This window comes from Vombatus ursinus, unplaced genomic scaffold (genome assembly GCF_900497805.2).
Source record: "Vombatus ursinus unplaced genomic scaffold, bare-nosed wombat genome assembly UNPS02014812.1, whole genome shotgun sequence".
Taxonomy (NCBI): Eukaryota; Metazoa; Chordata; class Mammalia; order Diprotodontia; family Vombatidae; genus Vombatus; species Vombatus ursinus.
The window spans coordinates 78,377,812-78,449,900 of record NW_020954590.1 but is presented as its reverse complement, the minus strand read 5'-3'; positions in this window follow the sequence as shown (position 1 = coordinate 78,449,900).

Here is a 72,089-nt window from a genome sequence, read left to right as displayed (position 1 = left end):
ATGTTCCCTACACTGTGCCACTCTTCCTTCTAATATTGCTATAATATCTAATATTCCTATAATGATGATTGCTTCTGACATTTCTGTAGAATTTCAAGGTTTATAAACAGTTTCGCATGCATATACTGATTGGACTTTTACCACAATACTATTATGATCATTGAGAGGTATAGAGTTCTGGGCCAAAGTCTTGAAGACCTAAGTGTAAATCCCATCTCTGACACTTATTAGCAATCTCTGTGACTGTTTCCAAGTCACACAATCTTTCTGACTCTCAGATTCTGTAACTGTCAATACCTACAGGCCCTGCCTCAAAGGGTTGTTATGGAGCTCAGCTGAGGTAATATGGGTAATGTTTAAAGCATTGATGGCAGTTATCATTAACCCCCTTTTACAGATGAGGAAACTGGGGCTCAAGGAAGAGACTTGTCCTTGATCATAAGCTGGTAGGTGACAGAACTGGGATTTGAACTATTGTTCAATCATTCAATTGTGTCTGACTCTTTGTGACTCCATTTGGAGTTTTCTTGGCAAAGATGCTGGAGTGGTTGGCCATTTCTTTCTCTGATTAAGATAAACAGAGGTTAAGTGACAGGCCTAGGGTCACATAGCTAGTGTCTGAAGTCAGATTTGAACTTAGATCTTCCTGATTCCAGGCCCAATGCTCTATCCACTGAACCACCTACCTGCCTCGAGTTTGAGCTCTTCCCAACAATAATACAAACCCTAGGGAAGGCTAATATTACAGCATTAGAAAGTGAAGTATTATTTTATTAAATTAAGCAGGGATCTCAAATATTCCCTTTCAGGATTTTTGATAGGGTTAGTTTGCCAAAATTTATACAGAATCAGGGAATGCCACATCTAGAAAGGATTTTAGAAATCGTCTAGTCCAGTCTCCAGAAATGGAGGTCCCAAGAGCATAAATGACTTGATCATTCTACTAGTAAGCAACAGAGCATCTAGTGCTCTTTCTACTATGCCATTTATAAAATATAATGCTACAAAATGTCAAATGTTGAATAATGCAAAACTCCCCCATTCTCTAATTAAAAAAAATTAGTTTCTTGTTGACAAGAAAGTAGGAACGCACCAAGCTATTTTGCATCAAGGGTGAATTCTAAGAATTGTCCTTTCTTTCTCTTCTACAATTTCTATATTACATTCAACTATTTCCAGTCAACTTTCTCCCTTCTGCCTCTAGTTCTGCCTCTGGGGGATAGACATGATAAGGAAGGTTTCTTCTTAGGAGCTTTCTAAGGTTCTTTGAATGACTATCACAGCATCATTTATGAGGGTTATGTTCAGTGCCCAGAACTAAATGACTATGAACTGTTATTATTACTCATGTGACTTAGCTCCATTATTACATCCCACTCATTTGTCGTATGGACTTGGTCCATATCTCCAACTGCTGAAATCCTTGTTTCTTTCAAGGCCAGGCTCATTCTACATGGGCTTTCAAGATTTTTTCAAATAAAAATGATCCCTCCAGGCTCAATTTCTCATGTAACTCTCTTTGACCTAGGCTGTACATTTATTTCACCTGGGTGGCAAAATGGACAGAATGTAGAACTTAGAGTTAGGAAGATCTGAGTTGAATCCTCCTTGAGATGCTTTCTATCTGGGTGATCCTGGCCAAGCCTCTTAATCTCTCTGTGTCTTAGTTTCCTCATCTGTAAAATGGGGATAATAAATAGCACTAAACTCAAGGGATTGTTGTGAGGTTCAAATGAGTTAACTTATGCAAAATGCTTTACTCACCTTAAAGTACTATGTGAACACTACTTATCATTATTTCATTACAATGTTGTCTGTACATGTCTCATCTCCTATTAGATTATATGTTCTTAAATGATATATAATCCTTTCGAACTTTTCATCTCTGTATCCCCAGCAATAATACAATTTTGACCCACAGTGGCCACTCCATAAATGTTAGCTGAATTACATTCAGTTTCTCCGTTGGCACACAAATACCAAGCAGCAGGTATAGAAAATTCCATAAGCTTGATTTTCTTGATCACACTTTCCTAAAACATGAGACTAATTGTAAATTTGCAGGTAAACCCCTTTGAGGGGTCCTCTAAAGACAACATAATTGATCCCATCATGTAGAATTATTTTACAGAGCATGGGAGAATGTCTGCCTCAGTACTCCTCAAACATTTTAATTCTGAGCTTTGTATACAATAAAAAACAAAACATATAGGCTTCCTCGCCTGAAATATATGACAATTCCATACACAGGCCCTATGTTAGCACAGCTCTCAGCTTGAAATCACTTCAATTAGCATAAGTGCCAAGAAATCCCTCTCCCCCAGACGAAATGTTGGATCAATCCCAAATAAGTTAAGATAATAATAATAATATTAATTCCTGAAGCTCTTTATCACTAAATCAGGTGATTACCTTCCAAAGTTACAAGGTTTCTAGTGTTATTTCTTTCTAATATATATATATATTTTTTACTTCAGACACACAGGCTTTATTTTGAGTTCTCCGGATGGGCATGGAATCTTATATGCCCTTCCCTTGGCCCATAGAATGTTCTTTCCCTGATCTATTCATGAAACTTTTTGATAGTTCTATGGAAACTAGCAAAGGAAGGAAGGAAGGAAGGAAGGAAGGAAGGAAGGGGAGAGAGAGAGAGAGAGAGAGAGAGAGAGAGAGAGAGAGAGAGAGAGAATAAGAAAGAAAGAAAAAAAGAAAGAAAAAAGAAAGAGGCCCACAGCATATTTAAGTTTAATCTTCATTTCCCTCCACTTTCTTAAATCTCTACAATCAACAAAATAATAAATCAAGCCCTGATTTCTGAGATGAAAACGCCTACACTGAAAACTTTACAATCCATTCTTTCAAGTCAGTACTAGCCAGCTCCAGCACATCCCGGGTATGGAATTGTGTTTTTGAAGCCTAAGATTATAACACCACATGGTCTAACTACCGACAACTCTGTGTGCTTTCATTGTCCACAGGACACAAATCTAGCTTCAAAAATCAGAATAAGTAGCATAAGATAAAGGCACATTACTGGGCTGGATTTTGTCAGGCTGGAATTGCTCTGAACTATTATCCAAACTAAAGGCTAATCTCCTACCTTCTGCTTAATAGTGAGTCTGAAGCCCTCGTTGTTGATGACTAGTAAGCACCTTTGTGATAATGAAATAATAAGTACTATTTGTAGTAATTTGTCTAATCTCTTTCCTAGTGCTGCCTTTCTACAAGTTGAAACAAAATGGATTAGTGTGCAACTGATAGCCTGAGAGCTGTAGCCAAACACATTTATCTTGAGGCAATAATAAAAGAAAAGGTTAATCAAATGGAGCACATTCCAGCATGCATCCAGACATAAAATATTGTAGAAGAAGTAGAAGACTGATGCACTCCTGGGAAATGTCTTTATGGCACCTTTTTTTTTTCTGTATACCTTTAGATTGGTCAGTCTTTTTCTGCCTTCTTAAAGCCACAGATGGAACATTTCATTTTTGGATTCATATTAACAATTGCCTCCTGTCTGACCATACCAAATCACTCAGGAATTGTCAGGCCATAAGTGAACTATGAAAGTTAGTCTGTATTTGCAACAATAAAATTCTGTTCAATTCCTAGTACCACCACACAAAACAAGAATGAAGCAGAAACAAAATATTTATTGGTTTTTCTGTCAGCCTCATTGTTTTTTTTGTTTTGTTTTGTTTTTGTATTTGAGTTTGGTTTTTGGTTTTTTTACCTTGTTACATATATTTGCTACTACGGAAATAAAATTGCCATTGCTAGGTAGAAGAGAATCTTTAAAATCTCCAGCATTAGCCTAAAAAGTAGATTATATACAATGTTCTGAAATTCACAATAGTCTTTTATTATACTGCTTATATGTCATATATTTTGTCATATATTTAAAGTCATATATTTTAGAGGTATTTTCTTTTTAAAGTAATATTGTACATGTTATGATGCTAAATCTTAGCATCACAAATTATGAGCCACAAAGGAACACAGAAGTCATCCAATCCAATCCATATGTGAAATGAAGTGCCCTCTATGTCAGCTTTGACAATGAGTCACATAGTCCCCGTTTAAAGACCCTAAGAGTTGAAAACAGATTACACAAGTGATTCATTCCACTTCTGGAATTGTCAAACCATTCTGGGTGCTGCTTTCTGCCTCTTCTGTCACTTGTCAACTTTTTTTTTTTTTTTTGCTTTTTGGTGAGGCAATTGGGGTTAAGTGACTTGCCCAGGGTTACACAGCTAGTAAGTGTCAAGTGTCTGAGGCTGGATTTGAACTCAGGTCCTCCTGACTCCAAGGCCAGATCTCTATCCACTGCACCACCTAGCTGCCCCACTTGTCAACATTCTTGCTAAAATGTGTCATTCAGAACTTAATAAGGAAAAGTGCCATAGTTTGATAGATCTAGCACTGGTTCTGGCATCAGAGAACCTGTGTTCAAATCCTGCTTCTGCTGCTTAGTGTCTCTGCAAGTTTTTTGACCTCCCTGGGCTTTTGTTTCATTCTTTGTAAAACAAAAGGTTTGGACTAAATGACTGCTAAGATAGATCCTATGATCCTATGATCCTCTAGGTATGGTATGAACAGGGGAGACCAGTGGGAGACTCTATGGACTTCCTGGGCACTATGTTTTGATTAACATAACCTAAGTTTTAGTTAATTTTAGGGGCCCCACTGGCTTATATTGAGATTGTAGCCCATTAAAATCTCATTACTTTTCAAATGATTGTTTGATTTTTGCGGCCCTGTATTACTGATTTTTTTTAAGAAATGCAGGAATTCTTATCCCAAATGTGATGTTTAGTTGCACATAATAAATAAACAGAATATCTGAAAAATCAAAATTATAGATGAACCAAGAACAATGAAAAGACTTAGGTTTAAGTATCACAAAAAGATAATTTCAATTGAAAGAGATCTCATCAATCAGTTACCCCAACCCATTGTCTCCCACTCAGATCTTCTGTACTACGTATATTAAAATAACTTGACAAGGTGTTTCCTTCGCTAACTCCAATAAAAAGGTGTAACGGGTTATTCAGTGTCTCCACATGGACTTTGGAGGATACACAGACATTCTGTGACTGGTTGCAGCCTGCTCAACCATATAATGATGGGACGTCTACCTGTGGGCCAGAGGCATTCAAAAGGCACTAAAAAGCCAAATTGATTGCTAGTCTGTCCTTTCTTGCCTTGCTGTGTTAAAGGGAAAAGACAAGGGAAGAAACTAAACCCTCAGTGGGGAAAGAGGCCTGAGGTTTTTATCTCCTTATAGAGTTCCCTTTTTTGCCTATAGATAGGCCTCTGGGACTGGGTCTGCTAATTATTGATTACTTTCCTGATTCGGGGAACAATGATGAGATGAACAAAGTGTCTCACCTAGTCCCTGCCTACAATAAACTCTGATGGGAAAAGAACAGCTCCAGTTGGGTTTACAATCTCTTGTTTCCTCAGACATGAGTGTTCTTTGCTGTCTTTTCCTTGTGATTTGTGGCTTTGAATTTACTCTTCACTCCCTGCATCAAAACCTACTTTATTCTAGTTGGTTACCTTTACTTGACTGGGAAGAATCAGTATTCCCGTCTTTTCTGTGACTAGGGACAACTTCAAGCCAAATCACTGCCATGACGTGGAAAGGCAGGAATGCCTACAGTCATAATAACAGGAGCATTTAAAGAATACTTCAAGGTTGGTGAAGTGCTTCAAATATGTTATCTCACTGGATCCTCACAACCAAGATGAGGAACCTGAGGCAGTTGAGGTCAAGTGACTTGTCCAGGGTCACACAACTACTTATCTAGGGCAGGATTCGAGTTGAAATCTTTTTAACTTCCAGTTCAGTATCCTATCCACTGTGCTACCTAGCTACCTCACTAGGTCTTATACACCTATTGTTTGTTGAAACTCCCTGAATATTGAGTAGCTTGGAAGAAATGGTCATTGATTGGGAGTTCTTAAGTATTTATTTTTAATGTTGTTTTATGAAGGTTTTTACCTTGTTCAAAGTTTTTATCTTTTTATCTTGTGGACTAGTCTATGTCTGATGCATAACTTTTTTCAGAAGGTTTGGGTTGTTGAAAACAATTAAATTTTCGTATGGACAAGAATCAGAGGTTGGCTATAATACTCATTTTGATGAGGTCTCAGGTTAATAAAGTATTGAAGTAGGAATTATATCATATGTGATATAACCCATTGTTGCAGCTGGTCAAGATGTTTTTGGGTCTCTAATCTGTCGGTCAATGTATGAGATAACCCTTTCAGCTTGATGCTATATAAAATTTTGATAAGCTGCTAGTTCATCCAAATTACTAATAAAAATATTGAACAGAACATAACTAAGAACAGAATGTCGTCTTAGTTTTATGCAAATTATCCTTGGAAGCCAATCTATTTATTCCTGTTAAATCTCATCTTGTTAATTTCTGTTCATTTGATATTTTTAGATCTTGGCTCTGTCATTCAATGCATTGTTTATTCCCCCCAGCTGGGAAGCAATAAGTACTCAGTAAATATTTGTCAATCGTTAAATGATTGATATTATACACCACAAATTATATGTAACAAAAATGCAAATTGAGGACAATGTAATTTTAATAGAACTATGGCTAGTTGAGAATGTTCAATATGGTAGTTAGACTGGGAAGAGGGTTAGAAACAAATAAATAAATAAATGGATAAATAGATAAATAAATGATCAAATAAATTCTACAGACACTAGGCCTCTATCTTGTAGATACTAAACATTACTGGTGAAATTACCTTACTGCTTGAGTCTTCACCTTGAGATAGAGGGAAAAAACTCATGTTAACTGCTTCTTCCAAATGCCACAGAATGAGGCGTAAATAATGTACTGTTGAGTCTTGTATCTCTGGACAAAACAATCTGAATGGGACTTAAAACAGTGCAAAGGTAATGTTGAAAGCATGTAGCTCTAGAGTAACTTTGCTATAAAGTAATACGTTTAAACTTCACTGAAAGAAGGATGGGCATTGCAGGAAATTAATTTCCAAGAGGTTTCATTTCTATTATTGAGTGAATTTGGCCAGGCATGATTTTCTATGGATTCAAGAGGACTCATCCTCATGAGCTTAAATCTGGCTTCAGATACTTACTGGATTTGTGATCCTGCGCAAGTCACTTAACCCTATTTGTCTCAATTTCCTCATCTGTAAAATGAACTGGAGAAGAAAAAATGGCAAACCACTCCAGCATCTTTGCCAAGAAAGCCCCAAATAAGGTCATGAAGAGTTGGACATGTCTTAAAAAATGACTGAACAATACAATAGTTATTAAAAACATACTAGTATTTGTTAGGCATTTATTTAGCACTTGTAATATACATGGTAAAGTGCTGAGGAAGGCATCAATGAAACATTTAAAACAATAAAACAGTTTATGAGTCATCCCTTTAAATTTCTTTATACTTGATTGGTGAAGACAAGATGGCAGATTACAGGCAGCAAACCATCTGAACTCTTTCAACGTTCCCCTCCAAACAGCTTTAAAATAATGCCTGGAGTTGCAGAGCTGACAAAAGGTCAGGGTGAAACATTTTTTCTGGCCTAAGAAAATTTTGGTCAGCAGGAAAGATCTGTGCCACCTTGGTGGAAGATTGTCCACAGAGCATGGGGAAGCAGTAATAAAGGCAACACCAACTTCAGAAGCTCTCAGCCCAAAAATAATATGGAGCTTGGCCAACTGGTCAGAAAGAGATTACAGGGAACCTTTTGCTAATACTGGGTATACCTGGTGCTGTTTGTCAACACTATTACCCATAATAGTTCTGGGTTGCAGTTCCAAGGTGAAAGGAAGCACTGGTGGTTAGTCACAAGGGATCAGGGGCCATGGTATCAATTCTAAGGAAAAGAAGAGTACTAGCACTACAGGCAACCTGGGTAAAGATTAGAGCACAGACCAGGAAAGCCATGACCATACCTCTCCCAGGATCAAACCTTGGAAGCACCAAAAACATGTAGACCTCTATAACTAATTCTGAAAATAGCAGCATGAAAAACACTGAGGCTAGGGACAGTGTCTCTCCATCCCCGGATGAGCAGAGCCTGACTTTAACATAAAGGTCAAAGTCAAAAAATGGGCTAGAATAAATTAATAACAAATAACAACAACAACAAAAGAACTTGACCATAAAAAGCTACTATGGTGGCAGGAAAAAGCAAGACATAAACTGAGGAGAAGACAACACTGTGGAAACAGCTAGAACCAAAGCCTCATAGAAAAGTGCTAATTGAACCCAAGACTAACAAGAGTTCCTGGAAGAGTTAAAGAAAGATATAATACTGATAGAGGAAAAATTGGGAAAAGAAATTAGAGTGATACCAAAAAATTATGAAGAGAATTAACATGACCATGTGGATCATCCTGTCCATGGAGTTCTCTTGACAAGGATACTGGTGAGGTTTGCATTTCCTTCTCCAGTGGATTAGAAACCGGAATCCAACAATATGTTCTTTACAAAAGATGCACTTGAAAGAGAAAGACACACACTCAGAGTTGAAAATGAAGAGTTAGAACCGAATCTAATATGCTTCAGCTGAAGTAAAAAAAAAAGCAGGAGTAGCAATCATGATTTCAGACAAAGCAAAAGCAAAAATAGACCTAATTAGAAGAGAAAAACAGGAAAAAATATATTTTCTAAAAGGTACCATAGACAATGAAGTAATATAAAAACATTTTATAACAAGTTTCTACGATAAAGGCCTTAGTTCTCAAATATACAAGGAATGGAGTCAATTTTATAAATATAAGAGCCATTCTCCAACTGATAATTGTTCAGAGGATATAGGCAATTTTCAGAAGAAGAAATCAAAGCTAGCTATAGTCTAATGAAAAAAAATGCTCTAAATCACTATTGATTAAAGAAATGCAAATTAAAACAAGTCTGAATTACCACCTCTTATTATAAATTCTATTGTCATAAATTCTAAATGCAGGAGGCGATGATGGAAAACTAAGAACATCAAGAAACTGTTGGTGAAGTAGTGAACTACTCCAACCATTCTGGAGAACAATTTGGAACTCTGCCCAAAGGCCTATAAAACTGTGCATACCCTTTGACCCACTAATACCATTACTAGGTCTCTCTCCCAAAAAGATAAAAAAATGGAAAAGGACCTATATGTACAAAAATATTTATAGCAGATCTTTTTGTGCCGGCAAAGAATTAGAAATTAAGAGGATACTCATTGATTGGGGAATGCCTGAACAAATTGTGGCATATTATTGTGATATGGTGCAATTGTGCTATAAGATATGTTGAGGGGGTTGGTTTTTGAAAAAAACAGCAAGAACAAATGCAAAGTGAAGTGAGAAAAACCAGCAGATCATTTTGCACAGTAACAGCAATGTTGTAATGATGATCAACTCTGAGAGAGTTGGCTAATCAAATCAATAAAATGATCCAAGACAGTTCCCAAGGACTCAGGATATAAAAATGCTATCCATTGCACTCTGAGTGCAAATTGAACTATGTATAATTTCTTTGCTTTCCTTACTTTTGTTGCTTTTTTTTAAAATATGGCCAATATGGAAACATATTTTGCATTATTTCACGTGTAGAATTGACATCATATTGCTTGCCTTCTGAGGAGGTGGGGAATATGCTGGGAAGAAGGGAGAGAATTTGAAATTCAAAATTTGAAAAGTAAATTATGTTTACAATAAATATTTTTTTAAAAAATTCTCTATACTCAATAATAAGAATTTAGCTAGTTATTTAAATGGTCCAAAAAAGCAATACAGCCCACTTTTAAAATGTGATACCTGGACATCATAGCCTCATTTCTGTGTCATCAAAAACTCAAAATTTTGGGTAAAAGGTCACAGACTTGAGATTCTATAAAATCAGAGGCAGACTGGAGCCACTGATGACAGGTAATTATTAAGTTCTTATTGTGAGAATTTAAACTTCAGAAACTGGCAGTTGCTACAAACTAGGGCAAGAGTGGGGAAGCCTCAAGGCCATATGTAGCCCTCTAGGTAGCCCTTTGATAGAATTTTTTTTTATTCAATCAAAGGGCCACACTTGAGGACCTAGAGAGCCACATGTGGCCTTGGGCCACAAGTTCCCCACCCCTGACTAGGGTTTAATTTATTATTATTTATTATTTCATTGATTATCTAGACTTAAGAAAGTGTTTATAATGTAGATTAAACTTAAAAATGTGTATTTTTCCTTCCAGAAAGCCTCATTGTTAAACATTTACCAGCATAACTCTGTGTAAAACCCTGTCTAAATATAAACCTGAAACTTTACATTTGCTAATCATTTAATCCAGAGGTTCCCAATCTTATTTGGCCTACTGCCCCCTGTAAAAAAATATTCAGTGCCCCCCTTGAAATCTACTTTCTTTAACCCTTTAATGGTTTTTAAAAATTTGTCATTTCAAAAAGACTATTTTTTTTTTCAAAAATGATGCATCTTAAATTTAATAATTTATTGCAAATTTGTGGGGGGTTTTCCACATGGAAATGTTGATGACACAATATTGTATCATGCAATTGTACAGTATTGTATTGTAAACAAGTGATTACACACACATATTCCTGCTGATGCATGCTGGACTTTCCAACATTGTATGACACACTGGCCTCCCAACACTTGTTTGTTAAGACCTGTCAGCAGACTTGACCACTGATGGGTTATAACTTGCATTATGTGTGTTTATTTAGAAAATAATGCAATCAGTATGACTTGAACTCTGTTACCCAACAGATGAAACAAGTATGAAAAGTTTTTTCAAAATTTTCTTATCTTTTCCTCTCTCCCTTATTTTTATTCAACTCTCAGTTGCATCAAAGCTACTACCGTCCCCCTGGATCATTCCAGCACCACTAGTGGTCAGTATTGCCCACTTGGGGAGCTTCTGATTTAACCTGAAGAAATAAAGAGTGAACAAAATAAATGGCAGATTTTCTTACCATGGAAGTAACAGATCCATAGAGGTCTATTTGGCCAAATGTAGATCATCTGTGTGTGCATACACTAGAAGTCATATGAGTTAATCATCTTACACTTCATTATACATTCATTTTTTAAATAATTCAATTATGAATAATAAGAATAATAGTAATAATAGCTAGAATTTATGTAATACTAATCTAAGTGCTTGGCACTCTGCCAAGTGCTTTTTACAAATATTTGATTATTTGATCCTTACCTCTATGAGGTAAGTGCCATTATTATCCCCATTTTATAACTGAGGAAACTGAGGCATTAGAGGTTGAGTGACTTGTTCAGGGTCATACATGAATAAAAATCTGAGGAGGGATTAGAACTCCTATCTCCCCAAAGCCTGACAGGTCCAGCACTCTATCCACTGTGCCACCTAGATGCCTCTAAATTATGATATTGTTGATGCTCCTGGACATTCATAGCTGGTCAGACTGAGTTTTCTAGAAGTAGTGTCATTAGGAGGCAAATTAGAAAGATACCTTAAATAGGATCCAGGATTGGGATTTTGGTTTTTTTTTTTTTGAAAGTAGGAAGTTGGAATGTTACTGCAGGGTCTCTGATGAGAAGCAACTCAAGAAAGCTGAAGGTGGAGAGAACGCCAACTCCCCACCTAACCCCAGCCACACAGCAGTTTATTAATAATCACTGATTCTCTTTAGCCTAAATATCACCATTTCCTTCAAGTGACCATGATGACATGATTTTTTAATTCTTTCACCATCTGAGTAGTTATTCTTTAAATGTACTGCAGCTGGTCAATATCATTCCAAAATATAGCACCTATCCTGTAAAGTATTCCATTACCACAAAGGCAAGATGACTGATTAAAGCCTTCTATATTTCCACTCACAACCTTTGGGTTCCATATTACTTTTGGTAACTTATTTAACCTTTAGCATATTTCCTTGATTTAACTAATTATTTTCAATTCACTAGCCATTTTTAAGCACCTACTATGTGCAAATCACTGGGCCAGTTGTTTAGAATTCAAAGGGAAAATGAAGCAGTTTGGAACCTCAACAAGCTTACATTCTTTTTAGGGTATATAGATATACACATTCATACACACACATATCTGCACACATATATGTATATATGTATGTGTATATATGTGTATATATGTATATATACACATATACATATATATAGCATATATCTACATGTGTACATGATGTTTCCCTTGAAAATTTCTTCTGAATAAAACTATTTCACTTTTGTCTCCATATCTCAGCTTCTAGCACAATAATTGACATGTAGCTGTGGACTGACTGAGCTGAAACTTGAAGTGAGCTCCGAATTCCAAAATCTAAAAGTGCATCTGGAGTATGTTCTAGTCTTGGTCAGGAATGAGATGAATGCACAAATCAGGACTGTGGCTATGTGAATGAAGATCAGGGGAGAGATACAAAGGAGGTAGATTCAATACGACTTGATGCCTGGTTGATTATGGGGGTAAGACGGAAGGAAAAACTCATAATGCCTCGAAGTTTTGAGTATGAGTGACCTGAGAAAATAATGGTGAACTCAACAGAGATAGGGAAGTTTAGAAGAGTAGGGTTTAGACGAGTCATTGAACATTTATTTTGTACCTACTGTGAGCCTCACTCATTGGTAAGCACTGAGGATATAATGAAGAAAAAAAAATAAACAAGTGCCTGCTCTGAAGGAATCCACAGTCTAACAGGAAGACAATGTGCAAACCACGTACAAATAATCTATAATGGATAAGTTGGAGATAACCCCAATTAAGGGAAATCCATCCAGAAAAGCTTTTTTATGGTAGGTGGGATTTCATCTAGGACTTAAAGGGAGCCAGGGAAGTCAGGAGGTGAAAATGGGAAAGGAAGAAAGGAAGGAGTCAACTTATGAAGACTGCTTTGGAATTGGCTGCTAAACCTTGTGCTCTAGAAATGATGGCACAAAGAACAAAGAAGCAAAATGATTTCCAGGATCACATTTGACTGGCATGCAGGAGATTATTTGTCATTGCCATTTTTAATACGTAACTGTGAGAAAGTTACTTAAACTACAACTTACCATATTGGAAAATAGGGTTTTGTGCCCTAACATTTCCAACTTGTAACAACATCCTAAGGAATTATTAATTTTAATATTTTCTACATATACTAAAAAGTTCACTGAGAAAAAAAGAAAAAATATATAAAATATTTTAGAAGCATTATTTTCAGTAGTGAAAAACTAGAAATAAAATAGATGCCTATTGATTGGGGAATGGCTAAAAAACGTGTGGCATTATAGGAAATGGCAAATATAAGGATACAGAGAATCATGAAAAGTCTTACATGAACTGATACAAATTGAAGTAAACAGAGACTATATATATATATATAATTTTACACACATACACACACACACACTGCCTATCACAATGTAAATGTAAAGAACAAAAACCACAAAACACTTAAAATATATGTTGCAAAATTACAAAGAAAAACTTTGGTCTTAAAGATGCCATTAGAAAACACCTCCCTTCATTTCTTTAAGAGGTGGGTTTTCCATGGATATGGTACATTGCATATATTTTGAGATTTCTCTTGATATATTGATTTGGAATTCTTTTTCCTCTTATTAATTTTTTTTTCTTTTAAAAATGATTTGTTGCAAGTGCTGGTTGTCTGTAGTGGGGAAGGAGAGGGATACAAAGAAAATTTAGGTGGTGTATTATCAGATTTCAACAACAGTTTATAGAACTCTTTCCTAGACAGCGCAAACAATTACAGATGAGAAAACAGACTCAGAATCATTAAATAGCATGACCAAGGTAACATGAATAATAAATAGCAAACTTAAGACTTAAAACCAGCTCTCCTGATTCTTCATCCAGTACTCACTTAAAGAATGAAACTAACAGAGGCAGAGCCAAGATGGCGGAGTGAAAGCAGTGACTTGCTTGAGCTCTCCCCCAAACTCCTCCAAACACCTGTAAAAAGTGGCTCTACACAAATTATAAAGCAGCAGAACCCACAAAAAGACAGAGTGAAACAAATTTCAAGCCCAAGACAACCTAGATGGTTGATCAGAAAGGTGTATCACGCCTGGCTGGGAGAGGAGCGCAATTCGGTGTGGACACGCAGGCCACAGTGAACCTGGAGCAGGTCTCAGAGGGCTGAGTCGAGGGCAGCTGTGGCAGTTTCCAGACTTCTCAACCCACAAATGCCAAAGATAACTTAGAAGGTCAGTGGAAAAAGTCTGTGAGTGTGGTGAGAGAGAGAAGCGAGGTCTCAGCCGCAAATCCTGAGTGCGGCCCCAGGATGGCAGCTGCCTCTTGAGCTTCTGGCCCAAAGACTGAGGGGGAATTGAGTGGCTGATCAGAAGGGGATTGCAGGGATCTCTTTGCCAGTGCTGAGGCAGGAATCTCTTGCTTTGCCTGTGCTTGGATCTGGGTCACAGTTCTGAGTGGTGGTCCTGGGGCGAGGAGCACTGTTGGTGTGGTGGAGCTTGTTAGCAGCTTCTACATTAAGGGATCGCAGGGCATGGAATACAATATTCCAGAGGGCAAAAGAGATAGGATTACAACCAAAAATCACCTACTCAGGAAAACTGAGTATAATCCTTCAGGGGAAAAAATGCTTACTCAGTGAAATAGAGGACTTTCAAGAATTCTTGATGAAAAGACCAAAACTGAATAGAAAATTTGACTTTCAAATACAAGACTCAAGGGGAACATGAAGAGGTAAACAGGAAAGAGAAATCATAAGAGACTTATTAAGGTTGAACTGTCTACATTCCTGCATGGAAAGATGATATTTGTAACTCACAAGTCCTGTGTCAGTATTAGGGTAGTTGGAGGGAAAAAATTATATGTATGTACATATATGTATATGGATAGATAGATAGATAGATAGACAGAGGACACAGAATGAGTTGAAGATGAAGGGGTGATATCTGGAGAATAAAATTAAGGGATTAGAGAGGATTATACTAGGAGAAGGAGAAAGGGAGAGGTAGAAGGGGTTAAACTATCTCACAAAAAAACAGAAAAGAAAAGACTCTTACAATGGAGGGGAAATGGGGGAAGGTGAGAGGGAATGAGTGAATCTTATTCTCATAGGATTTGACTTAAGGAGGGAATAACATACATCCTCAATTGGGCATGGAAATCTGTCTTACCCTACAGGAAAGTAGGAGGGGAAAGGGGACAAGAGAGTAGGGGGATGACAGAGAGGAAGGCAGATTGGGAAAGGGGGTAATCAGAAGCAAACACTTCTGAGGAGGGACAGAGTCAAAAGAAAGAATAGAATAAATGGGGGGCGCAGGATAGGATTAAGGGAAATAGAGTTAGTTTTTCACAGCATGTCTATTATGGAAATGTTTTGCGTACTGCACATGTATAACCTATATTGAATTGCTTGCCTTTTCAATGAAGGTGGGTGGGGAGGGAGGAAGGGAGAAAATTTGGAACCCAAAGTTTTAAAAACACATATTTTTAAAAAATGTTTTCACATGCAACTGGGAAATGAAAAATATGGGAAATGGGGTATAGAAATCTATCCTGCCCTACAGGAAAATAGAAGGGGAAGCAGATAAGAGAAGGCAGGGAGAGATAGAAGGGAACGCAGACTAGGGGACAGGGTGTTCAGAATGTATGCCATCTTGGGGTGGGGGGAGGGGCGAGATGGGGTGAAAAGTTGGAACTCAAAATCTTGTGAAAGTAAATGTTGAAAACTAAAAATAAATAAATTTATTAATAAAAATTTAAAAAAAGAATGAAACTGTCTTATAGAGTAAAAGTAGAATAAGAAAACATACTATGTCCATTCCTTTTAATTGTGGCCTCTTGGTACCATGGCATACTCTTTGTGAAGTTTAATTTGAAGTATTTGTAATACATTTTCCACTTTTATAGTTTCAAATTAATGTGGTTAAAAACCTGAAATAATCCCTCATGAGTTATTCAAATAGAATCAGTGACTTTCATATCAGTTTTCAAAAACAAAAATAAGTTTGAAAAATTAATTCTATGAAGCTATGGACAACCATAGTAAAAATTTCATGCTCTCAATTATTTTTCTTACTCAGAATAGAAAGAAAAATTAAGATATTTTTAATTTCTCTGCTGAGGCAGGAGATGTTCTTTGCCAAATAAGAGCTTCCAGAATCCCTACTGGCCCAGAGAGGTTGTTACCAGGGCTTCTTTCCAACAGGTGAGAACTTGTAATGTACAGCTGTTTCACAGTTCCCTACAGGTATCATTGCTTTTATTGCATTTTCAGCTGAAGAAAAAGGAAAACAGGGTAAATCTTCTAAAGGTATAAGAGTTAGGTTGACCACTTATGAAGCCTTTCCCAATTTTCTGTGTTAAAAGCAAATATTAAATGTGACGATAGAAGGATTGCAAATGGGGCTGAACACTGAAGATAGAACTGTGAGTTTTCACAAGCACCAGAGCTACCAGAGAGAGAATTTAAGCAAAGGAATCATGAGCTTGAATCAACTCATGTGTGATGCTTTTGCAGAGCTACAAGGGAAGAATGCAAGAGGGGAGCTGAGATGAAGTTCATAAAAATGGTGTTCTGGCATTATGCCATTGTTTTGAGACTGCTGAGTATTTCCCCTTTGTCTATACATTCAAATATGTATGCTTGGCTACTGAGACATTGAGAAAGGCAGCCAGAAGCATCAATGGTGTCCTAGGGTTCTAGGAGGTCTGTAATTATGTGTTTGTGTTGATCTCAGACACATGTTATTTAAAAAGAGGACCTGCATATGATCTATGTCTGAGATTCAAGCTAAGAGATGTATATCTTAATTTTTTGATTGAGCTCATTCCCTCCACCCTAGGTAGGAACACTATTATCTCTCAGAGTTCAAAATATTCCAGACACAGTTACTTGTATCTCAGCACTGCACTTTTATTCTATATCCCAACTGTCTCTAGGATATCTCCACTAAAATGCTCAAAAGTCAATACAAATTCAACCTGTCCAAAATTAAACGAATCCTCTACAATTCAAAAGCAGTTTCTTTGCCAATCTGCTTTGTTTCTGCTAGTGTGAAACCATTATTGTATTTTTCCAGAATAGAAATTCTGGTCATCTTTGCTTTTTCCTTCTCATTCATCACCCATATCAAAACTGTCACCTTTTGGTTCTCCATTAAAAAAACTTTTTCTCAGGTGTATTCCTTCTGAGTATTTACTCTGGTCTTCACTATTATTTGGAATAACATAATAAGTTTCTAGCTAGTCTTTTTGAGTCTAGGCCCTTGACTGGGATGACCTCTGTTATCCCTCTTCTCTACCAATCCTTAACCTATTCATTATTTTACTTTATTTTTTTTTTGGTGAGGCAACCAGGGTTAAGTGACTTGCCCAGGGTCACATAGCTAGTAAGTGTCAAGTGTCTGAGGCCAGATTTGAACTCAGGTCCTCCTGACTCCAAGGCCAGAGCTCCATCCACTGCACCACCTACCTGCCCCAACCTATTCATTATTCAAGACCAGGCTCAAGCACCACCTTCTCCAGCACACATGGATATTTCCATTCTCTGAATTCTTATAACATTTGTCTCAGTACAGTTGAAAATTTAATAACATTCTAATTATTTTATATGTCTATACTATTATTATTCTTCCATGTAAAATATAAGTTCCTTGAGGACAGGGGACACATCTGTCACACAATGTTGAGCACAGTAAATTCCTTTTTTCAACACACATTTATTACATGCCTATGAGATACTACCATAAGAGCTCTGGGAGGAACAAAGATTAGTAAGACATATCTCAGGCTCTCAAAGATCTTACAATCCAGTATGAATGAACTAACATTAAGCACATGCTATATGCTAGGCACTATGCTGGACAGTGGGGATACAAAAATGAAACAGCTAGTCCATGCCTTCAAGAATTTTACATTCTAATACAGAGATATAATATATATAAGGTAGTGAAGGAGTTGTGAGGGGAGTATTGATTTGAGGAATAAGAGGTATTAGGTTTGCAATAAATTGTCATTCTCTTTCCAATAGCAATGTTACCATTCAATTGTAAGCTCCTTGAGGGCAGGGAATGTCTTTTTATCTTTCTTTGTATCCCCAGCCAATTGACAAGAGCCAGAGTGATTTGGGATTAAGGCATGGTCCTTAAGAAAGAAATCTAGCATTAAAACCCAAGATATCTTGTGAGGTTTCAGTGATCAAAACTTATATTCCTTTGGGTAGAACACCCACAGGTAAAAGTATGATTCCCAATGTGGACAGAGGGAGAAGAGGTTGACTTTGCACAGCCCTGTCTCACTTAAATCCAATTCACTTGGAAGTCATGACATCACCTTCCTGAGTTCATGGTCCTCTTTGAGAATGAAGGACAAACAATAATTTGAATCCCCAGCACTTAGCATAGTAGTTGGCACATAGTGGTGGTTAGTAAATACTTATTGATTGACTATTTTCTTAGAAAAAGCAAGAGAGATGGGGGAAGTAGTATGCAAATAATAGAAGGGCAGGGCACATGTTTACACTTTTATTAAAATCATTCTCTAGGAATGGAATCCCTCCCTTTCTTTCTACTGCATTTTTTGCACCAAGTGCAAGATGCCAAACACTGTGTAGACTCTGGTTTTTCTGAAGAATAGAACATGGCCCTCATTGTCTAGGGCCTTCTGGATATAGAGTTAAGTAAGTTTTCCCTCATTCATCCACCAGTGAGTATAGTTCAGGTCCAGTTGTTGATCAATTGATTGAGATTGTGCTGAACCTTGAAGGAGTGCTAAAATTGAGTGGAATAATTGCTTCAGTAGGTTCTATGAGATGTTCTCTGGGTGTTGGGGAATGCTCTCTGGAGGCCATGGTGAGAAAAGCACTGTTCTTCATAGGGAGAAGGCAGACAGTGACATGGTAGGTGATAACATTCTTATGATGGATGGGTCCTGGATTCTTGAGGTGGTTAGCTGGTTGGGAGATAAGGCATATATAAAAATAACTAGAATAAAAATATTTTATGATAAAAGTAGGAACAAGATTCTACTATGTGAAAGTAACATGATTGATCAGAGAAAACTTCATGAACTAGGCTTTGAAGGATGGGTCGTTTCAATTGGAAGAAATAAAGCTGGAAGAAGGAAGGGCATTCTAGTCCTAGAGAATGATATTAATAAGGGAATCAGTGGAAAGGCATAGAATGTTTTCAGAGAACCTTTAATTTAATTTAATTGACATAACTGATCCCAGTTTCTCCAAAGCACATTGAATGTGAAGGGGAGTAGTATGAGATAAACCTACAAGGGTCAAAGGCTTCCAATGTAGGGCTTAAGAGTTTGTCCTTATCTTGATAAATCAACTTGTAGTCAGTGAAAGTTTTTAATAAGTGTGACATGATCAGAGGCATATGAGAAAAAAACTAATCAAACAGAAGGATGTAGGATGGCAATTATACAGCAAGGTCCAGATTAATGTGAATAATGAAATCCCTTAAACAGCCACATTATTTGAATTCACTCAGCATATTCGCATTGAAGTGGAACCAATTATCATATTTTATAGAATTGTAACCTTAAATATTGTGAATTTGAATATATGTGGCCACTTCAGGAGATTTAACATTCACTGTATTCAGGACCTAGCTGCAATTATTCAGATTAAAAGTGATAAGGGCTAGAACTCCAGTGGTAGCAGTGGGAATAGTTAAGAAGGGACGAATTCCAGAGAAAATGTCTAAACAGAGTAGGTGTCAAGGGAGAAGAAGGAGTTAAACATAAGAATGACATTACAAATACATGTGGCTGGGAGAGGAGCTTCATGATGTTTTCATGATAGATGTCAAAGAGGCCAGTATAAGGGCCCAAAAGATGCCTTCATATCCTTAAGTATGGTTCCATGGGGTGGTAGACATTGTCCCCTTCTCAGTGCTCAGCTCAATACTCCTGAGAATATTCTAAAAGTATAGGATCAAGGTTAATCTGCCCAGATAGTAGGACATGGGCATCTTTAGGAAGGCTGGACAGTTGTTAGCAACTGCGGCTTCTAGCAATGCTACTCTATCAACTATCTAAACTCACTTTATTTTTTTAAATTCAGTTTTAAAATATTAAGCTCTTATTTTCTTCAGAGGCTGAGCAAGGTACTGAGATAAATAAGACAAGGTGCCTGAATTTTCCTAGGACATCTCTGTGCATATCTGCATATTTTTATTTTTTTAAATTTTTTCTCTTCAACTATATAATAAGCATCTTTAAAGGAAGGGCCTAGATATTTCCAATTTTCACAGTGCTTCATAGTAAGAAATGGGGCTGACCTATGATTTCATAATATAGGGAACTCTTACCTGAAGGAACTTCCTTTACTAGTACAGGTCAGCAACTTATAGTCTTATTCAGTTAACTACACCATTGAATGGTTAAGTGACTTACCTTGGGTCACACAGCCAATAGATATCAAAGGCATCACTTGAACCTACATCTTTCTGGCTCTGGCATAAGCTTTCTATCCACTGTGCCACTACCAACTTCATAATAGATGTTCATTAAATATTTGCATTGTTGTTTTGTTAACTTGATTTTGCTGTCAGTCAAGTAAGCTCAAATAGTCAAATCATTAATTGAAATGGAGAAAGAAAGCAGCAGTGTGTTCTCTACATTGCTACTTCCCTCCTGGGCCAGTAGTCAATTAGCTTTATCTTTTCTGTCTTGACTTTCACTACCCCAAAAGAATGTAACTCTCCTTGTCAGGTCTAATCTTCCATGGCTTAAATGCTTAGGTGGGATTTAACACTTCTTTGTCACGCCTGACTATGTGGACCAAAAAAACAGTCTATCCCACTGTGAGTGCTTTATTTAGATTGGCCTTCCCAATAGGAAATAAGAAGATCGTTACTGGAAAAAGTGGTTAGAAGTTGGCGTGGTAACTGAAATGAGTATCAACTTGGGTGTGCCTGCCTTGTAAAGGCAGCTCTCAGTTGCCTTGGAAACAGCGGGCGATGTATAGGAAGCAGGACATTTTGTGGCTTTATGGTACTGCAATCAGGCATGCAATGCCTAATTACTACATCCATGTATGAAACTGCTGGGGTTAGGCATGGTTAGCAATGAAGGCCAGGGGTCTAAATTTTGTAACATGTCACAATCTCCATTAACATACATTTTCAAAATATTTTCTGGGAAGAGTAAATATCACAGGGATCACATAACTGTGAGATTCTCTTTTGAATACATATAACTTAAAGAAAGTACAACCTTAAGGACAAAGTGTCACTCAAAATCAAGGCCGCATTTCCCAGTATTGGGCTCATCTTTTCTGAGTGTGCTGTGAAGATGTGAATCTTAAATTTTTTCAGACCTCATTTATGTTAATCTTGTAGCTTCATTTTCAAAGAGCCATAAATACTAGCCAATAGGAATCTGATGTTATCACTAGGAGAAACACTAATGCTCAGCTTGAGAAAAGCGGAAAACCATAAACTACAGAGGACATTACCCATGTGAAAAATCAGGAAATTTGAGAAAATGCTGATTCAGAAACCATAACTCTGAAGCCTTCAACTCTTCAACAAGGTCATTTAGCTCCAAAGCTTTCAAGTGTAATCTCGTGAATAAAATAAGTGATCGTAGACTCCTCAGTTTAGAGCTAGGAGGTACCATAGGTCGTCTGGTTCAACCATATCATTTTACAGATTAAGAGACCAGCCTAGGGAACTTCAGTGGCTTGTCTAACATCACAGAAGCATTAAATGGATCAGCAGATAGGCCTTCTGACCCAAAATCACGTGTTCTTTCCACTCAGCCACAAAAGAGTGACAGATGCAGTTGGGGATCAGCATGCTTGTACAAGCAACTTTTCTCTTACATTTTAACATGATTCTTAAGACACTGCCTGAACACACCACTACAAAACTCCACACCAGCCACTGCTCAGGTATTATGAATTCTGAAAGATGAAACCTTTAACCATTTTTCAGAACACTGTGCACTCACTTCATATGACGAAGCAGAAAAGTATTAGTAGGACCTCCCTCTTTCCTTTGTACAATAAGGGTGTGGAACATTATATATTCTCTCAGACTAGAATGATGTATTGATTACTTTTTCTCACCTACTTTCTTTTTTCTTTTTTATGCTTTGTTGTTACAAAGGATGATTGAGGGTGGGTGGGATACATTCAAAAATGAAAATATTACAAAAAGATACCAATTTTTTTAATATATAAAAATTTAAGATTCCTAGTGTCCTGAAAGAGCTACACTGCACTCTGTTACCCTCTCCCAATGTCTTATACTCAGATGAGTAATTCACCAACATGGCAGTATGTGGCCTATTATTAAACTATTCAGTGATATTTTCAGATGATGGCTTGGGGAAATCCTTTTTGTTAAGACAGCAACATTTCCTTAAAAGTAAACCATTGTTGTGTCAAACACATACTTTCCCCCTCCCACATCATATTTTAATTTTTACTCCAAAAAAGATATATTTTTATTAAAATCCAAGGCACCATAAATCACATTTTTAGACCAGCTGGAAGATGGCTATGAGCTTGCATTTTAGGAAGATCTTTCACATAAGGCAATACTTGAAAGTGGGAAAAATCAAAGATCAGTTGAGTCTAAATGAATAGGAAAACCATAGTTTCCTTTTTCTGTGGTGCATCATTGATAACTAATTCCTAAGGAGCTACATGTTAGATGGCACTCTACATAGAGTATAGACAGGTCTGAGCAGTTGTCAATTCTTCTGTATAGGAGTTCATAGCAAAGGTAAGGAGGCAGCTGGGTGGCTCTGTGGATAGAGCACTAGGCCTGGAGTCAGGAAGACCTGAGTTCAAATCCGGCCTCAGACACTCACTAGCTGTGTGATCCTGGGCAAATCACTTAACCTCTGTTTGCTGTAATCCACTGGAGAAGGAAGTGGCAAACCTCTTCAGTATCGTTGCCAAGAAAACTGCGTATGAGGTCACAAAGAGTTGGACATGACTGAACAATAACAACAGCAAAGGTAAGAGAAAACCAGGTAGCATATAAATAGGATTAAATAGAACATAAAATGAATAATAAGCATAAATGAATGATATATCCATAAATCTTCATGGCACAGAAGATGGTCATCTTACTAGTAAAACATCACACATATGTTATCCTTTATTTTTACAAATCACTTTGCATTCATTCTCATTTGATCATTAAGCAGCTAGGTGGTTTGGTGGATGGTGCTATATTTGGGAATCATGAAAACCTGAGTTTGAATCCTTCCTCAGACAGTTATTAGCTGTGTGATTTCTGGGCAAGTCACTTAGAGAAAGAGAGAGAGAGAGAGAGAGAGAGAGAGAGACAGAGAGAGAGAGAGACAGAGAGAGAGAGAGACAGAGAGAGACAGAGAGAACTATAGACCAATTTCTCAAATGAATATTGATGCAAAAATTTTAAATAAAATATCAAGGAGGTTCCAACAATATATCTCAAAGATCATATACTATGACCAGATGGGATTCATGCCAAGAATGTTGAGCTCAAAGTTACAAAAACTATAGTATAACTGATCATGTAATAATAAAAACAACAAAAATCATTTGATTACATCAGTAGATGCAGAAAAAGCTTTTGATGAAATATAACACCCATTCCTATAATAAACACTAGAAAGCATAGGAATAAAGAGAGCCTTTCTTAAAATAATAAGCAGTAGCCATCTAAAACCTTGAGCAAGAACTATCTGTAACAGGGATAAACTTTAAACTTTCCTAATAAGATTGGGGTGAAGCAAGGATTCCCTTTATCATAACTATCATTCATTTTTTGTACTAAAAATGTTAGCTATAACAATAAGACAAGAAAAAGAAATTGGAGGAATAAAAATAGGCAATGAGAAAATAAAATTATAACTCTTTGCAGATGATATGATGGTATACTTAGAGAACCCTAGAGAATCAACTAAAAAATTCAATGAAAGAATCATCAACTTTAACAAAGTTGCAAGACATAAAATAAACCTACATAAATCATTAGCATTTCTATATGCTATAACAGAGTCCAACAGGAAGAGATAAAAAACAGAAATTTCATTTAAAATAACAGCAGACAGTATAAAATACTTTGGTGTTTATCTGCCAAGACAAAACCAGAGAATATATCAAATTACGAAACACTTTTCACACAAATAAAGACAGATCTAAACAACTGGAAAGATATTAATAGCTCATTGGTAAGCCTCACAAATATAATATAAATGACAATTGTACCTCAAGTAATTTACTTATTCATTACCACACCATAATACAAAAGTATTACTTTGTAGATTTAGAAAAAACATAATAAATTTAATGTGGGAGAACAAAAGGTCAAGAACATCAAAGGAATCATTTTTTAATGAGAAGGAAGGTATCTTAGCAGTACTAGATTTCAAACTATATTACAAAGTAGTAATCATCAAAACAATCTGGTATTAACTAAGAAATGGAGTAGTGGATGAATGGAATATATTAGGTACATAATGAATAGTAGTAAATGATCATAGTAATTTGGTGTTTGATAAACCCAAAAATCCAAGCTTTGGGGGCAAGATTTCGTTATTTGACAAAAATTGCTGGGAAAACAAAAAAAGTAATTTGACAAAAACTAGGCATAGAATAATATCGCACACTTCACACATATCAAGATAAAGTCAAAATTAGTACATGATTTAGATATAAAGGGTGATATAAGCAAATTAGGGGAGCATGAAGAATTTTACCAGTCAGATGTATGGATAAGGGAAGAATTTATGACCAAATACTAGATATGGAGGATCATGGGAAGTGAAATAGATAATTTTTATTACATTAAATTAAAAATATTTTGCACAAACAAAGCCAATGCAGCCAGGACTATGAGTAAAGAATTTCTATAGCAAGTTACTCTGATAAAGGACTCATTTCTCAAATATATAGGGAACTGAGTAAAATTTATAAGAATACAAGTCATTCCCCAATTGCTAAATGGTCAGATATGAACAAGCATTTTTTAGAGGAAATCAAAGCTATTTCTAACCATGTGAAGTAGGAAGTTATGTGATTAGATCAAGGCATAAAGAAAATTACTTCGGCAGCAGTTTGTTGGATGGACTGGAGTGGGAAGAACTTTGAGTCAGGAAAAGGAACTGGGAAACTGTTGCAATAATTTAAGCAAGAAGTGATGAGGGAAGTTAAGAAAGGGGATCAGAGACAGAGATATTGTGAAAGTATAAATGGGTGAGACTGGGCAATTGATTGAATATATAGTGTGAAGAAGGTCCAGGATAATTCTGATGTTACAAACCTCAGAGACTGAAAGAGAGGTGGTGTCCTCAACAGAAATAGTGAAGTTTGGAAAAAAGGAAGGATTTGGATGGAAAGATGATGAAATCAGTTCTAGAGATGCTGAGTTTAAAATGTCTTCAAGACACTAAGTTTGAAGTGTGCAAGCGAAATTAGTCTATTTAGTGTAGTGAGACTAAATATCAGGGGAGAGAATTGGGGCAGATGTATAAATCTAGGTGTCATCTGCATAGAGATGATAGTTAAACTCATGGAACCTTAATAAGGTTACCAAGAGAACAAGTATAGAGGAAGAAGATAAGAGACCACAGACAAAATCAAGGAGGAACACCCACAGTTAGGGGATGTGATGTGCATGCTGAGCTAGCAAAGGAGATTGGAAAGGAAAAGTCTGACAGATACAAAGTAAACCAGAAAAGAGTAGTATCATAATCACCCAGAAAGGAGAGAGATGTGGGAGGGGAGGATCGTCAGCACTTGACGATGCTGACATTGTCAAATGCAGTAGACAGGCTGAGACATCTTAAGGCTGAAAAAAGACCACCAGACCTATCAATTAAAAGATCATTGATAACTTTGGAGAGAGCTATTTCAGTTGAGTGAAAAGTTGAATGCAATTGTATCATGCAGACATTGTGTTCTAATCTTTTTAAGTACTCCACAGAGGAAACCTCCATAGAAATAATTCACGATATTGAGAATATTTTTTACCTCTTATATTCTGTTCTGAGTTATAGTTACTATTTGTTTGTTTGTTTGTTTTAAGTTTTACTGATGTCTTTTGGTTTTACAATCCAAATATCCATGAAAACCTCTTGCAGCAAACTAAAACAGTTAGGTAACGCAATGATACAGTGACTAAATCCAAAAGTGCAGGCAATATTTCACAACTTTAGAACTTCTCTTCACCTCTTTATTTTTAAAAATTGTGTTTTTAATTAACAGAATTCTATTTTCTCTCTCACATACCCCTTTGCAATAAAGAGAAAAAAAGAATAGATTCCTCCCAACAAATATTGCATGTTTGTGTGTGTGTGTTTGTGTGTGTGTGATATCCTTCTAGATATCATTAACTCTATTAGGGCAAGCACTATATAACAATTGTTTTTGGTTCTTCCACAGTGTTTAAAACAGTGCTTTGAACATTAGGTATTTAATAAAAGGTTGATGAGTGAAAGAAAAAAGAAAAACATATTAGGATTTGGGTCCAAATAGTTATATATCCTTAGGTCCCACAAAATCCCAACAGAACCTCGTATGATCACAGATTTAGAGCTGGAAGGGATCTTTGAAATATTATTCAACTTTCTAATTTTTACAAATAGGAGCACTGATTTCCCTTAGTGATGAAGTGACTTGCCCTAAGGCACACAGAGCCAAAATCCAAACCCAGGCCCTCTGCTTCTAAAGCCAGGGATACTTTCCACAGCAGTGCACTGCAACCCAGTTACAATGAATCACTTTATTTGTTTTAGTTACTATAGTTGCAGATATATTCATTTCAGCATTCCATGCTCAGATAGACAGAGTATATGTGTATGTACACACATGTTTTATATATGTATATAGTATATATAATATATATACATATAAATTATGTGTGTATTTATATGTCTATTCTCCTGAAGATTATATCTTTTTAGAGCTAGACAAGTAATCAACAGGTTAGACTAGCCCACCTCTCTCTGAAATAGTTATCCATAATAAAAAATATGAATCATAGTTTAGCAACCATTGGTACTGGTTCCTAGCCCAGCAAAGGCTACATTTGGCTGAAACATATGGGAAAATTGCTTAAGTGATGCTCAGCTGTGCTACAAACTCAAAACCTAAAAAAAGGAAAATCTAGAATCAATCATTCAAGAAGAATTATAATCGAAACAGCACAAGAATCTTCTGTCACGAATAAAATTCCAAAAGACAGAGTTTGGAGCATGATTAATCAATGTATTAGTTTTTGTTTTTTTTAGTGAGGCAATAGGGGTTAAATGACTTGCCTAGGGTCACACAGCTAGTAAGTATCATGTGTTTGAGGCCGGATTTGAACTCAGGTCCTGCTGACTCCAAGGCTGGAGCTCTATCCACTGTGCCACCTAGCTGCCCCCTAATCAATGTATTAGTTAGGCCAGCAATAATCAATAAATTGAGGTCATTGATCTCTTGTCATTTCCAAAGATGCCAAGTGAAGCCTCCCAAGGCCCTTTAAATCCAGGCCTCTTCCTCCTGCTATCTCATCATTGAGACCTTCCCTGGCAAACATAAAGCAATCCTGATTGGATGGCATTTCAATGAGGAGGTGGGTTAAGAGTTCACAGTTTCTCCTTATTACTTCATCATTGGAGGGTGAGGTGGGGTAGGCAGCTGGAAAAAGTGGGCTGGTCATGACACCCAGCTTCCTCTAGCAATCTTGATCAGAAAAACCACCCCAATATGGCTTAGTTTCCTCTTTATGGATTAAGTCACCCCCCTACTTAATGAGTGGAAAAACAAAGGCAAAAGCACATGGTGGTGTGAGGAACTTTTAGTGGGTAAAGAAAAGCAAGGATCCCTGCCCAGGTAGATGCCTTGGGGACTGGAAGTGATCTCTTAATTAAGCCCTTCTTGACTGTTACAGGTTGGACTCTGAGAAAATGGTTGGATTCAACGTACAAATATTCATAGTAAATAATCTAATTCAACATTAATTTCCCTCGCTACTCACTGGAATTCTGGAGTCCTACAAGCATTTGCTTCATTTTTGCATTTTCTTTCCTTAGAGCTTGGTTTTCGTTAATCATTTTTTTTAAAGAACTAAACAGATTTTCTTCCTCCTTTCCTCCCTGATCCTCTTGGGCATCCACCAAGGGAGGGGAGAAGTTTTTGTCTTCTAGAGGTTGTGGTATCACCCTGGCTGTTTGATGAGGCAGGGTTGTTTCAGACATCATTGGCCTCGCCTTGTATGTTTTTTGAGCATTTACATTTCTTATCAGACCAGAAAGGCTGGCAGATAGACTAGTGGTTTCATAAAAGAGCTTCCTTCTTTTATTGGGCACACTGACTTCTTCCTCAACTCTTTTGAAAGCTTCGGTTTTTTCCTCATTGATGACATTGTTTCTCATCTGTCCTGGGTGAATATTCAAAAAGCAAGTATCTGAGACCCTTTTCTTCTCAGGAAGATAATTGCCCAGGGTTGTACCTTTTTTGGTAGAGTATGTAACTAAAAAATAGAAAATAACAATAACAACAAAATATCAGGAAACAAATATCACCTTTTACAATAAATGATCCATCTTTAAAAAAAATAATTCAAGCATTTTTTTTAAAATAAATTTCCTGCTAATCAATAGTTACTTCCAAGAATGAGGACATGGATTATTTCATAAGTCCTCACAAACAGAATTAGGAACACTGGTTCTGAGCTTTTCCTTATGAAAATCCATCCAAGGTCCTGGTCACCTTGATATTAGTGAAGACCATATTGGAGTGCTAATAGCAATAAATAGCAAGAGGTTATATGTGCCTGGCCTTCTATGCCATCAGGGTTTCAATTTTTTAAGGATCGGTGTAAATACTCCCACCTTTTTATTTGCAAAGGGTCAAATAAGACATTCTTATATGTTTCTCTCTCTCTCTCTCTCTCTCTCTCTCTCTCTTTCTCTGTCTGTCTTTGTCTCTATCTCTCTGTTGCTCTCTCTTTGACTGTCTTTAATACAAAAAAAATTTATAGAAGTATAATTGTTTTCACCAGACAAAAGAGATTTTAGAGTTAGTTATTATAATGAAATCAGCAATGATTTATTGCTCACATATACATGAACCTTGACTTAAGACTGATAGGTAACTTGCCAAAAGGTGTGGGCAAACACACACACACACACACACACACACACACACACACACACAGGGTCTTAATGATACCAAGATTAAAATTACTCACAATGATGCACTATTTATAACTAGAGATCAGCTAGTTTGAGCAAGTGTCCCAGAATCGTGTACCCTCTCTTTTTTTGTCATTAAAAATAAATAAACCAGGGTGGAGCCAAGATGGCAGAGGGAAAGCAGTGACTTGCTTGAGTTCTCCCCCCAGACCCCTCCAAATACCTATAAAAAATGTCTCTAAACAAATTCTAAAACAGCAGAACCCACAAAAAGACAAAGTGAAACAAATTTCTAGCCAAAGACAGCCTGGATGGTTGATCAGAAAGGTATATCACACCGTGCAGGGAGAAGAGCCCAGCTCAGTGTGGGCACGCAGGCCGCAGTGAACCTGAAGCAGGCCTCAGAGGATTGAATCACGGGCAGCTGTGGCAGTTTCTAGACTTCTCAACCCATGAACACCAAAGACAACTTAGAAGGTCAGTGGGAAAAGTCTGACTGTGGTGAGAGAGGAGCTAGGTCTCAGCTGCAAGTCTCGAGCGCTGCCTGGGGCCAAGGCTGTTTCCTGAGCTTATGGACAGGACTGAGGGGGAATCAAGTAGCTAATCAGAGGGGGATTGCAGGGATCTCTTTGCCAGTGCTGAGGCAGGAACCTCTTGATTTACCAGTGCTTGGATCTGGGTCACAGTTCTGAGGGGTGGTCCTGGGGCAAGGAGGAATGCTGGTGTGGTGGAACTTGTTGTGGCGATGGAGAGAAAACACCTCGCCCCTTATCATACCACCTTGGAACAACTGAAAATTTTCAGATCCGTAGAAGTATCTCTGAAAATAGCAGTACAAACACCCAAAGCTTGGGACAGTACATTCTCCACATTGGAAGCAGACTTTTACCTTAACAAAGAGTTTAAAACTCAAGTAATTGGCCAGGATCATGAGTAAGCAGTGCAAAAAAAGTCAAACTATATTATCTTACTTTGGTGACAAAGAAGATCAAAACATACAACCAGAAGAAGACAACAAAGTCAAAGCTCCTACATTCAAAACCTCTAAGAAAAATATGAATCAGTCCCAGGCCTTGGAAGAGCTCAAAAGGGATTTTGAGAAGCAAATAAGAGAAGTAGAGGAAAAACTGAGAGTGATGCAAGAAAATCATGAAAAACAAGTCAACAGCTTGCTAAAGGAGACCCCCCAAAAAAATACTGAAGAAAATAACACCTTAAAAAAATCACCTAACCCAAATGGCAAAAGAGGTCCAAAACGCCAATAAGGAGAAGAATGCCCTAAAAACCAAATTGGCCAAATGGAAAAGGAAGTCCAAAAGATTACTGAAGAAAATACTTCCTTAAAAATTAGAATAGAGCAATTGGAAGCTAGTAACTTTATGAGAAATCAAGACACTGTAAAAGAAATGCAAAAGAATGAAAAATTAGAAAACAATGTGAAATATCTCATTAGAAAAACAACTGACCTGGAAAATAGATCCAGGAGAGAGAATTTAAAAATTATTGCACTATCTGAAAACCTTGATCAAAAAAAAGAGCCTAGACATCATTTTTCAAGAAATTATCCAGGAAACTGTCCTGATATTTTAGAATCAGAGGGCAAAATAGAAATTGAAAGAATCCACCAATCTCCTCTTGAAAGAGATCCCCAAAGGAAAACTCCTAGGAATATTATAGCCAAATTCCAGTGTTCCCAGGTCAAGGAGAAAATATTACAAGTAGCCATAAAGAAACAATTCAAGTATTGTGGAAACACGATCAGGATAACACAAGATTTAGCTGCTTCTACATTAAGGGACTGTAGGGCATGGAATATAATATTCTGGAGAAAGGATTACAACCAAGAATCACCTACCCAGCAAAACTGAGTATAATCCTGCAGGGGAAAAAAATGGTCCTTCAGTGAAATAGAGGACTTTCAAACATTCTTGATGAAAAGACCAGAGCTGAATAGAAAATTTGATTTTCAAATACAAGACTCAAGTGGAACATGAAGAGGTAAATAGGAAAGAGAAAATCATAAGAAACTTATTAAGGTTGAACTGTTTACATTCCTGCATGGAAAGATGATATTTGAAACTCATGAGACCTTTGTCAGTATTAGGGTAGTTGGAGGGGAAAAAATTATATGTATGTATATATGGATATAGATAGATAGAGGGAACAGGGTGAGTTGAAAATGAAGGGGTCATATCTGGAGAATAAAATTAAGGGGTGAGAGAGAATTATACTAGAAAAAGGAGAAAGGGAGAGGTAGAATGGGGTAAATTATCTCACAAGAAAAAACAGAAAAGAAAAGGCTGTTACAGTGGAGGGGAAATGGGGGAAGGTGAGAGGGAATGCATGAATCTTATTCTCATTGGATTTGACTTAAGGAGGGAATAACATACACACTCAATTGGGTGTGGAAATCTGTCTTACCCTACAGGAAAATGGAGGGGGAAGGGGACAAGAGAGTAGGGGGATGATAGAGAGGAGGGCAGAGTGGGAAAGGGGGTAATCAGAAGCAAATACTTCTGAGGAGGGACAGGGTCAAAAGAAAGAATGGAATAAATGGGTGGGTGGGATAGGATTAAGGGAAATAGAGTTAGTTTTTCACAGCATGTCTACTATGGAAGTGTTTTGCATAACTGCACATATATAACCTATATTTAGTTGCTTGCCTTATCAAGCAACTAAATCAAGGAAGAGAAGAAGGGAGAAAATTTGGAGCCCAAAGTTTTAAAAACACATGTTTAAAAAAAATGTTTTCACATGCAATTGGGAAACAAGAAATACAGGAAATGGGGTACAGAAATCCATCCTGCCCTACAGGAAAATTGAAGGGGAAGGGCATAAGAGAAGGAGGAGAGAGGTAGAAGGGAAGGCAGACTAGGGGAAGGGGTATTCAGAATGCATGCCATCTTGGGGTGGGGGAAGGGGTGAGATGGGGTGAAAATTTGGAACTCAAAATCTTGTGGAAGTAAATGTTGAAAACAAAAAATAAATAAAAATTACCTTTAAAAAATAAATAAACCCCAGTTAATAAAGTCAATAATTACCAAATGAAAGTTTTCATATGCCAGAAATCTTTTTTCTTCTCTACTGGAAAAGAAAAAATTAAACAGTACAAAACAACTCAATCATCATCCATTATGACTAAGCTTAAGGATATGCAAGCAAAACTTGCTTTTTGGTTTTTTCTGATGTTATAATCGCTGTAACGCTAACACTTGTCTGGTCAACAATTTTACTACTTCCTTTATCCCCCACAGAGAAGTCTCAACTTTGTCATAGAAAAATTCCTACTTCACACTCATCAAATCAGCAGTGATGATAAAAGACAAAGTAGCCAGTGTTGGAGAGGCTGTGGGAACATAGGCACAATAAATTCTCTCTTGGTAGATCTATGAATTAGTTCCATCATTTTGGGACATTATTTGGAATTATTTGGAATTGCAAAAATCACTCAAATATCTATAAATTTTGACTCTCCCTTCTAAGCATGCATGCCAAGAAAGGCAGACCCAGAAAGAAAAGTCCCAAATGTGCCAAAATATGTGTAATAGCTTTTTTAATGGAATGGCTAAACAAGGAATATATTTGTGTAATGGATTATTATTATGCCATAAGAATAAGAAAAACATGGGTAAAGCTTTATGAATTAATATAGAACTGAGTATAATAAGAAGAACAATATTTAAAATGATACATTGATATGAAAACAAAACAATAAAGGTAGTCAAATATTAGATTAATTTTAATAACCAATCTTCATCCCAAAGAATAGGTGATAAAATATATTCCTGTTTCTTAGAGTTTGGGGACTATGTTTGTGGGCTGTCACATGACTTTCTCTCTCTCTCTTTCTCTGTCTCTGTCTCTGTCTCTCTCGCACACATGTGTGTGCACACACACACACATGCACGTGTGTCTTTTTTAGTATAAGGAAATATTAAATGAGAATAGAGAATAATATTGGGAAATGATTGTTATATTAAAAACACCAATAAAACACAAAATAAAATAATTTGAGCAACTACAGAAAAACAAATCTAGTAAAATAGCTTTAAATGCCCCAAAGAATGATTCTCCTTCTAGTCCACTTAGTGGACAATGTCTTTTACCACTTTTATGTTAAGATCACAGAGTTTAAAGCTATGAAAAGTGATCAATAAATTGAGACCATTCCTTCCAGAGAAATCAAGACAATCTCTTCTAAATCTTCCAACAAAAGCAATTGCAAATAATGTTTACATAATAAACTGATCATGAATGGGAGTTCCACAATCTCTTTTGGATACTTAGTGCTTATTTACTCATTGTCAGGAAGTTCTTTCTTCTGTCTAACCATGCTGCCGAAGATCAATCTTGTGCTTATGTTTATAAAGATATTTTGACATTTATTCATGGTGAAATTTACACTGTGCTATTAAATTAATGATGAGTGAACATCTACAAAAGGAAGCAATGATCACAAAGGCAAGGCATGGAGTTGTCAAGAATAGCTAGGGCAGACTGAATTAATTTACTTCTTGGCAGTGCTGCTATACTGATAGATAAAGGGAATGTTCTACCTAGAATCCACCCAATATTAGCATAGCATTTGACAATATCTCTAATGCTATTCTTGTAGAAAACAAAGAGTAATGTGGGCAAGATGATGGCATAATTAGGTAAATTTAAACAGGTTAAATTCCTAGATCCAAAAAGCAGTAATTAATGGTTTAATGCTAACTTTGAAGACAGTCTCTAGAAAAAATGTCCTGAGGAATCTGTCCTTAACCCTATTTTTTAATCATGTGATAGTTAAAATTAAGGTAGACCGAGGCACAAATTTCCAAACACAATCAATTTATTAGCAAAGCTAAGACCTTAAATGAGGGAGACAGCTGTCTTTTATAGTTTTGGAGAGTACAAAATGGAGTACAGGACTTCATAGGCAGGAAATGAGTTATGAAAAGAAAAGAGCTCAACATCACGAATGGTAAAATTGGTATGATTAGAGAGCTGAAGTATGGGCAAATGATATGATCTGTTAGAAATTGAGAATAAGAAAAAAATTTTAAAAAAAAGAAATTGGGAATGAGAGGCTAACAATAACCCCCTCCTTTCCTCCTCTGACTAAGAAATGGTCATTGTTTGAGTCCACCTGCAAGGTGAGAGATAGTGGACCAGACTTCTTCGGATAACAAACCAGACAACTTTGAAAGAGAGCTTGGTGGTGTAAAGATACTAAACCAGACTCCCTTGTGTCCACCCACATCCCTCAAATATAAAAGATTTCCTTGAAGCAAGAATAGAACACTGATTAGGGAGAGACTAGATTTCTAAACTTAACTCATTATAGGACAGCTGAATTTCTGAACTAAGTTTGGAGACAAAGAATCATGACTTAGGCAGTAACAGGACAAAATCAATTAAGTAAATAGGATCAATTTTAAAAAGACTGAATGAATCTAATAATTCCAGTCACTTTTTTTTTTACTAATTTCATATCTATCAAATTTATAAATGACACAAAACTAATACATTGGATGACAGTCAGGATCCAAGAAGACCTTCATAAGTTAGTATACTAGGCTAAATCTAATAAGATGAAATTTAGTAGAGACAAAAATGAGTTTTCATTTATGCTGAAAAAAAATCAATTTCTCTAATAAATATAAGAGAGGTATGTTGAGGCAACAGTGAATCTGGAAAAACATCTAGGGTTTTTAATGGAATGCAAACTTATTATACACCTCCTGGATTACTGCCTTGTTGTGGCAGAGGGACTTATATAACTCAATAAAACTATGAGTTGTGCAGTGCAGGATTAACCAAGATGGAAAGATCATAGTGGAGAGTTCTGACAAAAAGGAATCTACTGGAGAAGGAAATGGCAAATCAATTCAGTATCTTTGCCAAGAAAACCCCATGAACAGTATTAAAATGGTTTAAAAAAATAAAAAGATGACATTGGAAGATGAACTCCTCAGGTCAGAAAGTGGCCAGTATGCTACTGGGGAAGAGTGAAGGACAAGTGCAAGTAGCTCCATTACTAATGAAATGGCTGAGTCAAAGTTGAAAGGAAGCTCAGTTGTGGATTTATCTCATGATGAAAGCAAAGTTCAATGCTGTAAAGGTCAATATTGCATAGGAACCTAGAATATAAGATCTATGAATCGAGGTAAGCTGGTTGTTGTCAAACAGCAGATGGAAAGTTTAAACAGCAACATCTCAGTGTCAATGAACTTAAGTGGAGAGAAATGGGTGAATTTCATTTAGGTGATCATTATATAAACTACTATGGGCAAGAATCCCAGAAGAAATGGAGTAGCTGTCACAGTGAAAAAAAAAAAAAGATGAGAAAACAGTACTGGGTATAATCTCAAAAAACAGAGTGATATCTATTTGAATCCAAGGTAAACCATTCAGCACCACAGTAATACAAATCTATATTCCAACCATTGAAGAGACCAAAGTTGAATTAATTAATGAAGGCCTACTAAAATAACATACCTAAATCTAACATACCAAAAAAAAAAAAAAGATGTCACATTCATCATAGGGGATGGGAATGCTAAAGTGGGAGATAAAAAGACAATTGGAATAACAGGCACAATTGACCTTGCAGTACAAAATGAAGCAGGGCAGACTATTAGAGTTTTGTCAAGATAAAAATCTTTTTTCAACAACCCAAGAGATGATTCTATACATGAACAACACCAGATGATTATATATGAACCAAGAATGACCAGAAGAGCAGGATGGTTTTTAAGAGGCAGAGGAACTAGAGACCAAATTGCTAATATTTATTGGATTATGGAGAAAGCAAGAGAATTCCAGAAAAAACAAACAAACATTTATTTCTGCTTCACTGATTACACCAAAGCCTTTGACTGTATGGATCACAACAAAATGGGGCAAGTCCTCAAAGAAATGGGAATACCAGATCATCTGGCTTATCTCCTGAGGAACCTGTATATGGGTCAAGAAGCAACATTTAGATTTGAACGTGTAACAACTGATTGATTTAAGACTGGGAAAGAAGTACAGCAAAAAACTATATTGTAACTTTATTTATTTAGCTTATATGCAGAGCACATCATGTGAAATTCCAGGCTGGGTGAATCAAAAGCTGGAATTAAAGTTGCAAGGAGAAATATCAACAATCTCAGATACGCAGACCATACCACTCTGAGGGCAGAAAGTGAAAAAGAATTAAGAAGCCTCTTGATGAGTGTGAAAGGGCAAGAGTGTGAAAGCTGTCTTGAAACTTAACATTAAAAAAATAAAACTAAGATCTTGGCAACTGGTCCCATTACTTCCTGGAAAATAGAGGGAGAAGAAATGGAAACAGTGTCAGATTTTATATTCTTAAGTTCAAAGATCACTGCAGTCAGTGACTGCAGCCATGAAATTTAAAGATGTTTGCTCCTTGAGAAAAAAAATCTAAGGCAAATCTGGATAGTATACTAAAAAGCAGAGATATCTTGCAACAAAGGTCTAGATAGTCAAAGCAATGGTTTTTCCAGTAGTAACGTATGGCTATGAGAGTTGGACTATAAGAAAAGTTGAGTGCTACAGAATCAACACTTTTGAATTGTGATGCTGGAAAAGACTTTTGAAAGTTTCTTGGAAATCAAGGAGATCAAATCAGTTAATACTTAAAGAAATTAATTCAGGCTATTCATTGGAATCTGTCATATTAAGCTGAAGCTTAAATACTTTGGCCACATAATGAGAAGACAGAACTGATTGGAAAAGCCCCTGATGTTGGGAAAAAATTGAAGGCAAAAGGAAAAGAGAATAGCATAGGATAAAATGGGTAGATAGTGTCATGGAAACAATGAACATGGACTTGGACAGACTTTAAGACATAGTGGAGGATAGAGAGACCTGGCATGCTATGATCCATGGGATCATGAAGAATAGGACATAACTGAATGATTGAACAACAAGCAGCTTAATATGAATCAACAATAAAATGATGACCCAAAAATGAATTCAGTATTAGATTATATTAAGAAAGGTGCTGTATCTAGGACTAGGGATATGAAAGCCAGATAATAGATCTGACTTGGTCAGGCTTACAAGAGCTAATTGTTAAATTTTCAGTATGAGTATTGACAACTTAGAAATAGGCAAAGGATACAGATCAGGGCTTAATTCCTTCCTTCCTTCCTTCTCCTCTCTCTCTCTGTGTCTGTGTCTCTGTCTGTCTCTGTCTCTCTATCTGTCTCTCCCTCTCTGTTTCTTTCTCTGTCTCTGACTCTCTCTGTCTCTCTTTCTCTTTTTCTCTCTCTGTCTCTCTGTCTCTCTCTTTTTCTTTCTCTGTCTCTCTCTGTCTCTCTCTTTTTCTCTGTCTCTCTGTCTCTCTCTCTTTTTCTCTCTCCCATCCAGGAGTCAGGAAATAAGAGTCCATATAGGAGACCAAATCCATCCTGCCTCCTGTTTTTGTATGACCCTGGAGCACCTCACAGACTGCACCAAATAGCCATTCTTAGTTGTGGGCCATGCACAAATAGTCAGCAGTCCAGATTTGGCCCACAGACTATAGTTTGTTAACCCATGGTCTAGACTTTAAAAATGAAGGAGCAAATCAATGCTGATTAAACTTACAGATGGGTTGCATATGCATTTTTTGAGAGCCAATTGTTGAACACTTACCAACATAGCCCTGATAATATCCCTACTATACTGTGCCCCGGCCAGGCACCTGAGGACCTAGAGTATTGTCCAGCATATAGTAGACACTTACCAAATGCTTGTTGATTATTGTGTTCACTTCTGAGCACTGCATTTTAGGAAGGGCTTTGATAAGTTAGAGAAAGGCCAGAAGCAGGCAAACAAGATGCTAAAATTTCTTCAGATCATTCCAAAGCATTATAAGTTAAAGGAAATGGGGACGTTTAAGGAGAAGACTTAGAGGAAAGAAGAAAGGAAGGAAGAAAGGAAGGAAGAAAAGAAGGAAGGAAAGAAAGAAGGAAGGAAGGAAGGAAGGAAGGAAGGAAGGAAGGAAGGAAGGAAATAAGCATTTATTACATGTCTATTATTTATCAGGCACTGTGCTAAGCACTTTACAAGTATTATCTTATTTGACCCTCATAATAACCTGGGAGGTAGGTGCTATTATTATCAGCATCTTACAGATAAGGAAGCTGAGACAGACAGAGGTTAAGTGACTTGCCCTGGGTCACAGAGCTAGTAAGTGTCTGAGGCTGGATTTGAACTCAGGTCTTCCTGACTCCACATCCACAACACTTAATACCTCTTTTCAAGTATTTGATGGCCTATCATATATAACAATTTATTCAGCTTATTTGGCCCAAGAGTGTCAAAGTGGTAAAGAGACTTGATTTTAAAAGTGTGCTAGAAATTAGATTTATCCAAAGGTTGTGTATTTCTCCTTAGGCAGACCATTCCAACTTTGGATAAATCTAATTCAGACCTTCAGGAAAAGGAAGGATGACCACTAATTCTGTTAAGTGGATGAGGGAAATCCTGTTTACTTATCGGCTAGACTAGGTAGTCGGTAAAGTCACTTCTGAATCTGACAGCTCCCTCCAAATTCTTGAAGTCCTAATTTAATTAGGGCAGCTAGGTAGCACCATAGATAGAGTGCTAGGCCTGGAGTGAGGAAGTCCTGAGTTCAAATCTGTCCTCAGATACTTATTAGCTGTGTGACCCTGGGCAAGTCACTTAACCCTGTTTGCCTCAGTTTCCTTATCTGTAGAAGGAGCCACAGAAGGAAATGGCAAACCACTCCAGTATCTTTGCCAAGAAAACTCAAAATGGGGACATAACTGAAATGACTGAATAATAACAACAATTCAATTGAATAAACAATTATTAAGTGACTATTACGAACAAGGCACTATAACTACTCCGTTGGGACAAAGTCCCAACCTCAAAAAGCTTACATTCTATTTGGAGTATGTATTGTAGACACAAAGTGGGAGATGGGAGATTTTGAATGAGAAAGAGTTAGTAGGCTAGTTTATGTAGAATAGAGAGTGTATCAAGGGAACTAATGTGAAATAAGCCTGGAAAGGCAGGAGGAAGATGCCTCAGTCTCTCACATTTAAAATGTTTTACCTACTTAAGATGAGTTATAGCTTCCTTGCTCAACCAACCCCCAACTCCCTTTCTAGGTAATTAATTGAAGGGTTATAATTCCCTTCACTTCCAAAAAAGCAATATACCCTCATACTCATATAGGTTTCTCACTTATGGGGCATTTCTTCACACAAGCTTTTGATCATTTCATTTGACCTTTTTATTCCCTTAAAGAACCTGATAAAACAGTCTGTCTAAAGGGGGAGATTCACAGAGTGGGGGGGAAAAACATACCAAATTTAACTCCTTAAGGAAAAATTTAGAAATAATAAGAGAGATAATAGGAAAAAGGAGAGTGTAAATAACTCAATAGAAATCTAGTGATGAAAAATATAAAAGAAATAGCAGGGTACCCTTACTGCCTCCTCTTTTTATCTTCCTTTCCCCTATAGTGACTTCAAAGAATGAAGCATCTTCCAAGAAATCAATCTTTGAGCTAGAGGAACATTAGCCTGTGGTAAACTCAAAGTTAATGGGAAAGAAAAAGTAATGTAGTTAAATGTCCTTCTTTTTGAAGAGAGAGTTCTTTGGGTCTTGGTACTCTCCAGAGTAAATGATGAAATGGACTTCCCTCATCTCACTAGAGCTATAGGGAACTAGGTTTGAGAAATATCACACCTGTCAGAAGCTAGGCTGCTATGTTGGTCAATTTTGCTTAAATATTATTCTTTGTTACAAGAGACTTCTATGTGGAGCAGAGTCCACTATCAGGAGATCCAAGAATCAAAGAAATTCAGTTGGATAAATCTTTTAACCTCTCAGAAGGTCCATTTCTTCATCTACAAAAGGGCTAAAGAATAGCTCCCCTGCTGATCTCATAAGATTTTTATGAGAATCCAATGCTAAACAATAATGCATGTAAAATATTCTGAAATTGTAAAACATATACATAAAAATGCAGTATGTTATTAAGAATAGTAAACCAAGTGCTTGGTGTCAGTCTCTCAAGGAAACTTGTCAGAGTGGCACAAAATCACTACATTTTGGCTTAAATATTTTACTTTTTTCCCAACTACATGTAAAAACAATTTTAACGTTATTTTTTAGAGTTGCAAATTCTTTCTCTCCCTCCTTCATTTACATTTCTCTCATTGAGAAAGCAGGTAATCTGATATAGGTTATACATGTGCAGTCATGCAAAACATATTTTCATACTGATCGTGTGAATGAAAACACAAACACAAAATTAAATAAATAAATAAACCCAAGAAAAATAAAAACTTATAAAAAAACTATGCTTTAATCTTCATTTAGACTCCATCAGTTCTTTCTCTGGAGATGGATAGCATCTTTCATCATAAGTCTCTGGAATTGTCTTGGACCATTGTATTGCTGAGACAAGCTAAGTCATTCACAGTTGATCATCATGCAGTATTGATGTTACTCTGTACATTATTCTCTTTGTTTTGTTCACTTTATGTTGCATCACTTCATGTAAACCTTTCTAAATTTTCCTCAAAACATCCTGCTTGTCATTTCTTATGGCACAATGGTATTCCATCACAATCATAAACCACAGCTTTAACTTTCAAATATAAGACTCAAAAGAAGCATGAGAAGGTAAAGAGGAAAGAGAAATCATAAGGGATTCAATAAAGTTGTACTGTTACATTCTTATACCTGTAACTCCTAAGAACTTTATCATTATTAGGGCAGTTAAAAGGAGTATACAAGTATATGTTGACTAAGATGAGATGATATCAAAAAAATAAAATTAAAGAGTGAGAAAAGAAAGATGAACTGGGGGAAAGGGGAAGGGATAGGTAGAATGAAGTAAATTTATGTCACATTAAAGAGATATGAAAGAGCTTTTACAGTGGAGGGTAAGATGAGGAAGAGGTGGAAGGCAATGCTTGAACCTTACTGTCATCAAAACCAATTCTAGTTGGACCAACTCAAAGATAGAGTAACAACACATACTCAGTAAGGTGTAGAAATCTACCTTACCCTACAAGGAAACAGGAGGAAAAGGGAAGGGGGGGGGGGGGTTGATAGAAGGAAGAGCTAATTAGGGGAGGAAGGAGTCGGAAGCAAAATGCTTTTGAGGAGGAATGGGGTGAAAGGAGAGAGAGTGAGAAAAGGATAGAGAGAAATACAATTGATCATAGCTATGAAAAAAATTTACAGCAAATTTTTCTGATAAATTCTCATTTCTCGAAAATGTACAGAACTGAGTCAAATTTGTAAGAACACAAGTCATTCCCCAATTGTTAAATGGCCAAAGGATATGGACAGATAGTTTTCAGAGGAAGAAATCAAAGCTATATCTATGTGAAAATAATGCTCTAAATCATTATTGATTAGAGAAACGTACATGCAAACAACACTGAGATATAACCTTACACTTATAAAATTGGCTATTATGGCAGAAGAAAATCTTATAAATGTTGGAGGGGATATGGAAAAATTGGGAATGTAATGAACGGTTGCTGGAGTTGTGAACTGATCCAACTATTCTGGAGAGCATTTTGGAACTCTGCCCAAAGGCAATGAAACTATATATAGCCTTTGACTCAACAATACCACTAAGTCTTTATCACAGAGAGATAAAAAAAAGTACAAAAATATTTATAGCAGATCTTTTCATGGTGGCAAAGAACTGGAAATTGAGTGGATGCCTATCAATTGGGGAATAGCTGAACAAGTGGTAGTTTATGGTTGTGATGGAATACTATTGTGCTATCAGAAATGATGAGTAGGATGTTTTGAGAAAAACCTGGAAAAACTTACAAGAACTGATGCAAAGTGAAGTGAATAGAATCAGAAAACATTGTACACAGTAACAGCAATATTGTAAGATGATCAATTGGCTATTCTCAGCAATAGAATGATCCAAGACATTTCCAAAGGACTTAGTATGAAAAAATGCTATCCACCTCCAGAGAAAGAACTGATAAAATGCAAATCAAAGCATGCTTTTTTTTACTTTATTTTTCTTGTTTTTTGTGTGTATGTTTTCTTTTACAACATGATTAATATTGAAATATGTTTTTATGACCGCCCAAGTATAACATATATCAAATTGCTTTCTTTCTCAATGAATGGTGAGTAAAGGAAGGGAAAGAGAGAATTTGGAATGCAAAATTTAAAAAAAATGAATGTGATTTTACATGTAATTGGAATTTTTTTCAAAGAAATATATGCATGTGTATATGTATATGTATATGTATATGTACAAGTATATATATATATACACAAAAAGAAGAATTAGACACTGTTACCACCTTTTAGAAAGCTGTCCCCTCAGGCCAGGTGGTAGCAGTTGCTGGCAAATGTTCTTTTATGTAGCAAAAGGGCAGACTGAGAATCTTCCAAACCCTCAGAAGCCTGTTTCTCTAGACTGCAGATCTCACAGGACTTTACAGAAGAATTGTTAAGCCTGTGTAACTATGAGATGTAGCATTGAGCCATCTCTCATAAAAGTCTTTAGTTTTTTATAGTTACCAAGGCTTGTCTTTGTATAATCAGAGGTCAATCTTCTTCCTAGAAACAGTGTTAGTTTTATTTTTAGGCAGGTATAAATTAAGTTTTATGAAAATAGTATCTTTTTGTAATGGCTTAGTAGTATTTATATATTTATCTATTCAATATATTTATTTGTCTATTCAATTCTATCCTTTTGTGTTGAAACAACAACAAAAAGTTCTCTTACTAAGGAGTGAAGGAGAACCTTCTCTTCCCATTCACACAGTCATTCTACTTTTTACCCAGATGTACACATCTGGAAAAGGGCATAATGAATTGGCTATTATAGGGATCTGGGAATGGCTACATCTAAATTTGAATATATATCCTAATGCTCAGAGTGCTCCATGATCTTGAGAGGTTTCTCTGTGCACAGATTATATATGTATATATGTGTGTATGTACATGTATATGTATATGTGTATGTATATGTGTGCATGATACATATGCATGCATGTGTATATACATATATACACATACATAGATATATTTTTGTATATATGTATATGTGTTTATGCACATACACACATGCATACATACATACATACATACATATAATCTCTTCTCAAATCCCCTGTTTCTTTTGGGAATACGACTATATTTCAAGTTACTCAGGTTTGCCACCTCAGTGCATTCATCGCCTCTTTATTCTCTATCTCCCCCAACCCTCTATCCTATCAGCTGCTAAGTATTGACAATTCCACCTCCACAATATCTCTCATATTCATCCTTTTCTCTCTTATTCTTATGGCCACAACCATAGTTTAAACCTTTACCACTCTTTGCCTGGATTACTACAACATCCTCCCAACTGGGTTCCCTTCTTCCAATGTCTCCCCATTTCTATCCCATTCTTTTTTACAGAGCCGCTAACATAACACTCCTAAATCTCTAGTCTAACCTTCTCTTGCTCGTCCTGAATCTCCCATGGCTTTTTCTTATACTTGGATAAAGTAGGATCTCTTCAGTTTGACATTTAATGCTCTTCATGGTCTATCTAACCCCTTAAGGTAACCCTGTCCAGACTAATTTGATATTCCTTCTCTTTGCGTCCTGTCCATTTCAGTAATATTTTCCTACTTGCCATAACCTGAACATTACTTATCCCACCTCTGTGCCCTTACATAAGATATTCCTCATACCTGAGTTGTCCCCTCTCATCCTCTTTAAAGGTTCAATTCAGTAGCCACTTCCCACAGAAAACCCTTTCCTTTCCTGATTCTCTCTATTGGTAGTTCTCTCTTCTTCTCCAAATCATATTATGCTTCCTTATCTGTGGAATAGTGTATTCCCCAGTGGAATTTAAACTCTTTGAGAGCAGTGACTGCTTTTTGTTTTGTCTTCATATCCTTACTCCCTGCCCCAGCATAATGTCTGGCACATAGTAAATGCCAATAACACTTTGTTGAATTCAAATGAACTTTTAAAACTAAGATGTAGATCCAGAGATTATAATATTTGAGATTCATTTGAATTGCCTAGACCTATTTGATCCATTAAAAAAATCACATCAAACATGCATCCTGAGTGTAAGGAGAAACATCTATAGAAAAAATATAAACTATTTTTTTTGTTAGTGAAATGAGAATAAATGTACAGAGTAAGTTTTAGAGAGGTGTTCATGGTTACATTGCTTTAATTTATAACCTTAATCTAACTAGATCTGACAAAGTCATGAGGTCCAAGTATTTACTAGTTAGGAGATTTGTAAGTTAATAACTTATTGATCAATACTTTCTTTTAAATTCAGCAAGCTTTAGTAGAAAGAGCCTTGGACTCAAAATCAGAGAACCTGACTTCAATACTTTTTAGCTGTGTAACTTTGAAAAAGTCAGTTAATATGCCTGGTCCTCAGTTTCTTAGTTTGTAAAATGAGTGAGGTGGACAAAGTAGTAATAATAATAATAATAATATTTATATAGTGCTTACTATGTGCCAAGCACCATGCTAAGTGCTTTACAATTATTATCTCATTTGATCCTTGCAACAACCCTAGGAGGTAGATACTATTATTTTTCCCATTTTACAGATGAGAAAATTGAGGGAAAGAGATTTAAAATTACTTATCCAGGGCTACACAGCTAGTAAGTGTTAGAAGCTGGATTTAAACTCAGGTCTTTCTGACTCTATGCCCAAGTGCTCTCTTTACTGTGTCATTTAGTTGAAGACCCTTTTACCTTTGATATTCTATTACCCTACACTATGTCAGTAGGTCCTGTGGTATTACTGCACAATATAATAATTGATATTTTTTAGGGATAAACTACATCCATAATCTGAATTGTTAAGAAAAAGCTAACACATTCTTATTAAAGGGGGTAGGATGAAATATATAATTCATTATAGAAATATCTTCTTCATAAAAATGTTTTAAATAAACAGTTTCAAGACTTAAAAAGGTGGCTTCAGTTATGTGGCTAATTCTGATGCACGGAACAATCTTATTCCATGATAATGCCAGATAAATGAGGAATTTACTGATTAAAGAAATCCAGAAGATTCCCAAGTAATGGTGGTTTGTGCAGGGGGTTTCTATCTTCTGGGCAAAGTGAAATGTGGTCTTTTGTATAGCATTTTCAAATGAAAAAAAATATGGTGTGTTACAATAAGAAAATGTTATAAAACAAATGTTATGCTTGAAGAATGACTTATTTGAGTTTTAAATGTATATGAGAAAAGATGATTTCCCATTCCTTAAGAACAAAAGAAATTACAAATGTGAAGCAAAAGAATGAGGAGCTCTGGTGAAACAAAGAAAAACTGGGAGAGACAAAAGCTTTTTTATGGAAAGTTTAAAAAACAAAGCAATTGGTTAGTCATCAAAGCTAAATTGAAGAAAATGGGGAAAAGTATTCCCAGATACCAAGAAAATTATCTTAGCTACTAAAAAAAAATCTACTTTTTAAGGCTTAGAAAAAGAATGTCTTTATATATAGCACAGAAATTAAGAATACTGAACAGATCAAGGAATCAGAGAGGTAAAGAATTTCCTGACCCCATAAGCTTGAAAGCAGTGTGACAAACACCTAAGCTAACAAACCTAGCCTCAGAATAGAAGCAGGACCAAGCTGGCCATACACTCTGATGACATTAATGGCTCACATTTCCCAAACTGTTTAAACTACTTCAGTTATTCAAAGGTGAGTTCAGGTTCAGAAATAACCACTTGGCTCCTTGTTCTCCTCAGAGTTTAAATGGATGACAAACATTCTGAGCAGCTAGCTCATGGATGACCCACTTGAGATTTCATTACTCCTCTAGGCTCTGGATTCATAAAACTACCACAAGAGACAGCTCTCCGTCAAAGATGACACAGGCAGAAAAGTGATGCCTGCCATCGGCACTGAGGGATAATGAGAAGCATAAAGTAAAGGGAGCCATTACAGTAGAGACTGGGCTTATAGTCATTAACAACAGTCTCCCAAAAGGCTCCTTGTGGTCCACAGGAGCTGAGTGCTTCAGCAAAGAGTTTCTAAGTGTTTAGAGACTGCTGGCAAAAGCACATGGCAGAGAGGCCTGCACAGAGCTCTTGGGTTGAGCCAAAAGGAGACATTTGGAGATCACTTTCACAAGATGAAGTGTACTTGTATTAATAAAACCATCTAAAGAGACTGAAAGTGTTTCAATGTCTCCATGGAAAGAGGCATTCCAAACCTAAGACTTGCACAGTTTCTCCCTTTCTCTGACTGGTGATTCAATTGCACTCCAATGTAAAGGTAAAAGGAAGTACTCAGTAATTTGACTTGAAGTCATATGGACATGCTATTTGGGAAAGCCAAGATTTCAAACAGATCTTGAATAAGGGCAAATTAGTCTTTGTGTCTTTGAAAGAGAAGTTCCAGGTCATACTGGTCAGAACCCTTTCAAGCAGTTACTACAGTAACTGTAATAATTGAGACAACTGTACTTTTCAATATCTTTTTCTCATGACATAACAGTCCATTCTTCTCTGCAAGATGAGAATCACTTGGTTGAGTCCTATTGAGTAATATACAGCATCTGTTTTCCTTTTCCAAATAATAACCACTCATATCATTTAATACTTATAGACTTCTATCTCAATAATAAACATATTCAGGATTCTTTGATGAACCATAATTATATTTTCATTTTGAAATATAATTTTTTTTCAAAATGAAGATACATGATCAAAATATTGTTGAGTTTATTTTTCTCAAGCTGATTTGCTACCATGCCCTTTCTTAAATTCCCAATCTGGAGGTCATCTCCAGTTGCCTGATCTATTTCTTGCCACTGGACCCAGATGGATCCAGAGGAGAAAGTGAGAATGGTGACTTTGCACAGCCCTCCCTCACTTAAATCCAATTCACTTGCAAGTCATAGCATCAACTTCCCAATGCCATGGTCCTCTTCAAGAATGAAATTCAAACAACATTTCCAATTTATACTCTTTCCAAAAAAAAGCTAGAATCCCTAGCTTCCTGTGCCACCTCTGTTAGGTTGAAGAAGAAAAATAATATTAATACCAATACTGTATTCCTCATTTATGTGCAGACATCAGTCTTCTACAAACAAATTTATTTAACTTATCATTAATCTATATCCAAGACATTTCTGGTTTGGAGGGAGTGCTGTCCAAATTGTCTTGGTCACCCATGTCCTCAGACCTAACTCTGTCCCAGAAGATTTAGGATGAACATTTATAGGAATCTTAGACAAGGGAAAGATATAATCTAGGTTAACATTCCATCCTACTCCTCTAGGAGTATGCCTTTCCAAGAATCAATAAGTATCTTTCCAGAGATCTAAACCAATCTGATTTAATAGAAAATGGAGAGCGTACCTCCCTTTTCAGTGGAAAAGAACACTTCCTTTGGGTGAGTGACAGCACTACTTTAAGGACGAGGAAGGCAATGATACTATCTAGACTAGGGTTAAGAATCAGCCTGTCAGTCAATAGATATTTATTAATAAGCATCCACTTTGTTCCAGGCAACTTGTCAAATGGTTGGGATACAAAGAAGGTTGAAGATAGTCCCTGATCTCAAGGATCCTACAGTATAATAGGGGAGACCACATGTAAACAACTTTATACAAGCAAGACAAATTCAGGATACATTAGAAATAATCAACAGAGAGAAGACACTAATATTAATGGGGGATCAGGGAAGGATTCTTGCAGACAGTGGGATTTTAGTAGAAGGTAAAAATAAGGAGTTACAGACTTGGGCAACAGGCAGTGAAAATGCATGGAGTTAGAAGATAGAGTGTCTTGTGCAAGGAACAGCAATGAGGCCAGTGTCACTGTCAGTCAGTCAGTCAGTCAGTCAGTCAGTCAAAAGACATTTTAAAGTACCTACTATTCTCCATTCATGGTGCTAAATAAGCCTTGGGGATAAAAAGAAAGGCAAAAGACATTTTGTAATTTCAAGGAGGTCATAGTTTCATAGAGGAAACTATGCAAACAACTATGTACAATTATATATATATATGGATATATATGAAATAATCAAGAATTAAGAGGGATTGAAAAAGGCTTCTTTTAGAAGGTACTTTAGCTAAGATTTGAAGGAAATCAGAAGACCAGGAGGCATAGAATAAAAGGCAAAGCATTCCAAGCATGGGGAACAACCAGTGAAAATCCCCAGCCAGGAGATGAAGTATCTTGCATGAGGAACAGCAGCACACCAGTGTCACTAGGTTGCAGAGTATATGACGGGGTGTAACATGTAAATGTTGTATGGGTCGGGGGTGGAACAGCTTGGAGATCCAAACAGAGGACTTTATATTTGGTCCTGCAGGTAAGAGGAAGTCACTGGTGTTTATCGAGTTGGAGGGAGGGTGACAATATAGTTAGATGTGTGCTTTCGGAAGATCATTTTGACAGCTGAGTAGAGAATGCACTGGAGTGGGAAGGAACAGGGGAGGCAAGGAGACCAGTCAACAGACTCTTACTAATGGTCTAGGTGTGAGATGATGAGTTCCTCTACAAAGGCAGTGACAGTGACAGAGGAGAGGAATAGGGCACAGTTGAAGAATATTATGAAGGTAAAATTGGCAGGTCAACAGATTGAATGGGAGGGGAAGAGAGTTGAAAAGTCAAGGATGACAAGGTTGAATTAGAATTTAGGTTCCTGGGTGGACTATTGATAATAACAGAGAAGCTAGAAAGATAAAAAAAGGTTATGGGAGAAAGAAAACTCAGTTTTGGTCATGTAAAATTTAAAATATCTACAGAATATCTAGTTCCAGATGTCCAGTAAGCAGTTGGAGATGCAAAGCTGGAGGTCAACAGATAGGTGAGGAGTGTATAAGTAGATTCAAGAATCAACAGTACAGTGTTGATAATTGAGTCCTTGGGAGCTGATGAGATCTCTGAGTAAAAAAGCATAGAGGGAGCTTAGGACAGAGCTTTGGATGACATGAATTTAGTGAATGGAGACTTGAGAAGTGGCAGTCAGGTAATGGGAAAGATAATAGAGATGTGGGGGTAGAATCAACAAAACTTGGCAACTTGCTCAATGTATGGGAAGATGTACAACGAGCAGCTGAGGATGACCAGAAAGTTGTGAAACTGAGTTGCTGGAAGGGTGATAGTGGAACTCTGTGGATATATTGAGTTTGAGGTATCTGTGAGCTATACTAATGGAAATGTCCAACAAGAAGTTGCTGATGTGCAACTGCTTCATAGGAGAAAGTAAGGCTGGATATAGAGATCTAGGAGTCATCAACAAAGAGATAATTGAATTTATGAGAATTAATGTAGTGAGCAAGACAAGAGTTTAGAGAGAAGAGAAGAGAGTCGAGGACAGAACTTTGACATTTACTCACTTTTAGATGGAACGACATGAATGATGTCCAAAAGGAGACTGGATCTAGACAAAGGAATTGAACAGGGAAGAGGAGAACAATGGGAAAACCATCATGAAAAACTGAGCAAGAGGTTAGTGTCCAGGAGGCTAGGGTCGTCAATAGTACTGAATCCTACAAAGAAGTAAAAAAAGAATGGAGTTTAAGAAAAGGTCACTGAATTTGGCAATTGATAAATTGTTGATAATCTTTGAGATAGTAATTTCAGCTGAGTGATGAATTCAGAAGTCAAATTTCAAGGCCTTGGAGAATGATAGAAAAGGAAATGGAAACAATAAGTATTATCAGCTTGTTTCTAGAACTTTGACTGTGATAGGAAAGAGCTATGATATCTTGTGGGGTTGGTAAAGAGACAGTGAAGCATAGGAGTAGGAAGTGGGAAGAAACCTAAGCATGTTTGTAGGAAGCAGAAAAGGAATTAGTAGAAAAATGGTAAAAATCAGTGAGGGAGGATGATTGTGGGAGTAACTGCAATTTTGAATTTCTTTGTATATATTTTGCTTTTATATGTGTGTTAATATTTTCCCACTAGCAGAATGAAAATATCTTTTAAAAAAGTGATTATTTCACTTTTGTCTTCGTATCACCAGTGCTTAGTATAGAATATGGACCATGAAAGACACCCAATTGATGCATCTTCATTGAATGAATGAATGAATGAATGAATGAAGCATTAATTAGAGTTTGTGTATTGGGGGAGAGAAGATAAATTAGCAAAGGGGAGATATGCATACATAAAATGGAGACATGACTATGTTGTAATAAACTCAGATAGACAAACCAGATAATTCATGGAAATTCTTTTTGTCTGTGACTTCACATGGTCAATAAAAATAATTTAGGGCCATTTGGCTGAGTATTAGGATATTTGATCTCTGGCTCTATTTCTATGATTAGTTGTGATTTATCTCATTACTTTATTTATATTTTGTATTTATTTATCTGTGTACCTCTTGAATCCCCACATTCACCCCCATCTATGGTCAAATCTAGGTAAATTGAAGGCAGAGACCATTTTCATTTTTCACTTTGTATCCTTAGGTATACTACTTCCTAGCACAGTGCTGGGCACAAAATGGACACTTAACAAATATCTGTCTCCAGTCCTCTCACTATCCTGGCTGCCTTGTTTCATATACACTTCATATTTACTTTGTCTTTCCTAAAATGCAGCATAAAGAACTATACTCTAATACTACTATGTGGATCCAAGCTCAGTAAGACAATTGGAAGAGAACAATCAACTGTTTCTTTCTAGACATTATTTCTTTCTTAATAGAAGCTAGAATAGCATTTGCTTTTTTGTCTACCAAGTCAACACTGTTGACTGATGTAGATAAATGATGTAGATGATGATACAGTCTGCTAAAATTCCAGATTTTTTTAGCAGAAACAGTTGTCTATTCACAGCTTCCCCATTCTATATTTGTGAAGTTGATTTTTGAAACTCATCTATCTCCATTAAATTGCATTTTATTCAATATAACTCATCTTCTAGCCTTCTAGGATATTAACTGACATTCACCTTATGAACTCACATAATATCTAAGAATTAGAAGGAATTTCTAAAGCCCAATCTCTGTTTCAAGACTTCTGTTCAGGGATCTCACTTACCTCTCAGGGCAATCCATTTCACTTTTAATGTTATTGTTGTTTTTCAGTTGTTTCAGTCATATCTGATTCTATGTGACTCTATTTGGTGCTTTCTTGGCAAAGATACTGGAGTGGGTTGCCATTTCCTTCTCCAACTCATTTTACAGATAAGAAAAGTGAGACAAACAAGGTGAAGTGATTTGCCCAGGCACAAGTGTCTGGGGCCAGATTTGAACTCAGGTCTTCCTGATTCTGGGCGTGGCACTCTATTCACTGCACTACCCAGCTGTCCCAGTTCTCTTTTAGATACCTTTGATGATTAAAAGTTTTCTTTTACATTAAGCAGAGATTATTTAATCTGCAACTTCCACCTCTAATTTCTATTCTGCCTTCAGCCTAGGCAAGTAGAACAAATCTACTAATTTGTTAATGTTTTTGCTGCATCTTTGGGTCCAACCCCAGTACCATATCCTCCATGAAGCCTTCCCTGATGATCATGATATGCCCTTCTCCCACGCCCCAATCTGAAAGCACGATATGCTTTCTTTTCTGTCAAATTTCTCATAACACTTTACCTGGACCTTTCATTTGCTTTAATTACTCTCTGCTTATTACATCTTGGTTATTTGTACACTTGGTTTTTCTCTCATTATAATATAAACTCCTTGAGAATCTAATGACTACCTTCACATCCTTGGCTCCCAGTACAGAGTACTGTAATCAGTAGGTACTGAATGAAATAAATTGACCTCTTGGGTACCCTATCTAAGTTCTGCTTCCTCAGCTTCCTTTCATCTGCAAACACAAGTATTGCTTTCACAGCATTTCCTTTTCATAAAAAAGAGGAGGTTAGGCTAGATGACCTAAGAAGTCCCTTTCAGCTGGAACATTCTTGGATTGTTTGTTCTGTTTTTTAACAGTGCATGTTAGGCATTAAGACCAGCCTTACACATAAGCCAGAAGCAGTCTTACATGGTGTCTGTTTTACATGGTGCTATTTCAGAGGTACTAAGAAAGTTCATTCCCATATTCCCAAATACCTCCTTTATCCATGTGATTTTTACCCATAGATCTTCATCCCTATAGCTTAAAATGTTGTCCACATTAAAGCACATATATCTAGGGAGAGAGGAAATAATTTATACTATTATCAACATTTTAGCCTCAGTGTGAATCAGTTTCAAATTCTATGCTAAAAGCAGGTTTTGATCAAGAAAGGATCCGTGAGAGCACATAGATGCTGGGGGGAGGGAGGAGAGAGAAAGGAATTACTTGGTACAGTGGGTCTAGAATTGGGAGACTGAGGAAACTTTAACTAAACTTTGTTCATCTCACAGTTTTCCTTCAGGTTGCCCCCAACTAGAAACTGCTATAGTATTATATAGACACAATAGTTATTCCCCTGCACCTTGTGGTTAATTGAACAAGACAGCCCTGACATGGATGCCCATGGGCAGGACAAGGACACAGTGTGGTTAAAATGTTAAAGTAAGATATGTGAGCCATATGGTTTGTGCATCAAACATACTTCAGGGTAGTTAGTGTTCCTTTCAGGTAAAAGGCACAGAGAGATTAGGAAAGGAATTGTCAGAGTTCCATCTTGAGATTAGACATGGCAGATGGTGCTGTTAGAGCTTTTCTCATCAGTACTGGAAGGACCTATAGAGAAGGTGAAATTTCAGGAGTTATTTAATGAAGGGCAGTGAACCACATAGCGTTGGACAAAAAGTGACTTAATTCATGTTGATAGGCCAAATAAAGATACTTCAGACCAAATAAATCCAATTTGAAAGTAGAGACGGACAATTGTGTAGGCGAAAAGGGAGGGAGACCTCTAAATGATCATTAAGGTCAGGGTCACCCATGATTAGATAGAAGCCTGGAAGAAAATAGGATATCGATGTGAGCCTAAGATCCTAGGATCGATCATAGGTATGAAACGAACCTTAGAGAGTAGCTAGTCCAATCTCGTCATTTTACAGATGAGGAAAATCAGGAGAATCCATAATCTCTTGCTGTTCAGTGTTTTGCAATTGTGTCTGACTTTTTGTGACCCCATTCGGGGTTTTCTTGGCAGAGACACTGGAGTGATTTGCCATTTCCTTCAGTGCCACCCAGCACCCCCTGATCTATAATCACTGTGGCTCAATTTCCTAGTTGGGCTTTCTATTATTGAACTACAAATTGATCTACAATTCAACTACAAGAGAAACTGGTGTTGATATAAAAATGCAGCCTTTTCCTCAAAGAATAAAGCCAGGACTACATTCACAAAGCAAAGCTTCAAACAGATGAGGTTTTTTTTCATCCAAAATGGAACATTATAACTCAGCTAGTTATCATAATTATGTCACAAACAATCCATAGGTACAGTAAAATCATGTTCCTTGCTATAACATCTTATATATTACATAAAGTAAAAGTCTGATATGGAATAATTAATCTAAACAGAAAAGTTGTTAGTACTCAATGAACCCTAGCACCTGTATTACAAATGGGTTCTATCATATTTAAGATTTTTAAAAATATGTTTGCATATGATAAGTGATTTAGGAAAACGTTGTGGTGGGGCCTGGTGTGTGGGTGTATATATATGAATGTGCATGTATACAAGTGTAGGGGGCATGAAAGAAATTCAAGTTACCTGGACATTTGCCCCCCATTTTTCATTGACCTCTGCAAAGAGAGACTTGGCATACTACATACTTTGCTGTTCCAGAAGTGAACATATTCTTCTTCCATCATTAGCAGTATGAACAGTAGTAGTAGTAGCAGTAGGAATAGTAGTATTATCTCGAGGATCTCAAAACTTGAGGTTTGTAAAACACTTTCCTTATTACTATATCAGTTAGTTATGACAAGAACCAATAAATATTCCCATTTTCTAGATGAAAAAACTGAAGTTCAGATACTTTTAAGAACAAATGAGATGCTATTTTTAAAGCATTCAGCACAGTGCCTTTCACATAGTAGGTGCTGTATAAATGCTTATTGCCTTCCCTTTCTGTTTTAAGTAACTTGGCTATGACCAAAGATTAAATAATTATTGGCAGTAGGATTCATATGCAAATTTTTTTTATTCTTAGTTCAGCGTCCTTTCCATTACACCTGACTATCCCTTCATTGTGAAACAAAAGAATTTGACCTTAGCGCTTATGAAAAAAAAAGAGCTAGCAAAAAATGAAGGGTTGTAGGGCACACTTTGATCTTGAAGCATCCAGGAATCCAGTATTGCTCTTTGTCAAGCTTAACTCTACCCTGTAATTATCAATTTATGTCACTTAGTGTTATATATATCTGTCCTAAGTGTGTGTGTGTGTGTATAAATATGTCAGTAAGTCTATACATACACCCACACACATTTATGTACGTGTGTGTGTGTGTTTGTGCCAAAAGCCCAGACAATGCAGACCCTTTTCAATTATTCAGAATAATCAGCTATTACAGTTATTAGGAGTAGGTTAAGGGAAAGGGGAGGGACGCAGAAAAGGGGAATGGACAACAAACAAATGTGGAAAAAAAACATTAAGGTTTATTCAAAAATAACTGAAGTAGAGCAGTGTACTTTGAAAGAGGACTTCCATGAATAGGTTATTCAAATGTGAAATTAACTGAACTTCAGATAAGCACAGTAGATAAAATAACAAAGCCTGTAAGGTGGTCAAGCTTTTAGTGTTGATACACTAAAAAAATGCAAAGAAATATAGCAGCCCTAATGCTCACTTAGACAGGGATTTGCCATTCCTGCTTATGTGAATTCAGAAAAAAAAAAATTCTAAATCAGAGGCATTAAGGTGGCACAAAGACACTGGGTGGTTTAGTGGATAGAGCACTAGGCCTGGAGTTGGTAAGATTTGAGTTCAAATCAGACTTCAGACCTTAAGTTCAAATCAGACCTTACTGTGCTATTTCTGGGCAAGTCACTTAACCTCTGCTTGCTTCAGTTTCCTCCTCTATAGGATGGGGCTCATAGTAGTATCTGCTTCCCAAGATTGTTGTGAGGATCAAATAAGATAACATTTGTAAAGTGCTTAGTACAATGTCTTGCAGATAGTATTAACTATTATTAATGTTATTATGTATTTACTATATTGTTACATTTTATTATATTAATATATAATTATTGTGTTACATTGTATATTTTATAATTATAGTATACATTTTCATTTATTTATTATTAATACTGATTAATGCTTGTTTCTTTCCTAAATTCTGGTTCTGCCATGGCCTTGGACAGTTGCCTCTCTGGGCATCGTTCCTTTCCTCTATAAACCGAGGGGATTAGATTAGATGATCTCTTTAAAACTTTAAACTTTAGGGGGCAGCTGGGTGGCACAGTGGATAGAACACTGACCCTGGATTCAGGAGGACCTGAGTTCAAATCCAGCCTCAGACACATAGCACTTGTTGGCTGTGTGACCCTGGGCAAGTCACTTAACCCCCATTGCCCAACCAAAAACAAAACAAAACAAAAAAAAAATCCACAGAAAAAAGAACTTTCAATTTTAAATCTATGATCTTCAGATCTTTTTATAGGGCTATAGGGCTAGAAGAGAACATTTCAGCCATTCAGAACCTCCATCCCCACAGGTCTCACATGATCTTATAATCATAAATTTGGAGCTGAGAGGAGTCTGTCGATGTTATCTGGTACAATCCCCTCATTTTACAGAGGAGGGGAATGAGGTCCGGAGAGGCAGAGTAATTTTACAAGGCCACACAGGTGGTAAGTGGAAGAAGCAAGATTCAGTGTTCCTATCTCTAATGGGTCATGAAGCTAAGTTCCTTGTGATTCTCAGAGTTGTTTCTTTTAAAAAAAATTAATAAATTTTAAGAAATTTCTTACTTATTTCAAAAGACCTATGTTTTTGTCATAGTGTGTATTCATTTCCACTAACACAAATATTAATCCCTCTAAATATTACTAACCAGTCTCCATGATTTGCTATGGTCAGAAAAACACTTTACCCAGTGCCAAACTTTGGCCATGGACCTCTCCAAATTTAGCAAGGCCAAACCTTATACAGTTCATCACTGGGCTAGACTCAAAGCCTTTATAACATGGTAGCACCTTCCTGAGGTTACGTCTTCTGGGATAGCCTTTGGGTAATAAGAGTTAACTCTATCCCATGATGAGACATTAGGGTAAAACTGCATTAGAGAGAGGAATAGACAATAAAAAGAATTTGTCTTCCATGAAATATTCATAATGTATGTTTTTTTATAAATTAAATAAACAATTAAAAAAGGAATGTACTTGTGTTACCCATAAAGAAACAGATCACGGGTAGCATATTGTAGTTTTTAACATATCATGGACCCTACCTTGGACATTGTGGCAAAGCCTAGGAACCCCTTCAAAAACATTATATTAAAAGATATCAAATTCCAAAAACAAACAAACAAACAAACAGACAAACCAACCAACAACAACAACAAAACCAAGGTCATAGATCCCCAAGTTAAAAACCTCTGTATCATTGATATATTTGTTTTTGTTTTTTTTTAAATATGCTGACAGACAGAAGGTGATACAATACAGTTAACAGAAAATTGTGGGCAACAAACCATCTTTTTTCTTTACACTAAATCCTTTCTTCTCCTTTACATCTGCACTAATCATTCACCCACCACCTTCATACCCTTTTGTCACACCCACCTTTATAGCTTCTATCAGATGAATAGGAAGTGATGCCATGCCAGCCCATATTTCTATCAAACATAAGAAGTGCAGACAGTAGGAATAGCCCCTTCCACAAATCTCAGAATATAAATTGTTCTCATGCCTTTTATGGTTTTTGCGTCCATATGACAGTGAAATTTTGAAACATACATTTGGGAAATGTTATGATTCCCTCAGTGTAGAATCCTGCCCACTGGTTATCTGGCAAATGAACAGTTTTTTTCCCAGTCATATCCTTGATAACCAGAGCCAGTACAGAAAGGATATAGAAGTTGCAAGCTGAATAAATGAAAGTCTTCAGCCAATACACACTCATGCCAGAGAGTCTGGGGCTGACTGATTTATGGTCTAATACAGCTGCTTAAGGAATTTTTGCAAACACAACTAGTCCAACTTGAAGGAAACATTTCATTCATTTGTTCTTTCATTAATTGATCATAACAGGCACTAATAAAAACCATACTAGGCAGTTTTAGGAGATTCAAAATCAGTAGATTACTACTTTTAAGATAAAAAGTTATAATCAGGAGTAAGCAGTAAATCTCTGTAATTCTCCTATATTCACCTCCAAACAACCATAAAACAGCACCCCAAAATAAATCCTAGAACAGCAGAAGCTGCAAAAAGATGGGGTGAAACACTCTTTTAGCCCAAGAAACTTGGAAGATCAGCAAAAAAGGTCTGTCTCACTCCGGTAAAAGGGGAACCAAATCAAGGTTGTTGATATGTACAAACTTATGCAAAGTGAAATGAGCAAAACTAGGAAAAGATGGTCCATAGTATTAGCAACATTGTGGGATGATCAACTATGAATGACTCAGCTCTTCTCAGCAACACAATGATCCAAGACAAATATAAAGGACTCACAAAGAAAAGTGCTATCCACAACTAGATAATGAACTGATGGACTCTGAATGCACATCAAAGCATTTTTCACTTATTTTATACTTTTTCATGTTTTTTTTTTCTTTTGATTTGTTTCTTCTTTCACAACTGTGATTAATATGGAAATACGTTTCACATGATAGCATGTGTATAACCTATATCAAATTGTCCACCATTTTAGGAAGAGTGGGGGGTGGTTGTTGGGAGGGAGAAAAATCTGGAACTCAAAATCTCATAAAAGTGAATGTTAAAAATTATCTTAACATGTAATTGAGAAAAAATCTAAATAAAGGCACAGAGACCAAAAAAAAAGCTTATAATCATGGAAACCTAGTAACTCCTCTGAAATTTGTTGCAGCTTCTTAATTATATAACAAGGTAGGAGCAGGGGATCAAGGTCAGTGGGCTCATCTTGGCAACCTTTCTATGAGTTTTAGTGTTAGTTTATATGCTACTAAAAAGAGGGAGGACTCCTTGCTGTCTTCTTATGCTCTGTAGTGCTTATCTTTCAGTGTCTTCCTCGTCACAAGAACTCAGTAAATATTTATTGAATGAGTTAATCTAGAAAGAAGACCATACCATGTATCAATTAGTGAACAATTGCAAGAGCATAGTAATGAAGCCTCAACTTTAGTTAGATAGAGATTTATGTACTGACAGAAGCCTGAATATAACACAATGTCCAGTATGGAGTAGGGTAGAGTTGGTATGGGAGATTATCTTAGAATACGTAAACCTTTAGCCAAATTCTGAATAGATTAATGGAGATTGGTAGAAAGATGATTTAGAAATGTTCAATGCAGGATTGGAAGAGTAATTAAGAAGGATAAGAAGCATGGAAATTCAAAAACAAGTATGTACTTCTTATGAAGGATGAAGTTATCCTTTTATGTTCCTTTAGGACTTGATAAAAAAGGAATGAGAAAATTAAAGAGATCTGGAATCACCAAGTTGAAATAGATATATCTAGGTAAACTGTCTTCCAAAAAATAAAATGAAAAAAAAAAGACCATCCCAATCTTCAGATGAGGGAGGTGGGGGTGTGAAGAAGGGAAATGGAGAACGTCCTGACCTTCCATAACCAATAAGGTCAGATTTTTGAGTTTTCAAGTTAAGGAACTGAATTTAGCTTGGATAAAAATGGGAGTGGAAAGAGAATGATAACTGATTTGGGAGTTGGGGGAATAAGCGACAACAAGGAAATAAAAGAGAAATTAAGGTGTTATCTGGTTGAAGAGTCTGTGATCTCATTGACAAATTACAACTCACCCATATCTTCTCATCCTGTGGGACTTTTGTTTATGTCCTCTTATAAATCTTTCACTAGATTTTCACTTAGTTTGTTAGTGATTTCCTTCTAGATCCAATTATATTGTGTTACTTTGCATGGAGCACACAAGTTGTCCAGCAATTACGCTCACAAATAACCAGCCAAACTCTTTTATTGGGGTCACACACCACAGCAACAACCTCCTTTATGTAACTTCTCCCATGCAAACTTTTGTTTAGAAATATGTTGCAGACTACCCACACTTGAGTCTGATGTTGGGATTTGTGAGTCTCTGGCCAAGACTGCCTTTTCTTTAGGGGGTCTCAGCCATGCTCCTCAGTTTAATTTGTTCTCTGGTTTGCTCTACCTCCTCACCAGCTGCCTTGCCTTTTCTTCCCAACCCCCGCTTTCCAGTTTCTCTTTGTTTTGTCTTCTATTAGAAAGTAAGCACCTTCACTTTAGGAACCATATTGGTTGTGCTTTTAGTGAATGGCATATAGTAAGTGCTAAATAAATGTTTGCTCCCTCTTTCTCTGTCTATCTCTATATACTTATTTCTCTATTCATCCATCCATTCATCTGCCTCAATATGAATCTATACATCTATATATCTATCTCTTTTGATATCTATCTCTCTATCTCCATCACCCTTTAAGAGTCCTCAAACTGAAATTCTTTGGAGATCATTACTATATTATTTGCAGTTATACAACATGCTCAGAATGATACTGATATTAAAATAATGGTTCTTTCTTTCAGGGGAGACTTGAAGATCATTAAAATCACTATACGATTTCCAAATGCAACTCAAGATGAGACTCTCCTAATATTCAGTTTTTGTCTATCTGTAAAGTCTGTTCATCCAACTGTATGTCAGAGCCTGGACAACAGGCATGATTAATTTAGCTGTTTTTTTTATGAGATATAGGCCACATTCTTTGAGTGATTGTGGATTTCATTTAGGAAGAGCTGCCCTGTCCTGGCCCTGACGTAATAAATACAATAACATCCTCAAAGAGAAGCATCTGGAGGACCTCATCATCTCTTAGGGAATCCCTCAACACTTGGGCTTTAGCAGACAAAGTTCAAAGGTTGTAAAGACAGGAACCTTCAATTAGAGAACAATGTAAGAAAGGGGCATTTTTCAGACAGATGAAAGGAAACTTTAGAATAAAGTTGGTTATGTACTAAGAGGAAAAATGTAATTCACTTCTTTAATTGCTCTTGGGTTCTTCTGTTAGTATTATATGGGATTTCTTTTTATAAAATTAGTACAAGATGAAAAATAGCAATCTTTCCTGTGACAGAGAAGGTAATTTCTTTAAAATTTACTCCTTTGATTGAAGAAAGCACAAGCCACAATTGATTTTTTTTTCTGAAAACAAAAACACTAATTCAAAATCTGCATAGGGAGCATTAACTATGTACGTGGTATTGTGCATAGGTCTTGGGAGAATAACGACAGAAAAGGGGGAACACTGATATATCTTAATACAGTTACTAGTGAGTTTATTGCCTAGTAGACAAAATATCACATACAAGTAATTACATTAAAGGCAAGTATGCTGTAAGTGGGGGAAGCATTGGGCAGCTAACATGTCAGATAAACATTAAAGTTAAAAAAAGATCTTTGACAAGCCACAGCAATAGGCTAAATCTAGTTTAGATAACAGGCAGTAATGAGAGAATCAGAGACATACTAAACAAGAATCCCTTTTACAGCAAGCCTAACAAACGAGGAGGAAGAACTCAGCTCACATGGGCTCAGGAGAGGCAATTGTTCAGTCGTCAATGTGTTTACACCTCAGCAATTAGCAAATGCTACAAATCCAGGCTTGATTTATTATTTTGTTGAATGCCAAGACTTAAGAAAGTGATAGAGAAAATGTTGATTGTGCAGATTAAGCTTAAAAGTGAATCATGCATACCTTTTTTTTCTGGGCAGCTGGTTTTAAAACATCATCAAAACATGGCCAAAGGGACTCCTCTACCTCCCAAAGTCATTCTACTTTTGGATGACTCTGATTATTAGGATTATATATATCACAAACCTAAATTTTCCTTTTTAACATTCACCCATTACTCCTAGTTCTGCCTTTTGAGATAACCACAAGAGGTATAATGCCTCCTCCATATAACAGACATTCAAACTCTGGAACTGTTACCCTATTCACTCAAATCTTTTATTCAGGCTAAACACCCAGTTCCTTCAACCAATCCTCTTGTGATATAATCCAAATTATCCTTAACTATCTTGGCTCTTCTGGTCATATGCTCTCAGTTTATCAATGTTCTTCCTAAAATGTGATAGCCAGAGCATACCACAATTTTCCAGAAGTGACCTGACCAAGGGAGAGTAAGAATTGAGTAATCTCTGTGGTCCTCAGCAATGTGCCTCTTGCTGAAAATTAAAATGATGTTTTTGAAATTGTTTTATTTTTATTTTGAATTTATGGAATAAAACATTTTTATAACATAGTATAGTAAAAAAGATGATTGCACATGAAACTGTAAATCTATTATGTACAACTTCTTATTCCTTTTAAATATATAGTAGAGTTATCATGTAAATTTCATTTTTTATCCTTTTTTTTCCTGCCCATTTACTTGGGTTCCAAAAACAAACAAACCAAAAAATGGGGCAGGGAAGAAAAGCAACAGTTCAATATGGACAGGTTTTGGGGATTTTAACATACTCAAAACTCAATAGGAGTTGACACTGTGACATGGCAGCCAAAACAACTAATGAGATCTCAGTCTCCAGGAGAAGAAGCATAGCTCCCCAAATGAGAGGTGATAGCGCCACTTTACCCTTTTCTTGTCAGGACACATTTGGAGTGGAGTTATGTACTCATTGCCATAATTTGGAAGGGTCTTATTTTACTGGAGCTCATTCGGAAGAAGGAGACCAAGATGATCAAGGGACTTAAAACCATGGCAAAACTAGGATGAACTTAGAACTTTTAGTCTGGGAAAGAGAAGACTTTAAAGAGGATGTTGTATGTGTATTCAATTATTTTCCATTCCAGATGGATTAGATTTACAGTGGGTATAATTCACAAAGGAAAAGAACCCCATTCAAGATAAACTTTAACACTTGGCAGTGTCCAACAATGAGTAAGGTGGTGTAATATCCCATTATGGGAAGTCTTCTATTTGAAGATCTTCAGTGTCAAAGACACAGGACCTCCTGAGGGAGTTCATTCTCTTGAGATGTTCCAATTGTTGGAAGTTCTTTTTATTTAAATTGAATCAATCTTCCATTGATTGGTCCTAGTTTTGCCTTTCTGGGGTTAAGCAGAATAATATTTCCTCTAAGTGACAGAATTTTAAGTACTCATCCCTCTCTCTCCCCAGGTTGTTTCTTCTAAATATTCCTAGGAATTTCAGTCTATCTATGTATACTATGAATTTGAGCTCCTTTGTTATCCAGGTTGCCCTTTACTGGATATGTTCCAGCTTGACAAGTTGTTTCCTAAAATGAGCTCCCTAGAATTAAACACTCCTGTGTGGTATGACCAAGGCAGATCTCTTTAATCGTGGAAACTAAACATCTATATATAACACCTAATTTAAAATTAGCCTTTTAGCCCACCATGGCAGGTTCTTAATTCATATTGAGTCCACCAAAATCCTAGGTACTTTTATTATTGATGATTTTCTAGCCATACCTCCCTCAGCTTATGCTTATACAATTCATTTCTGAATGCATGGGAAAAAAATTATCTCACATAGTTAGTGTGGTATAATGAATGGAGGCTAGCCTTGGAATCAGGAAGAACCTGCTTCTGACACTCAATGACTATTAATATGGGCAAGCCATTTAGACTTATTAGTACCCCAGACAATTATCAAAGACTTTAGGTACAGACAAGTTGCTGATCTGCACTGAAGAAGTTTCCTCACCCTTCACTGATAAAAATCACAGTTTCAGAGCAAATAGATGGATACATATACATAAATATACATAAATACATATTAATATATACATTTGTGTATTAAAATTCATCATCACAAAGTCTCTAAATATTTTTGGACTGAAATCTATCTCTCAACAAATAGGTATCCTACTCAGCATCAGGTCATCTGCAGATTTCATAATACCTATGCATTTTCAAAGTTGTATAATTTAATAAGTAAAGTTGATAAGAGAGAGCAAAAATATATATCCCTATGGCACTCCACTCAGTTGACACCACTCACCCTCCAGGTTAACATAAACTCATTTATCAAACATCTTTGTTTCTGGTCATTCAACAAGTTTTAAATTCACCTAACCTATTGCTCATATGCACATTTTTATCTTGTCCATAAGAGTGGCCTTAGAGACTGAAAAACACTTTACAGACTCAAGGGTGAGGAACCTGCTCCCTTGAAGCCACATATGGCCCTCTAGGTCCTCAAATGTGGCCCTTTGACTGAATCCAAACTTCACAGAACTATCCCCTTAATAAAAGGATTTGTTCTGTAAAACTTGGACTCAGTCCCATCCAAGACCCTGGAAGGGCACATGTGTCTTTGAGGCCACAGGTTCCCCACCCCTGGGCCTAGTCCAGTACTTAGGACTGAAGGAACAGATGATTTGCCAATTGTTACAGAGAGAGTTATCAGCAGAGTCAAGATTAGTCAAATTCTGCATTCCAAGATTCTATCAAGGAACAATGACTCTCACATTGTAGTCAAATTGAAAGGAAGAATAACAACTCACATTTTTGTAGCCCTTTAATTTTTGCAAAGTACTTTTCCTTTCTACGATTGTGAGAATAGCAATTTAAGCATTATTATCATTTCCATTTTACAGATGAGAAAACTGAGTTAATGCAGCTGGCAAATTTTGGAGCTCAAACAAGTTAGCTGCTGTCTCTCAATCCCATCTTCTTTGCAACATACCACATTGCCCTTTAATCATCAAAAGATGACTAGAACCTCACACGTTCTTAATATGGTCAAATTTTAATCTCGTATAATAATGTAAATAGGTATTATTGATAATATGAAAATGGATAATTCACAAATCTTATATTTAGTTTTGGATTGCACAAGAAGATAGTCATTTATTTGCCTTCAAATGTTTACAAAAGGACCTAACAAGAAGATTGTAGATAGCAACTTGGTTTGTGGTTGTGGATGCAATTAATTTTTAATAACTCATAAAAATGTACCGTAAAGTATTGAATATCATATAAAAGTTAGAGATCGTCTTCTGAGGCCTTTTTAAAAGACCATCTCTCTTCATGTTAAGTTCTGATCTTTGGGAAAATTCCATAAAGGGACAGGATATGTTTCATAGAAGAACTAAAATTTGAAATGAGTAGATTAATTTAAAAATGCTTGCTCATCAAGGATACACTTGAGTCTTTTATATATTGGTTGATTTCAGAGAAAATCTACATTATAAACACAAAAGATGAGCTCCTAATTGAATATCAGGTGGTTCTTATTGTTGTTGGGTGTCTTTCCCCCACTCCCAGTGGAAGGAAAATGTGATTAGTCAACCTAGAGAGTTTAAGCAGTTCACTCTTATTAAGAGAACATCTGTATTATATTATACCCTTGGTTCAGTCTCATATGGAAACATTGAATATTATTTCAATAACTGGAAAAGTACTTGGCTTTACGCCCACCCTTCCTCCCAATGGATTTTGTCTCTTGACTTCCTTATTTCTGTTAATCACACCACTATTTTTCTAATCATCTAGTCTTGAAGACTTGGCACCATCTTTGACTCTTCTCTCTTCTTCACCTTTCACATCCAATCAGTCACTAAGTATGACTGGTTGTTGGGGATATGGAAGAGGAGAATACTGCTTCAGGCAAAGCAATTGGACTAGATGGCCTCAGAGGTCTGTTTCAACTTCAGAATTCTCTGATTCTGACATTCCTGTTCTTGAACTGTCTTTCAATAACATATATTTTTTCTGTGCAGAGAATATCGATTTATTTGGATATTGATGTATTCATGCAGATGATCTCTTTTTAGATAACTCATAAATTTGAAAAATCAAGTATTAAAGTGATTTTTTTAATTGTAAGGTAATCATAGTTGCCATATTCCATCATCCATTGTTGGAGAAAGGGGAGGGAAAGGGCAATCATGAGCACTAATCTCTGAGGAGACTTAGTGCCTTAAAACTGTGGTGATGAGAAATACTATAAGCCAGGATAAATGCTCTGCTTATCCCATAAAAGATAGCTTTCAGTAATGAATTGTCTATTAACCAGACTAGAGAGAATGGACTAGAGACCCAGATGGAGTAGATCTTGGGGATGATTGGTCTAGAGTACATTCAACCAAAAATATCTTAGATACATTTTCCCTGAAGGTTTCCTCCAGATATGGGGTAGGCAGCTGTCCAAGACAACTAACTATAGAAAAACAAAGAAACATAATTCTTAATAGGGAACAGGGTTCTAGAGGGTTGTGAAGAAACAAAGGATCATGATGATTTTTAAAAGTTATTTTTATTTACCTGAAGTGAATTTGAAAGTTTATTTCATCAAAAACCCCATCACATATTTTGTTTTTAAAGTGCCCTTGATACAAAAGCCCACTCCACATAAGTAACTCTCCTCTTAGAAGCTTAACATACCAAGAAGATACATTTTAGGCATTCATAGGGATTGGTGTTCATTTTGGAATAACCTAAAACAAAGATACATTGGGAGTTGAATGAACAAGCAGATTAATTTGGAGTCTATCCGAAGGAGTCTACCACTGCAAGTATCAAAAAAGAGCTCTTTATCACAGTGGGCCCCACCTCCCCCCATCCAAAGCTCAGTATTCAATATGAGTTATAGTGAGGCTACAAGCATTAAGACTTTGAAGATATTCAGCAATCAGATATTCCCCAAATGTGTAATCTCTATTTTCAAATATGTAAAGGATACCTATCTTTTGTGACCTTTGGGAGTTTAATTATCTTTGATGACTTTCTCCTAGAAATCATCTGAATCCAGCAAAAAGGTTATGGAAGATTTAAATAAAGTAAGAGTTTACACTGAAGTATTTTTATCTCCTTAATGAAGCAGATAAGTTAAAAACCAAATCTTGGCAACTAAACATTGAAGAGGTAGGGGTAGGGGGAAATTCATTAACTGAAGGATAGAACTACATGTTCTATTGATGAAAAAAATATAGCAGTTTTCATTTTTGAAGTAAGATATTTTATATAATTTCTTTGAGGAACATATACCATTAATTTTTTAAAAAATAAGGATATTAGGACAGCTAGGTAGTATAATAGATAGAGTATTAGGCCGGGAGTCAAGAAGACTTGAGTTTAAATCTGGCCTCAGATACTTCCTATGCGTGTGACCCTGGACAAGGCATTTAACTTCTGTTTGCCTCAGTTTCCTCATCTGCAAAATAAAGATAATAATAGCATCTACCTCTCAGAGTCATTGTGAGGACTAAATGAGACAATTGTAAAGGGCTTAGCATAGTGCCTGAAACAAAGTAAACACTACATAAATGTTGCTATCATCATCATTACTATTATTCCCCTACTCCTCACTCATTATGTTTTTTAAAGGAAGAAAAAAGTTACAAAATGATTGTTAAGCTTTACTGAAACATCGCAGAGTCAAGTCATTTGTCAAAAAAACAATGCTGACATTTTGAACAGTAGATAAAGTTCAGACACTATTTTTTTGCTGCATTATCTAGGCAATTACTTGAGTTGTACGTATCTCAAATGTCAGACACATTAGGCAGAATTTCCCATAAACAAGAGCAAAAGGTTCTATTAACCAATGAGCCTCACAGTCACTTAAGCTTTGAGTTTCTGTGCAAACTTCAAAATTGTTCATTATCCCTTTAGTCAAATTCAGATTTATGACCAAGTCAACAGGCCATTATATTCACAGCAATTTTTCATACAAAAAACTTATGTCTATTCTGCTGACATAAATAAAGATTATAGGAGCTAAAGTGTAGAAGTGAAATAGAGTGGCCTTCAATTTTTCACTTAGAATCTCACATAAACTGTTGGTCTGAATGAACACATTTTAATGATTATGTTAGCTAGAAGCACAGCAGAGGGGCATTGGCAAATTGGCAGTACTATTTAGAATAAAGGTTCTTAACCTGCTATTTATGGGGTTCTTGGATAGATTTCAAGGGATGTGAAACAGGATGGAGAAAAAAACAAACAAATATTTTTTTAAATTTTCACTAACGTTTATCTTAAATTTGGCTTTTTCTTCAATTATGAAAATAGTTAATAATATTCAAGGGTCTATAAGCTTCACCAGATTGCCAAAAGAGCCTATAATGTACACCCACGCACATGTGTACAAACACACACACACAAAATTAAGAATTCCTGATTTTTAATGTAGTTCTGAAGGCTAGGAGATTATTTGGTTAAATGGGGTTTCTGAGCTGTATCGAAGTACATTTTCTGCCAAAATGAAGTAACTTTTTTGTAAATTTTATTATTTATTTTAAACTTAAATGAAAAATGAGAAGAGAAAAAAAATGCCATGTACACAGTAGAACATGAGAGGATTCAACATAAAATAATAAATTTCCATTTCAAAAAAATCTGTATAATAAATACTATACCTTGTTTCCAAAGCTGCCTAGCTTTTCTTTGCTTCCTTGCAGGTTTTCTTTTGTTCTCTGCTGTGCACCTTTTACTTTATTTTTCCCCTCCCTCTCTCTCCACCCTTTCCACTCTCACCCTAAAGAAGGCTGCAATTAAGTGTGGATATATATATATATAAACAGATATCTATAAACATACACTTATATACACATACATGTAAGACCATACTATGCTCATTTCTATGTGTCATCTCTTTCTCTGAAGGTGGATAACATTTTCTTTCATAAGTCCAAGTCTTCCCATGTTTCTCTAAGTCAGCCAGCTCATCATTTCCTATACCACAGCAATATTCCAACCCTATCACATCCTATCTGAAAGATTGTCTATCAAAGTTTTTTTTCCCCCAATTTTCTGTGTTCCTTTTATTCTTGGCTACAAGAATATATATACAATATATATACAAGAAAATATTAATTTAAAATAATCAAAATTATCCATTTTATATTTCAACAATACTCTAACCATATGATATAGTTTAAGGCCTGATACTGCTGAATCTACTTCCTTTACATTTTTTCCCCTGGTTTCTTTGAAGTCCCTGACCTTTCATTTTTCCAAATGAACTTTGTTATTATTTTTTTCTAACTCAGTAAGGTATTTTTCAGTAATTTAATTAGGATGGCATTGAACAAATAGATTAGTTAGGTAAAATTGTCATTTTTAAAATTATATGATTTTACCTACCCATGAACAATAAATATTACTTCAATTATTTAGATCCAACAGAATGAAGTAATTTTAAAAGTTGCTCCTTTATTATAATTTCCTAGTATGTCAATCTGATTTTCTTTAGAAAATACTGTAGTGTTTCACTATAATAATACACATACTACAGTAATACAGGGACAGTAAGTGAGACTTAATTTCTATTTGAGCAGGAGTTAGGGTCTGGTTACCTTGGACTGTTGTTTCCATTATATATGTGCAAGTTGTCTTCTTTTTTTTTTTTTAAATAATCAGCATTCATTATTCAGTGAAGGCTTAGTAAGAGTCAGGTAATGTTCCTTTAGAGGAAAACAAAGCAAAGGAATGTTAAATCCTGTTTTATGATAGACTGTAGTGAAGAGAGACCAGAAGATGTCATGGAACTTCTCTGAGTCTGATTTGTCAGGCCACATTATAAGAAAGGTATACTTTCTTATAATGGGAGAGTGGAAAGACTACTGAACAAAAAGTCAAAGGAACAGAATCCTGAATCTGCCTTTGGAATATTACCTTTAAGTTTCATTTCCTTATCTGTAACAAAATGTAGTTAAAATAGAAGACCTCTAGGGTCCCTTCTTGCTACAAATATCTTTTCTTTTTTTTTCTTTCTTCTCTCTCTCTGTCTCTCTGTCTCTCTCTGTCTCTCTGTCTCTGTCTCTGTCTGTCTCTGTCTCTGTCTCTCTCTGTTTCTCTGTCTCTGTCTCTGTCTCTCTAATGGTATAGAGAAGTGGCCTTGGAGTTAGAAGATGTGAATTCAAATCCCAGCTCTGACACTTATAAGACCTGGGTGACCAGGGGTATATCGTTAACTTCTCTAAGCTTCAGTATCCTCATCTGCTCTATAGAAATGACAGGAAACGGGGCAATTCCTAAAAACTTCTTTGTGAACTTTAGTGTGCTCTGTTAGCACAATTCAATTCATTAAGCATCTCTTAGGTGGCTACTCTATGCTGTTCATTGAACTAAGATATATAGTAGGAATACAAAAGACAAAATGAAAAACTTCTATTGCATCGGGATACTTGAATTCTCCTGTGTTGTAATATATAATACATGTGTACATAGTGTTACACATGTGTCGTGCATGTGTTATACATGTATTGTTCAATCATGTATATATGCACATTGTGTTGTATATACATATAAACATATATAGAGATATCCACATGTATGAATATATACTTATATCTTAATATAAGTACCTTGATACTTTGTATAATATATGCAGATATATGGATATATACTTATTTCTTAATATAAGCTTCTTGATGAAGTGGTTGTTATCATCATCACTATCATCATAGATAACATTTAAATAGCACCAATTATGTGCCAAGTACCATGCAAAGTGCTTTACAAATATTATCTTATTTGATCTTCGCAACAACCTTGTGACCCCATTTTACAGGTGAGGAAACTGAAGCAAACAAAAAGAAGTTAAATGGCTTTCCCAGAGTCACACAGCTAGGAAGTATCTGAGGCCAGATTTGAACTTAGGTCTTCCTGACTCCAAACCTACCACTCTATCAATTATCAATTGTACCAACTAGTATGCAAGTATGTATGTATGTAAGTATGTACACATTTATCACTTATATACAATTTGTGCATGTATGCATATGCATATATATGTGTGTATTTGTATATGTGTATATAGAAATATATTTCTATATACACATTATGCATATATAGCAGCTAAGTATATATTCACATGTAGCTGCTATAATGTGTATATAATACAATCATGCATGTATATACTATAATATACAATATACATCTAATATATGTATACATAAAACCATCGTGTGTGTATGTACATATATGTATGTGTGCATGCATACCATTGTACAAATAGTGTTATATTTTTCTATATAAAGATATGTATACATGTTTCTATATAAACATATGTAGCTACTATATGTTTATGTGTGTATGTAAATTCATGTGTCTGTATATATATATGTGTGTGTGTGTGTGTGTGTATCCACACAGTTGCAAGTATATATGTGTGCATATATACACAAATGAATATATGCACAAATAGTATATTCCATATATATTCCATAAGGAAAGATCAAGTTGTTGTAATATGCTGGGAGATCCCTAAATGGAAGAGGGAGGAAACATTGCTTCTATAGGCATCTTTCCTACTCAAGACTAAAGCACCAGGTGCGTTGGTAGTCTGTAACAAAGCACGCAAGCATTTCAGCATCTTTATGAGTGTGACAAGTACTCACCGTGTAAGGTACTAGAAGCTAACTTTCTGAGTCTTGCCTTCATCTTGGCATAACCTTGGATGCATAGTAGAGAAATGATTCCTCTGTGCTTCAAGGAACACTGGGTAAAGGGAAAAGCAAATGTCAAATTGCCATTAGAGACCAAGAAAGAAACCTGTGAACTGTTTCTGTTTCATCAGAATGCTGTCAAGTAATGCACAGATAAAGCAAGAAGAAACACTTGAATCTAAAAGACAAGCACATTCTGCAGAATGCCATTTGGACTCAGGCTCCAGAGTACTGCAAAGGTCAACATAGCAGTAGTCGTACCCAAACTTTTAGATGTCTATGGAACAAACCACCAGGTGTTCTTCTGACTCCTTTGGTAGTTTCATTCATATAATCTCAAGGCTATTCCTATCAACTCCAAAGCAACATTTTTTTTTTTGAGTGCAAGGTTGTCATAATACCAACTAGGTCCTTAGGTGTGGCCTTTTGATTGAGTCCAAGTTTTACAGAACAAATCCTTTTATTAAAGGGACTTGTTCTGTGAAATTTGGATTCAGTCAAAGGGACTTGAAGCCCCAAAGGGCCAAATCTGGCCTCAAAGCTGTAGGTTCCCCAGTCCTGGATAATGATAAGGCAATAGTCACTATCAAAAGAGATATACTTCTATGAGACATTGCCATGATGGCTGCCATTTCTATCCCTCTCTCCCACCATCACCATTTTCTGTTGTAGCTGAGTTAGGATAGGGAGTATGTAGGAAATGGGAAAGTGAAAGGCCTTGGTCAGATGCTTTATTCATCCAGCAGAGAGCTGACTACTTAGTACTTCTCTCTTCTTTGACTAATGCCTTTGAGCCATACTATTTGCCTCCCTAGCCCCAGGCAGATAAGAAAAATTGCACTTGAATGGCCAAATGTGTGGAAATATACAGAAACATGAAACACACCTCAGAACATCCTCCTGACTTGAAAGAAAACTGTCACAGGGAGTTACAGAGAACTTAGAAATACGAAAGGGAGCCAAGATCACCATGATCTCATATCTCACTTACGTTAATCATTCCTTCCAAGTCTCATTCACATTCACACCAGTTGATCCATTCAGCATAGAATCACACAGGGAAGTCTAATGAGACCATCCTCCTTCTTTACCCCTGCTAAAATAGAGTCTTAAAACATATCATCCCTGCATATTGCTGGTACTGTGGATTAATAGTTTCCTCCGAAATGTAGGAATTAATTCATTATGTACCTATATTAGACTAGATGTGTACAAAGTGTATGAGAAAGGTTTGTTAAATAGCCTCTTTAGGGGCAGCTAGGTGGCGCAGTAGATAGAGCACTGGTCCTGAAGTCAACATGTACTAGCTGCATGACCCTGAGCAAGTCACTTAACCCAGACTGCATTGCAAAAAAACAGATAAAAAAAAACCAGCCTCTTTGTATTCGAAGGAGAAAAGAAATGAGAAGAGAGGCTATTAGTCTATATCTGCCTGACTTGTCAGTCCAGTGGACAGGAAGCATATCATTGGCTATCATCAGTTTGGCCAGGGTTTACTCTGAAAGGTGGGGAGAATAGTCTCACTGGGTAAGCAGTCTGCATTATTACTAAAAGGGCTAAAGGTAACCCAGCATTCAGGGTCACAATCTGAGGTC